This window comes from Mya arenaria, chromosome 16 (genome assembly GCF_026914265.1).
Source record: "Mya arenaria isolate MELC-2E11 chromosome 16, ASM2691426v1".
Lineage (NCBI taxonomy): Eukaryota > Metazoa > Mollusca > Bivalvia > Myida > Myidae > Mya > Mya arenaria.
This window is the reverse complement of record NC_069137.1, coordinates 40,636,032-40,708,120: the sequence shown is the minus strand read 5'-3', so window position 1 is coordinate 40,708,120 and position 72,089 is coordinate 40,636,032. Positions and strand designations below refer to the sequence as shown.

The window sequence follows — 72,089 nt, the reverse complement described above, 5'->3', positions numbered from 1 at the left end:
TCAAATGTTTCAGCGTCCAATGTACCGGAAGGGTACATCCACCCACCCGAAGAGATGCCCCTTGCAGTGGAGCTGGCTTCTGATGCCCCCCCCCCACCCTCCACTATTGAGGCGATGGCTCATAGCGGGACTGGATGAGGTAAGAATAGGTCTAGAAACCTTATTCATATATATCTATATATGTATATTGATAGAAAAGATAATGATAATAGAGATGGGTAAAACGCATACAGTTAGTGATAGTTCAAGGGTTGAATATGTAATGGATGGTGATTATGATCTTGCATTCGGAGAATAAATATGAGGAGGCGGGTGAGGATATGGATGAAGATGAGGATGAAACACAAGAATAATGTTCTGCTACTGGTGGTTGTGGTGGTGGTGGTGGTGCTGCTGATGATGATAATGGTGCTACTTCTTCTTCTGCTGCTGATGCTGCTGTTGCTGCTGCTGATAATGATGATACTGCTGCTGCTGCTGCTGCTGCTGGTGCTGCTGCTGCTGCTGATGATGATGATGACAGCTGCTTCTGCTGCTGCTGCTGCTGCTGCTGCTGACGACGTTGATGATGAAGATAATGATGATGATGATGATGATTATGATGATGATGATGATGATGATGATGATGATGATGATGATGATGAATGAGGAATGACGAAGAGGATGATTATGACAGCTGAAGATTATGACAGCTGAAGATTATGTGAGGTGAAGAAGATGTTGAAAATGATGGGAGTGGAGAGGGGGGTGTGAAGAAGAAGAAGAAGAAGAAGAAGAAGAAGAAGAAGAAGAAGAAGAAGAAGAAGAAGAAGAAGATTATTGCTAACTTTGGCATTTAAGATATTCACATTGCAAAAAAGGCTGATGAATCGATTCGTTTATACTTTTCAAGTTTTGCCCATTTAAAGTTAATTAATCTGATATTCTCAGGTTGGCGGGATGCAGCTTTACTAGCAGTGGAGTTCGCTTCCTCTGCTTCTGTGGACAACACCATCAAAAAGGTTATGTTTAATTTTGCTCACTTTTCTAGAATTTGTTGAAAGTCCGAAAATGTGTTTCAATCAATAAGTCAAATTTTCTTTTTTTTTTAAGAAATACACATAAATGAATAGGCATTTTCTGTTGGTTTTTGAAATATTACAGTGAACATGTTAAAAGGCACCAGCATTGTTCCCAAGATCTCTTTAACCGAACCCGTGTAGTAGAAAATGTTTATTTAGTTTTGGTGTATTACAATAAATATAGAATTGAATATTGGACGAGTCTTCATTTATTTACATTGAATGTTATTAATTATATATTCATCAAATTGAAAAACTTAAGAAAACCTGATATTTCATTCTTTTTGATAAGTTTATAAGCACTTCTATTCATTTGTTTAATATTTGTTTGTTTTATTGTTATTGTACTTGAATTATTTAAATATAAACTTTATATAGGCACATATGGTGCTGCTTCTGTTCAAATGTTTCAGCGTCCAATGTACCGGAAGGGTACATCCACCCACCCGAAGAGATGCCCCTTGCAGTGGAGCTGGCTTCTGATGCCCCCCCCCCACCCTCCACCATTGAGGCGATGGCTCATAGCGGGACTGGATGAGGTAAGAATAGGTCTAGAAACCTTATTCATATATATCTATATATGTATATTGATAGAAAAGATAATGATAATAGAGATGGGTAAAACGCATACAGTTAGTGATAGTTCAATGGTTGAATATGTAATGGATGGTGATTATGATCTTGCATTCGGAGAATAAATATGAGGAGGCGGGTGAGGATATGGATGAAGATGAGGATGAAACACAAGAAGAATGTTCTGCTACTGGTGGTTGTGGTGGTGGTGGTGGTGCTGCTGATGATGATAATGGTGCTACTTCTTCTTCTGCTGCTGATGCTGCTGTTGCTGCTGCTGATAATGATGATACTGCTGCTGCTGCTGCTGGTGCTGCTGCTGCTGATGATGATGATGACAGCTGCTTCTGCTGCTGCTGGCTGACGACGATGATGATGAAGATGATGACGATGATGATGATGATGATGAATGAGGAATGACGAAGAGGATGATTATGACAGCTGAAGATTATGACAGCTGAAGATTATGTGAGGTGAAGAAGATGTTGAAAATGATGGGAGTGGAGAGGGGGGTGTGAAGAAGAAGAAGAAGAAGAAGAAGAAGAAGAAGAAGAAGAAGAAGAAGAAGAAGAAGAAGAAGAAGAAGATTATTGCTAACTTTGGCATTTAAGATATTCACATTGCAAAAAGGCTGATGAATCGATTCGTTTATACTTTTCAAGTTTTGCCCATTTAAAGTTAATTAATCTGATATTCTCAGGTTGGCGGGATGCAGCTTTACTAGCAGTGGAGTTCGCTTCCTCTGCTTCTGTGGACAACACCATCAAAAAGGTTATGTTTAATTTTGCTCACTTTTCTAGAATTTGTTGAAAGTCCGAAAATGTGTTTCAATCAATAAGTCAAATTTTCTTTTTTTTTTAAGAAATACACATAAATGAATAGGCATTTTCTGTTGGTTTTTGAAATCTTACAGTGAACATGTTAAAAGGCACCAGCACTGTTCCCAAGATCTCTTTAACCGAACCCGTGTAGTAGAAAATGTTTATTTAGTTTTGGTGTATTACAATAAATATAGAATTGAATATTGGACGAGTCTTCATTATATTTACATTGAATGTTATTAATTATATATTCATCAAATTGAAAAACTTAAGAAAACCTGATATTTCATTCTTTTTGATAAGTTTATAAGCACTTCTATTCATTTGTTTAATATTTGTTTGTTTTATTGTTATTGTACTTGAATTATTTAAATATAAACTTTATATAGGCACATATGGTGCTGCTTCTGTTCAAATGTTTCAGCGTCCAATGTACCGGAAGGGTACATCCACCCACCCGAAGAGATGCCCCTTGCAGTGGAGCTGGCTTCTGATGCCCCCCCCCCACCCTCCACCATTGAGGCGATGGCTCATAGCGGGACTGGATGAGGTAAAAATAGGTCTAGAAACCTTATTCATATATATCTATATATGTATATTGATAGAAAAGATAATGATAATAGAGATGGGTAAAACGCATACAGTTAGTGATAGTTCAAGGGTTGAATATGTAATGGATGGTGATTATGATCTTGCATTCGGAGAATAAATATGAGGAGGCGGGTGAGGATATGGATGAAGATGAGGATGAAACACAAGAAGAATGTTCTGCTACTGGTGGTTGTGGTGGTGGTGGTGGTGCTGCTGATGATGATAATGGTGCTACTTCTTCTTCTGCTGCTGATGCTGCTGTTGCTGCTGCTGATAATGATGATACTGCTGCTGCTGCTGCTGGTGCTGCTGCTGCTGATGATGATGATGACAGCTGCTGCTTCTGCTGCTGCTGCTGCTGCTGCTGCTGCTGCTGCTGACGACGATGATGATGAAGATGATGACGATGATGATGATGATGATGAATGAGGAATGACGAAGAGGATGATTATGACAGCTGAAGATTATGACAGCTGAAGATTATGTGAGGTGAAGAAGATGTTGAAAATGATGGGAGTGGAGAGGGGGGTGTGAAGAAGAAGAAGAAGAAGAAGAAGAAGAAGAAGAAGAAGAAGAAGAAGAAGAAGAAGAAGAAGAAGATTATTGCTAACTTTGGCATTTAAGATATTCACATTGCAAAAAGGCTGATGAATCGATTCGTTTATACTTTTCAAGTTTTGCCCATTTAAAGTTAATTAATCTGATATTCTCAGGTTGGCGGGATGCAGCTTTACTAGCAGTGGAGTTCGCTTCCTCTGCTTCTGTGGACAACACCATCAAAAAGGTTATGTTTAATTTTGCTCACTTTTCTAGAATTTGTTGAAAGTCCGAAAATGTGTTTCAATCAATAAGTCAAATTTTCTTTTTTTTTAAGAAATACACATAAATGAATAGGCATTTTCTGTTGGTTTTTGAAATCTTACAGTGAACATGTTAAAAGGCACCAGCATTGTTCCCAAGATCTCTTTAACCGAACCCGTGTAGTAGAAAATGTTTATTTAGTTTTGGTGTATTACAATAAAAATATAGAATTGAATATTGGACGAGTCTTCATTTATTTACATTGAATGTTATTAATTATATATTCATCAAATTGAAAAACTTAAGAAAACCTGATATTTCATTCTTTTTGATAAGTTTATAAGCACTTCTATTCATTTGTTTAATATTTGTTTGTTTTATTGTTATTGTACTTGAATTATTTAAATATAAACTTTATATAGGCACATATGGTGCTGCTTCTGTTCAAATGTTTCAGCGTCCAATGTACCGGAAGGGTACATCCACCCACCCGAAGAGATGCCCCTTGCAGTGGAGCTGGCTTCTGATGCCCCCCCACCCCACCCTCCACCATTGAGGCGATGGCTCATAGCGGGACTGGATGAGGTAAGAATAGGTCTAGAAACCTTATTCATATATATCTATATATGTATATTGATAGAAAAGATAATGATAATAGAGATGGGTAAAACGCATACAGTTAGTGATAGTTCAAGGGTTGAATATGTAATGGATGGTGATTATGATCTTGCATTCGGAGAATAAATATGAGGAGGCGGGTGAGGATATGGATGAAGATGAGGATGAAACACAAGAAGAATGTTCTGCTACTGGTGGTTGTGGTGGTGGTGGTGGTGCTGCTGATGATGATAATGGTGCTACTTCTTCTTCTGCTGCTGATGCTGCTGTTGCTGCTGCTGATAATGATGATACTGCTGCTGCTGCTGCTGGTGCTGCTGCTGCTGATGATGATGATGATGACAGCTGCTTCTGTTGCTGCTGCTGCTGCTGCTACTGCTGCTGCTGCTGACGACGACGACGACGATGATGATGATGATGATGATGATGATGATGATGATGATGATGATGATGATGATGACGATGATGATGAATGAGGAATGACGAAGAGGATGATTATGACAGCTGAAGATTATGACATCTGAAGATTATGTGAGGTGAAGAAGATGTTGAAAATGATGGGAGTGGAGAGGGGGGGGGTGAAGAAGAAGAAGAAGAAGAAGAAGAAGAAGAAGAAGAAGAAGAAGAAGAAGAAGAAGAAGAAGATTATTGCTAACTTTGGCATTTAAGATATTCACATTGCAAAAAAGGCTGATGAATCGATTCGTTTACACTTTTCAAGTTTTGCCCATTTAAAGTTAATTAATCTGATATTCTCAGGTTGGCGGGATGCAGCTTTACTAGCAGTGGAGTTCGCTTCCTCTGCTTCTGTGGACAACACCATCAAAAAGGTTATGTTTAATTTTGCTCACTTTTCTAGAATTTGTTGAAAGTCCGAAAATGTGTTTCAATCAATAAGTCAAATTTTCTTTTTTTTTAAGAAATACACATAAATGAATAGGCATTTTCTGTTGGTTTTTGAAATCTTACAGTGAACATGTTAAAAGGCCCCAGCATTGTTCCCAAGATCTCTTTAACCGAACCCGTGTAGTAGAAAATGTTTATTTAGTTTTGGTGTATTACAATAAATATAGAATTGAATATTGGACGAGTCTTCATTTATTTACATTGAATGTTATTAATTATATATTCATCAAATTGAAAAACTTAAGAAAACCTGATATTTCATTCTTTTTGATAAGTTTATGAGCACTTCTATTCATTTGTTTGATAATTGTTTGTTTTATTGTTATTGTACTTGAATTATTTAAATATAAACTTTATATAGGCACATATGGTGCTGCTTCTGTTCAAATGTTTCAGCGTCCAATGTACCGGAAGGGTACATCCACCCACACGAAGAGATGCCCCTTGCAGTGGAGCTGGCTTCTGATGCCCCCCCCCACCCTCCACCATTGAGGCGATGGCTCATAGCGGGACTGGATGAGGTAAGAATAGGTCTAGAAACCTTATTCATATATATCTATATATGTATATTGATAGAAAAGATAATGATAATAGAGATGGGTAAAACGCATACAGTTAGTGATAGTTCAAGGGTTGAATATGTAATGGATGGTGATTATGATCTTGCATTCGGAGAATAAATATGAGGAGGCGGGTGAGGATATGGATGAAGATGAGGATGAAACACAAGAAGAATGTTCTGCTACTGGTGGTTGTGGTGGTGGTGGTGGTGCTGCTGATGATGATAATGGTGCTACTTCTTCTTCTGCTGCTGATGCTGCTGTTGCTGCTGCTGATAATGATGATATGCTGCTGCTGGTGCTGCTGCTGCTGCTGCTGCTGATGATGATGATGATGACTGCTGCTGCTGCTGCTGCTGCTGCTGCTGCTGCTTCTGCTTCTGCTTCTGCTGCTGCTGCTGCTGCTGACGACGATGATGATGATGATGATGATGATGATGATGATGATGATGATGATGATGATGATGATGATGATGATGATGATGATGAATGAGGAATGACGAAGAGGATGATTATGACAGCTGAAGATTATGACAGCTGAAGATTATGTGAGGTGAAGAAGATGTTGAAAATGATGGGAGTGGAGAGGGGGGTGTGAAGAAGAAGAAGAAGAAGAAGAAGAAGAAGAAGAAGAAGATTATTGCTAACTTTGGCATTTAAGATATTCACATTGCAAAAAAGGCTGATGAATCGATTCGTTTATACTTTTCAAGTTTTGCCCATTTAAAGTTAATTAATCTGATATTCTCAGGTTGGCGGGATGCAGCTTTACTAGCAGTGGAGTTCGCTTCCTCTGCTTCTGTGGACAACACCATCAAAAAGGTTATGTTTAATTTTGCTCACTTTTCTAGAATTTGTTGAAAGTCCGAAAATGTGTTTCAATCAATAAGTCAAATTTTCTTTTTTTTTAAGAAATACACATAAATGAATAGGCATTTTCTGTTGGTTTTTGAAATCTTACAGTGAACATGTTAAAAGGCACCAGCATTGTTCCCAAGATCTCTTTAACCTAACCCGTGTAGTAGAAAATGTTTATTTAGTTTTGGTGTATTACAATAAATATAGAATTGAATATTGGACGAGTCTTCATTTATTTACATTGAATGTTATTAATTATATATTCATCAAATTGAAAAACTTAAGAAAACCTGATATTTCATTCTTTTTGATAAGTTTATAAGCACTTCTATTCATTTGTTTAATATTTGTTTGTTTTATTGTTATTGTACTTGAATTATTTAAATATAAACTTTATATAGGCACATATGGTGCTGCTTCTGTTCAAATGTTTCAGCGTCCAATGTACCGGAAGGGTACATCCACCCACCCGAAGAGATGCCCCTTGCAGTGGAGCTGGCTTCTGATGCCCCCCCACCCTCCACCATTGAGGCGATGGCTCATAGCGGGACTGGATGAGGTAAGAATAGGTCTAGAAACCTTATTCATATATATCTATATATGTATATTGATAGAAAAGATGATGATAATAGAGATGGGTAAAACGCATACAGTTAGTGATAGTTCAAGGGTTGAATATGTAATGGATGGTGATTATGATCTTGCATTCGGAGAATAAATATGAGGAGGCGGGTGAGGATATGGATGAAGATGAGGATGAAACACAAGAAGAATGTCCTGCTACTGGTGGTTGTGGTGGTGGTGGTGCTGCTGCTGATGATGATAATGGTGCTACTTCTTCTTCTGCTGCTGATGCTGCTGTTGCTGCTGCTGATAATGATGATACTGCTGCTGCTGCTGCTGCTGGTGCTGCTGCTGCTGCTGATGATGATGATGACAGCTGCTGCTTCTGCTGCTGCTGCTGCTGCTGCTGCTGCTGCTGCTGCTGCTGACGACGACGATGATGAAGATGATGATGATGATGATGATGATGATGATGATGATGATGATGATGATGATGAATGAGGAATGACGAAGAGGATGATTATGACAGCTGAAGATTATGACAGCTGAAGATTATGTGAGGTGAAGAAGATGTTGAAAATGATGGGAGTGGAGAGGGGGGTGTGAAGAAGAAGAAGAAGAAGAAGAAGAAGAAGAAGAAGAAGAAGAAGAAGAAGAAGAAGAAGAAGAAGAAGATTATTGCTAACTTTGGCATTTAAGATATTCACATTGCAAAAAAGGCTGATGAATCGATTCGTTTATACTTTTCAAGTTTTGCCCATTTAAAGTTAATTAATCTGATATTCTCAGGTTGGCGGGATGCAGCTTTACTAGCAGTGGAGTTCGCTTCCTCTGCTTCTGTGGACAACACCATCAAAAAGGTTATGTTTAATTTTGCTCACTTTTCTAGAATTTGTTGAAAGTCCGAAAATGTGTTTCAATCAATAAGTCAAATTTTCTTTTTTTTTTAAGAAATACACATAAATGAATAGGCATTTTCTGTTGGTTTTTGAAATCTTACAGTGAACATGTTAAAAGGCACCAGCATTGTTCCCAAGATCTCTTTAACCGAACCCGTGTAGTAGAAAATGTTTATTTAGTTTTGGTGTATTACAATAAATATAGAATTGAATATTGGACGAGTCTTCATTTATTTACATTGAATGTTATTAATTATATATTCATCAAATTGAAAAACTTAAGAAAACCTGATATTTCATTCTTTTTGATAAGTTTATAAGCACTTCTATTCATTTGTTTAATATTTGTTTGTTTTATTGTTATTGTACTTGAATTATTTAAATATAAACTTTATATAGGCACATATGGTGCTGCTTCTGTTCAAATGTTTCAGCGTCCAATGTACCGGAAGGGTACATCCACCCACCCGAAGAGATGCCCCTTGCAGTGGAGCTGGCTTCTGATGCCCCCCCCCACCCTCCACCATTGAGGCGATGGCTCATAGCGGGACTGGATGAGGTAAGAATAGGTCTAGAAACCTTATTCATATATATCTATATATGTATATTGATAGAAAAGATAATGATAATAGAGATGGGTAAAACGCATACAGTTAGTGATAGTTCAAGGGTTGAATATGTAATGGATGGTGATTATGATCTTGCATTCGGAGAATAAATATGAGGAGGCGGGTGAGGATATGGATGAAGAAGAGGATGAAACACAAGAAGAATGTTCTGCTACTGGTGGTTGTGGTGGTGGTGGTGGTGCTGCTGATGATGATAATGGTGCTACTTCTTCTTCTGCTGCTGATGCTGCTGTTGCTGCTGCTGATAATGATGATACTGCTGCTGCTGCTGCTGCTGCTGCTGCTGCTGCTGCTGCTGCTGCTGATGATGATGATGATGACAGCTGCTTCTGCTGCTGCTGCTGCTGCTGCTGCTGCTGCTGCTGCTGCTGCTGACGACGACGACGACGACGACGACGACGACGATGATGATGATGATGATGATGATGATGATGATGATGATGATGATGATGATGATGATGAATGAGGAATGACGAAGAGGATGATTATGACAGCTGAAGATTATGACATCTGAAGATTATGTGAGGTGAAGAAGATGTTGAAAATGATGGGAGTGGAGAGGGGGGTGTGAAGAAGAAGAAGAAGAAGAAGAAGAAGAAGAAGAAGAAGAAGAAGAAGAAGATTATTGCTAACTTTGGCATTTAAGATATTCACATTGCAAAAAAGGCTGATGAATCGATTCGTTTATACTTTTCAAGTTTTGCCCATTTAAAGTTAATTAATCTGATATTCTCAGGTTGGCGGGATGCAGCTTTACTAGCAGTGGAGTTCGCTTCCTCTGCTTCTGTGGACAACACCATCAAAAAGGTTATGTTTAATTTTGCTGACTTTTCTAGAATTTGTTGAAAGTCCGAAAATGTGTTTCAATCAATAAGTCAAATTTTCTTTTTTTTTTAAGAAATACACATAATTGAATAGGCATTTTCTGTTGGTTTTTGAAATCTTACAGTGAACATGTTAAAAGGCACCAGCATTGTTCCCAAGATCTCTTTAACCGAACCCGTGTAGTAGAAAATGTTTATTTAGTTTTGGTGTATTACAATAAATATAGAATTGAATATTGGACGAGTCTTCATTTATTTACATTGAATGTTATTAATTATATATTCATCAAATTGAAAAACTTAAGAAAACCTGATATTTCATTCTTTTTGATAAGTTTATAAGCACTTCTATTCATTTGTTTAATATTTGTTTGTTTTATTGTTATTGTACTTGAATTATTTAAATATAAACTTTATATAGGCACATATGGTGCTGCTTCTGTTCAAATGTTTCAGCGTCCAATGTACCGGAAGGGTACATCCACCCACCCGAAGAGATGCCCCTTGCAGTGGAGCTGGCTTCTGATGCCCCCCCACCCTCCACCATTGAGGCGATGGCTCATAACGGGACTGGATGAGGTAAAAATAGGTCTAGAAACCTTATTCATATATATCTATATATGTATATTGATAGAAAAGATAATGATAATAGAGATGGGTAAAACGCATACAGTTAGTGATAGTTCAAGGGTTGAATATGTAATGGATGGTGATTATGATCTTGCATTCGGAGAATAAATATGAGGAGGCGGGTGAGGATATGGATGAAGATGAGGATGAAACACAAGAAGAATGTTCTGCTACTGGTGGTTGTGGTGGTGGTGGTGGTGCTGCTGATGATGATAATGGTGCTACTTCTTCTTCTGCTGCTGATGCTGCTGTTGCTGCTGCTGATAATGATGATACTGCTGCTGCTGCTGCTGGTGCTGCTGCTGCTGATGATGATGATGACAGCTGCTTCTGCTGCTGCTGCTGCTGCTGCTGCTGCTGCTGCTGCTGCTGCTGCTGCTGACGACGATGATGATGAAGATGATGATGATGATGATGATGATGATGATGATGATGATGATGAATGAGGAATGACGAAGAGGATGATTATGACAGCTGAAGATTATGACAGCTGAAGATTATGAGAGGTGAAGAAGATGTTGAAAATGATGGGAGTGGAGAGGGGGGTGTGAAGAAGAAGAAGAAGAAGAAGAAGAAGAAGAAGAAGAAGAAGAAGAAGAAGAAGAAGAAGAAGAAGAAGAAGAAGAAGAAGATTATTGCTAACTTTGGCATTTAAGATATTCACATTGCAAAAAAGGCTGATGAATCGATTCGTTTATACTTTTCAAGTTTTGCCCATTTAAAGTTAATTAATCTGATATTCTCAGGTTGGCGGGATGCAGCTTTACTAGCAGTGGAGTTCGCTTCCTCTGCTTCTGTGGACAACACCATCAAAAAGGTTATGTTTAATTTTGCTCACTTTTCTAGAATTTGTTGAAAGTCCGAAAATGTGTTTCAATCAATAAGTCAAATTTTCTTTTTTTTTAAGAAATACACATAAATGAATAGGCATTTTCTGTTGGTTTTTGAAATCTTACAGTGAACATGTTAAAAGGCACCAGCATTGTTCCCAAGATCTCTTTAACCGAATCCGTGTAGTAGAAAATGTTTATTTAGTTTTGGTGTATTACAATAAATATATAGAATTGAATATTGGACGAGTCTTCATTTATTTACATTGAATGTTATTAATTATATATTCATCAAATTGAAAAACTTAAGAAAACCTGATATTTCATTCTTTTTGATAAGTTTATAAGCACTTCTATTCCATTGTTTAATATTTGTTTGTTTTATTGTTATTGTACTTGAATTATTTAAATATAAACTTTATATAGGCACATATGGTGCTGCTTCTGTTCAAATGTTTCAGCGTCCAATGTACCGGAAGGGTACATCCACCCACCCGAAGAGATGCCCCTTGCAGTGGAGCTGGCTTCTGATGCCCCCCACCCTCCACCATTGAGGCGATGGCTCATAGCGGGACTGGATGAGGTAAAAATAGGTCTAGAAACCTTATTCATATATATCTATATATATGTATATTGATAGAAAAGATAATGATAATAGAGATGGGTAAAACGCATACAGTTAGTGATAGTTCAAGGGTTGAATATGTAATGGATGATGATTATGATCTTGCATTCGGAGAATTAATATGAGGAGGCGGGTGAGGATATGGATGAAGATGAGGATGAAACACAAGAAGAATGTTCTGCTACTGGTGGTTGTGGTGGTGGTGGTGGTGCTGCTGATGATGATAATGGTGCTACTTCTTCTTCTGCTGCTGATGCTGCTGTTGCTGCTGCTGATAATGATGATACTGCTGCTGCTGCTGCTGGTGCTGCTGCTGCTGCTGATGATGATGATGACAGCTGCTTCTGCTGCTGCTGCTGCTGCTGATGATGATGATGATGAAGATGATGATGATGATGATGATGATGATGATGATGATGATGATGATGATGATGATGATGATGATGATGATGAATGAGGAATGACGAAGAGGATGATTATGACAGCTGAAGATTATGACAGCTGAAGATTATGAGAGGTGAAGACGATGTTGAAAATGATGGGAGTGAAGAGGGGGGTGTGAAGAAGAAGAAGAAGAAGAAGAAGAAGAAGAAGAAGAAGAAGATTATTGCTAACTTTTGCATTTAAGATATTCACATTGCAAAAAAGGCTGATGAATCGATTCGTTTATACTTTTCAAGTTTTGCCCATTTAAAGTTAATTAATCTGATATTCTAAGGTTGGCGGGATGCAGCTTTACTAGCAGTGGAGTTCGCTTCCTCTGCTTCTGTGGACAACACCATCAAAAAGGTTATGTTTAATTTTGCTCACTTTTCTAGAATTTGTTGAAAGTCCGAAAATGTGTTTCAATCAATAAGTCAAATTTTCTTTCTTTTTAAGAAATACACATAAATGAATAGGCATTTTCTGTTGGTTTTTGAAATCTTACAGTGAACATGTTAAAAGGCCCCAGCATTGTTCCCAAGATCTCTTTAACCGAACCCGTGTAGTAGAAAATGTTAAGTTAGTGTTCGTGTGTTACAATAAATATATTATTTTATAGAGGATATGGCTTCGTTTTTTTTGGATATAATGTTATTAGTGATAAATTCAACAAATGGAAATTCTGAAGAAAACCTGTTTTTTATTAGTTTGGATAATACTAGTTTATAAGCACGTTTATTCATATGCTTATTATGTGTTTGTATTATTATTGTACTTGTTTTAATTATATAAAAACTTTATATGGGAATATGTAGTGATGCTTCTGTTTAATATTTTAGCGTCTACTGTACTGGAGTGGTCCAACCAAGAGATTGTCCTGGCAGTGGAGTTGGTAACTGATGACAACCCTTCAAGGAGGCGATGGCTCATAGCGGGACTTGATGAGGTAAGAATAGGTCTTGAAACATCCTCTACAGATATCAAGGTGCCCATATATATATATTAATCTTGGCATTCCGGGGAGCGCTGGATTGAGGCGACAAATATTGGCCTCCTTAATATTCTAAGTCCAGATATTATGCATCAAATATCAATAAAAAATGTCCATTGACAGTAAGGTTATTTACGAGATCATTAAATCTTATTCTTTTCTAATATGAGTATATTTGTGTATCCATGAAAACAGCTATTAAGGCGACAAGGAAAAAAAAACTGTTTTAAATATATATTCAACGTTTTAACGTTTATTATTATATCTTTTTGACATAAGTATAAATCGTCAAATAAAAGCAAATGAGTTATCCGGATTTTGTCCATCCGAAATCTAAATCACAAGTATCAACATCCGGTATATTTTTGGCTTGTTTTTTGGAGAAAGTCGATTGATTTCTAGCAATTTATTCTACCACTACATCGTCGCTTCTTACAATGTGGTATGTTCCAATATAAATTGGCATTTGAACCCTTAACATCACATATGTTAATAAATAAAAGACGAAATGATACAAATGCCGGACATTTTTTTAGTCAATGTTATGTCATCTCATTAGTCATTCACATCACAAATTGATTATAAATGCATTTTCCCAGATTTACACCCTCCTGTTGCAGATGTTTCGGAGGGCGTGGCTCGGGTGCACCAGCCGTGCGGAATCAACATCTTCAGCTGAACTGTGGCCGGGAATAATATTAGACTCCTGAGCATCGCGGTGAGTTCTTGTGTATTTATTTCCAGGTTAGTATACACCGCCAGACTTCCTGTATTTAAGCTTTCCTTTCCTAACTTTTTAAAAAAGTAACTCGAGTCTTTCAATTAAATCGCAACTGCGACACCTGTGGAGACTACATGTACAAATTAAGGAACCACAATGTGTAGAAAGCTATTTGGGTGGTTAATAAGAATCCTTGTGGGCTTTCATTCTTTGCTTTGTATGAGTAGATTACGTATGTAAGAAATGGGGGATGCAGGTGTGATAGTAAACAATGTTTTATTACGTATGTTTTTTTTTACTTTATCACCATTTTGAAGGTAAAGATTGTATATTTACAGTTTAACCTAAAAAAATATCATTACATGGAACAATCACTATTTTACAGAATGCCATCCAAGTGTTGTTGCTTCGACATGGTGGAGGACTCCAATTTAACTGACTGTTCTGTGACAGGTAAAAAAGATATAACAATAAGATAATTCTTTAATGTTTTATACTTCCACTCTGAATGCTAACCTTAATTATATACTGACCTATATTCGCTCATGGGTTTCATCAATTGTCTTTAGATTCCGGATACTTTTAAAGTTAGATTTTAATTCAATTAGCAACCCAAGGATGTGAAAACAGGGCTGTTTTCCTTCTTTAGTATGGGTTTTTAATTGGTTTTTCACAAAATTCATTTTGTGTATCTTGAAAATCAGCAGTTTTCCCCATAAAATTAGGTAGTTTTCACCATAAAATCAGGCAGTTTTCCCCCAAAATTCTTTTTCATTCACTTTGGTACACTATATCACACTTTGGTACACTATATCACTTATTTCCCCTAAATGTCACAATGATTGAAATTTGTAAAAACAACTGTCCTGTTCATGACCTGCAATTCTAAATTCTGCAATCACACCTATACTATTAGAAACAACCACTATTCCCGATATTCCTTTTTCACTATTCTTAAATTTCGTTTCATATCCATGCTTGTTTTTTGTTGAAAAAAAGAATGATCATCCTGTAAGGAGATAACAAGATTCTTGATCATTAGCCCTTTACATATAATTTTTATAGGATAGAATATGTACTGTAAACCATTGCCAGAAATTATGACATTTAAAGCTGCACTCTCACAGATTTACCATTTTTAGCTCGACTATTCGAAGAATAAGGAGAGCTATCCTAGTCACCCGAGCGTCGGCGTAACCACTTATGTTAAAGTTTGCGTACCACCTCTAATTTTTCAAAGTCCATTGACATATGGTTTTGAAATTTTGCACGCGCGTTTACCATCATGCCCCCAACCTGTACACAGGAGGAGGTAACTATATCAAACATTTTGACAATATTATGCCCCTTTTTCGACTTAGAAATTACGTTTAAGTTTGCGTAAAACCTCAAATATTTTCAAAGTCCATTGACATGTGGCTTTGAAATTTTGCACACTTGTTCACCATCATGCCCCCAACCTGTACACAGAAAGTGGTAACCCTATCAAGCATTTTGACAAAATTATTGCCCTTTTTCGACTTAGCATTTGCGTTAAAATTTGCATTCCACCTCAAATATTTTCCAACTCAATTTATGTAAATATCTCAGCACATCATGTATTGCATTAAAATCTTATCTAACAGTGATCCATGCATGTTTCGCCAAAACTTTTCAATCCTTACAACGAAATGCGGTGGAATAGTCGAGCACGTTGTCTCTGTGACAGCTCTTGTTACAACTTTTTTTATTTTTGGTCTCCGAAAGAGCAAATGTTTGCGACAATATCTGCAACCCAATGATGTAAGTTTGTTGACAAAAAATCAGAGCGTAGATGGTTCTATTTCCATTCGAAAATTAATGTTTTATGGCTTAAACCGTTACTGACGGTTTATGAAAAATGCATTAAACATCATTTTTTAAACTTAAATATAAATATCTGCGATCTATTTTTTTGTCACCAGTCTTTTATAACTGTTTTCCATGAATTTGCTCCTTCCAAGACAAAAAATAAAAAAGTTGTCAAAACGTTTAATCTGTGATAGTGCAGCTTTAAGTGATGCCTCGTGTTTAAAATCATTTTTCTGTTTTAAGGTAAAGAACGGATTAATGATTCCTGGATATGGACAAGACCCACTCCCTGCAGGGATTAAGCAGAATAGAGCAGTATTAAAACAAGAACAAAACTTATTAATGAACACGAGACACTTGCGTTCGAAAGCACAGAAGAAACAAGCAGCAATGACGATACACGGAAGTGATTGGAGTTTCACCAGGATATAATACCATAAACAAAGTCATCGGTCGGTCTTGCAGGTGGTGTGTGCAAAAGTTTGTGACACAAACCAAACGACTAAAGTTTCAAGATACTATCTTGGAATTGCAAACATGTATTCGGCATGAAGTGAAGATATTTGTTAGAGGGTGGAAGGGATTCTTGAAAATCTCGTGATGGAAACAAGTAATCATTTTCAGGACAATAATGAATTATAATTATTTTAAAAGATACATACTGATGAAGAATATTCATTTCACGCGTTTCGTTAGTATAGCGTGAAATATTTGTCTTGGCGAAATGATAGTATTTTAATACAGTAGTGGTCAGTCTTGCACGAGGATTTCGTGCTATATCAGTATATAAGCGTTTAGAGTCATTCTACCAGTCGACTCACTCAGTTCACTTCGTGATCTAAATTTTCACTTCAATATTTTTAGCGATTTAGTTTCACTCTTTTATATCCATATTTGAAACCAGACAAATGAATGAGGTTCGACATTCATACTTTGTGGATCGACACTTGGCAAACGAACACAGGTTTCCAGTGTTAACCGTCTCTGGTTTTTCCTGGCCGGTCGGTTGCACTGCATAGGACATTATTAGCCAGTGAATTTCATTGTGTTGTGCTCTACATAAATACATGTGCTCGTTTTATACTTACTTAACCTGGCTGCACGTCATCATCTAATAAACAACCCGTCTGGTATTGCACATTTGTGTTGTTGTTTTTATGGTCAAAACGAAGTATAGCAAAGACCACTTGATACACATTTGTTAAGAAAAATCTGGACTCCGTTTGATCGGTACCTTGCAAGCAATAATATGCAAATAAAGTAACTTTATTATACTCCCCCGCCGAATGGAAGGTTTCGGGAGGGGGATTCTGTTTTGGCTTTGTCCGTCCGTCCGTCATTCCGTCCGTCCGGAACCATATCTTGTTAGGCTTTGATCAGAAAATGTTCAAACTCGGTCAGAATGTTCCCCGAGATCAAATCTCGAACATTTGTAAAAGTGGGTCACATGGGGTCACAAACTAGATCGCTAGTTCAAATCTTAGAAAACTCTTTGGAACAAACTAGGGTCATTATACATGGTCAAATATTAATGAATTTTAATCGAAAGGTTTTCCTTGGTGAACTCTTGAACGTATTTAAAACTGGGTCACATATGTTCGAAAATTAGTCACTAGGTCAAATCCTGTCAGGAAGCATATCATGGGAATGATTTGTCAGATTATGTTTGGTCAGGATGTACCCCTTGATGAAATATGGACTGCTTGTAAAAGTGGATCAAATGGAGTAAAAAAACTAGGACAGTAGCTCAAACCATAATATATTCAACCTTCTTTTCATTTCCAATCAATGAACTTTGCCTAATCAGATGCGGGATAGCAATTCAAAGAATTTATATAATAACATAAATTCTATTTTCAATATATCACGTAATCCGCTGCCCTATGAAATAGATAGATTAATTGATGAATTTTCGTCACTCGTTTTAAACACAGCGAAACCGTATTTTGGTAAACAATGCTCGGGAAATCGCAATGGTGAGAAAAAATTCGACAACGAATGGTTTAATCACGACTGCTATCTTGCTAAAATGGCATATGTTGATGCCCTTACGAATTTTAATGTGAATAAATCGGATGTTAATAGAAATATATTATGCGATAAAAAGCGGATATATAAAACGCTTATTTGCAAAACTAAGCGAGCTTACACTACGCGTAAGGCGCAAGAATTATATGATTTACGCAATAAACAACCTAAGGAGTTTTGGAGTAAATTTAGGGCAAAGACGAGTAATCCCGCTTGCGACATAGATATTGAGAATTTTAAAGACTATTTCGCTGGTTTATTTAACGATATAAAGTCGGCACAAATAGATGAGATTGATGATTTTGCGAACAATTCGGATTTTAATATCAACGATCCTACGTACGAATCTCTCAATGCTGTTATAACTCACGACGAGGTTCGGAGTGCTGTCAAATGTCTAAAAAGAAATAAGGCTGCGTGTCCTAGCGATAATATGATAAATGAATTTTTCATTGAAACTTTAGACATATTAGTTGGACATTTAACCGATTTATTTAACACTGTTCTAGATGGAGATATTTTCCCTGCATCATGGGCATCAGGATTCATCGTTCCGATACATAAAAAGGGGGACATTAATGATACTAATAATTATAGGGGCATAACTCTGGTTAGTAATTTAGGGAAAATATTTACAAGCGTACTCACTAAACGAGTTGAAACTTGGTTTGATACGAATAATATTTTGTCCGACGCCCAATTTGGATTTAGAAAGGGAAGTAGTACAGAGGATGCCATTTTTGTCTTACATAATCTTATTGAATCAGCATTGTTTAAAAAATTGCGCTTACCGTGTGCCTTTATCGATCTGAAAAAGGCCTTTGATTCCGTGTATAGGAATGCGCTATGGGTTAAACTTTTCCGTATGGGATTGGACGGAAAAATACTAAAAATTTTCAAGGCAATGTATTCAGTAGTTAAGTCGTGTGTAAAACACTGTAATTCATTTTCCGATTTCTTTGATATATCTATTGGTCTACGACAAGGCCAAAATAATTCTCCAATACTTTTTTCTCTATTTTTGGAAGATTTAGAGCTATTTTTGCAACAGGGTAGTGACTGTGGTATTGATATATATGAAATATGCATCATGCTACTTCTGTTTGCGGATGATATGGTCATTTTAGGAAATTCCGTGGAAGATTTACAAAGTAGTTTGAATCGTCTGTGCGAATATTGCAAAATATGGGGATTGGAGGTAAATACCGATAAAACTAAGGTAGTTGTATTCCGTAATAGAGGTTCCGTGCGACACAACGAACGTTGGACTTAAAGTTTATGTTGTTTATATTGTTTAATATAGTAATTATGTTTTCTAAATGTTTTTTTCAAATGAACATTCTCCATATTGCTTTGACATCGTTCCAGATTTTGATTGTTGACCACTGTATTGTTAAATTGTATGTAATAATTATTTGTATACTTTGTGTATGACGAGATGCATGAGCATAAGTCTAAATAAAATTCTGTTCTGTTCTGTTCTGTTCTGTTCTTATTCATATATATATATATATAAGTTTAGTCTGATGCCTTGATTTACAGGTGTGAAATAGATAGCACAACAGCTACCTATTCGTTTGACTAATCAGTGCTCACGCACTGTTATATATAGCCTTGGGTATTAAAGTGACCATTAAAACTGCTCTCTCAAAAATTGACAGTGTTGATCTTTTTTGTCTCAGAATCTATATAATCATATGGTGATAACACAACTTAGGTTCTTTTAGGATAAGTGTGTCACTTTGAAGGTAAATACACATGCCAGTATAAAACTGACAGGAAATTTTGGATATTTCCTCAGTAACTACAACGTTATGTAATACTTGTTGTGTTCATTAAAAGCTAATGTAGCTTTAAAATTTGTGTACAATTTTCCACCATTCTGTCAGCTGCATGCTGCATTGTTGCTACAGTAATCGTGAATATTTCATTAAAATTGAGATTGAGTGTCAACGAGACAATACATAAATCAGTCAACACTTCATAAAAGGGAGGTTTATTGCATTGATGAGATATTGTTGCACCCATATCTAGAATATTGGAGCCTTAGGCCATAATAATACAAAATAAACTTGTCATATGTACACAACCATCATTCAATATAATTATTTTAAGATATTTGGTAGCATGATTGCTTAATAATAACATTGTGTCAAAGTTTGTGAATGTTTATCTTTTGGATGTTTAGTAAATATTTCTAAATCAATTTCGGTGTTTAGTCTTTTCTAAAACCCAAATAGGTTTTCGACTGGCATGGACAGGCATAGGATAGCAGAGTATGAACAGAGACACCAGTATCTTCCATAAACAACATATATAAGAGTGAACTTAACAAATACAATTTCACTATAAGAATAAAACGTTACTGCATGTACAGTTTGAATTAATTTTAACAATGCAATGTAAGTTTATATCAGTTCTTTTATCCCATCCAAATAGATGACCCCTATTGTTTTTGATAGGGTACTTTAGGAAGTGTTTTTTCTTTATTAAATGTTAAAAACTATGCCGAAATTTGACCACCACTTTGACATCATTTAAATCCATGGGTCACAATTAAAACATGTTACACTAAGACCATTACATTTGGTGTACCAAAATTCACAGACCAAGTGACTGAAGCTAACTTGTATTTAATGAACGAGCTGGTCGGTTAAAGAGTTCCGATGAATATCCTATGAAATGTGCCGCCCTCCCGTTTCGACTGGTCATTGTTCCGGGATTCATTATAAACAATTATGAAACTACCATTACTAAATTGTCCCTGAAGTTTACGAGAGCATCAGTGTCATAAGAAAAATATTATATAATATGTCCCCCTAATGCTATAAAATATGGATGGTCTCCTTAATGCCTCAAAAATAATTTAATATAACAATGGTCTTCATTAACCATTCGACATATATACCTGTCCCTTTAAAACCTGCAATATACTTGCAGATTATTAAGGCGACCGCTAATAACGTATATTTGTTGTTAATTGATTTAAGAAGCCTAAGGCATGTACACATAATAAATGATCAGTTCAGAACTAGATTATTAACAAAAAAGTAATATAAAGTATAAAAATCAAAATTGTCCCCTTAATGCCGTAAAATATATATTCGTTCTTCATTATGCCCTAAGTAGATATACTGGTTTCGTTTCTGAATGGAAATTTGTAATTATGTTTATGTCTTTCGGATAAAAAAATGTCAGAGCTCTCATATTTAATGGCAAGTTTACTACTTTAGACATTGACAAATACAAACTACTACATGGTTTATAAAGAATAAAAAATGGAAATGAATATAAATAATGTATCATCCATCCCCCTCCATCGGTGGTCATGTCATAGTATACACTCATTCGGAGCTCCTCGGCCATTTCTATCGAATATAACCTCTCATGTATTTGGACGGTTTACATACTAAAAAGTGGTACGCTGCAAGTAGATCGCGAAGTAATTTTAAGCGGTTAAACTTTATGACTTAACTCTTGGGAATCTTAAATATGTTTGCAATAAAACACTTCACTGGCAATCAATTAAACAAAGATCAATAAATACCATTTTAAAACATTACATTTTATTAATGATATAATTAAAAAAATACCAACTACTTAAACTGGTGAACCGGCGTACATCCGGGGTTGTTTTCGATAAAAATAGCCTAGGACTTCCGATTGAGTATACTCTTATACACTTATAGTTGTGTGTGACCTCCAAGTGGTTACGTTGAACACTCCACTTCTATGAATATCCGTCTTGTTTATCAAATGATCGTAGCAGCTGCTTACATCTAGGACATTCATATACACTATTGCGATCATTATTAATTGAATTGAATCAGGTGAAGCGGTATATATAAACATTTGATGGCCGATTAAGTAGGCAGTCAACCCAATATAATGTAAATAACATAACTTTAAAGAAATCGATCCTTTACATCCAGTTCGAGCCAACGAGGAACTAGAGCCAATCGAGCTCGAACCAACGGGGTTTGACTGTACTGTCATCCCATAGTTTAAATATTGAACAAGGTCGACACTTCAACATTCCCGAACAAGATGGGACATTCTATGTAAACTTGTCATCTGAATGATTTAGAAGATGATTTTATTTTAGTTTGTCGTATATATAGCGACATAAGACAGACTTTTATCCCGATATATTATATATGAAAGTAAAGTGTGTAAGGAAGTATGGCATTTATTAATACGGAGAGGAAATTTTTGTGAAATATGTACTATTACTCCCAAATGAGATTAAACACATTTAATACAATTGTTTTGATATACCAAAAAGAATGAACTAATGTCGAAAACAATCTTTCTTATGAAGGAAACTTAGTTTAATTTATAAAAGAAATATGCAGAAAAAATGGCATTTCTACCTTATGAGACCATAGTAGATCGCAGTAAATCTTTTAGGATTCACCAATCATTTAATATTTTTGCGTTTTCAGCTATTAAATACACGGTTATAAAATTGTTAATAGTTATTGATGTATGTATGTATTTCTGTAGACCTTGCGGTCAAGGATAACCCGTGAAAGTGCAAGCACTTATTTCCAACGGGGTCCTTTGTTTTTTTGCTGAAGGGACAGCTCGCTGAAGGGACAGTGGTGGGATACAAGGAAGTCCGGGTGCGATACCCTAGCTCTTTTTCGAAGAGACCCCTTGGTTCTTTTACGTGCTCGGTGTAAAGCACCGATACACGGGGTACAACTTTCCTGGGTTAAACCAGTACTGAGTACACCACTTTTCCAAGCACTACCCTTTAAATGCCGAGCGCCAGGCAAGGGAGCTACTTGTACAAATTTTTAACGTCTTTTGGCATGACGCGGCCAGGGATCGAACCCACGACCTCCCGCTCCGTAGGCGGATGCTTAACCACTAGACCACGGAGACGATATTTGCCCAAAATGCATTATTTATTTATAATTAATAGTAGTTGAGGGTGTATCACACATAATACTCAAGGGTTCGCAATGTGACGCAACGAATGTAAACGTATCTTATTTTCAGTTATATGTTGCTGTTTTTAGTTGTACATCTTTTTAAAAAGTGCATGAAATAGTCTTTCTAAAAAGAAAAATCGTTGAAAGAGCCTGTTATGGTACAATGTGGTAAGTATGGATTTTCAACTACAGTCAAAACCCGTTGGCTCGAACTCGCTTGGCTCGAATTACGCGTTGGCTCGAACTTGATTTAGAGGACCGATTTCTTTATACTTAAGGTTAACAATCTCGCTTGGCTCGAATTTCCCGACGCTCGAAGTATTTTCACCGGTCCCTAGGAGTTCGAGCCAACGGGGTTCGACTGTATAAATGGTTTGATACGTCACCATTTATTTTGTGTAAGTACACACTTAGTATCGTAAACTTTTTATTGGTCTACATTTGATTGTGTGCACTACCTACTAGGTTGGCCAATGTTTGTATACATGTCGCTTTACTAAATTTTAATAAGAAACGACTGACTGCGGGTCTGAAAAAAATGTATTGTAAAACTTAAGAAATACTACTAGACAAAATAAAATGTTGACCACCAAAACATTCTAACCCTATGCATCCCTCATTCAGTGGCGTTTGGGGCCAAAAATTTTGCCTACAAACATGTGTTTTTATGTTTTGTGTGTGTGTGTCTTAAAATAACAATCATTATTAATCCAAACTTATTTATTGTAAAACATTTGTGAAACAAATTATAACAACAATATTTATATCGAAATCACTTTCGTTGCACAATGAAACGCAAGAGTTGGACCTTGTGTTGTGGGAGAAACGGAGTACCGCTGGTCGAGGTTGATGATCTTAAACTAAACTTACATACGCCCGTTTTCACAACAAAATGGAATGCATTACATTGACGTGAGAGTAGAGACATCATATATATGTACACATGATAAAATGTTGTGTTTATTAAATTGCTCCCCTTTGACAGCATAGGTGAATGCATTGAATTGAATTGAATTAATGGTCAAAACATCAACGTTGTACAAATGATAAAATTGTGTATGTTTTCAATTGCTCCCTTTTGACAACAAAGTTTGAACTGAATTAAGTACCAACTAATGCATACCAAGAGGTCGAAACATCATCGTTGCTGACCGTAGATGAAGAAACAATAAATATCTAATTCCATAGGTCATTGCCGTTCCCGGTATTCCGTAGTCACCGTTGAGATTTGCATTCAAACACCGGTTATACCACCACGCTCCATGATATCTATATGCACAGCTGGCATTGAGAATCCGATCCTGGTCATTATCGAAGGTAGAAAAGTTCTGCCCGTACGGCGAGTAGCTAGACCCATCAGACAAATTGTCCCTACCTGTCACTGTAACAAAAATGAAATACTATGTGAATTGTATAATTTTACAAAACAATATTACTGTTATCATACGTAACCATTCACAAGGGTCGTAACTCGAGCAGTTATCATTGTCATGTTACCTGTCTTATGGATCGCAACAGCGAGTAGTTATCTTTTTATCATGTTACCTATCTCAAAGAACGTAACTCGTGCAGTTATCATTGTCATATTACCTGTCTCATGGACCACAACAGCGAGCAGTTATCATTGTCATGTTACCTGTCTCATGGACCGAAACAGCGAGCGGTATTCTTTGCCATGTTACCTGTCTCATTGACCGTAACAGCGAGCAGTTATCATTGTCATGTTACCTGTCTCATTGACCGTAACAGCGAGCAGTTATCATTGGATCATGTTACCTGTCTCATGGGCAGCAACAGCGAGAAGTTATCATTGTCATGTTACCTGTCTCATGGACCGCAACAGCGAGCAGTTATCATTGTCAAGTTACCTGTATCATGGACCGCAACAGCGAGCAGTTATCATTGTCATGTTACCTGTCTCATGGGCCGCAAAAGCGAGCAGTTATCATTGTCATGTTACCTGTCTCATGGGCCGCAACAGCGAGCAGTTATTATTGTCATGTTACCTGTCTCATGGACCTCAACAGCGAGCAGTTATCATTGTCATGTTACCTGTCTCATGGACCTCAACAGCGAGCGGTTATCATTGTCATGTTACCTGTCTCATGGACCGCAACAGCGAGCAGTTATCATTGTCATGTTACCTGTCTCATGGACCGCAACAGCGAGCAGTAATCATTGCCATGTTACCTGTCTCATGGGCCGCAAAAGCGAGCAGTTATCATTGTCATGTTACCTGTGTCATGGGCCGTAACAGCGAGCAGTTATCATTGGATCATGTTACCTGTCTCATGGACCGCAATAGCGAGCAGTTATCATTGTCATGTTACCTGCCTCTTGGGCCTAAACAGCGAGTAGTTATCATTGTCATGTTACCTGTCTCATCGACCACAACAGCGAGCAGTTACCATTGTCATGTTACCTGTCTCATGGACCACAGCAGCGAGCAGTTATCATTGGATCATGTTACCTGTCTCATGGACCGCAACAGCGAGCAGTTATCATTGTCATGTTACCTGTCTCATGGGCCGCAACAGCAAGCAGTTATCATTGTCATGTTACCTGTCTCATGGACCGCAACAGCGAGCAGTTATCATTGTCATGTTACCTGTCTCATTTGCCGCAATAGCGAGCAGTTATCATTGTCATGTTACCTGTCTCATGGACCGCAACAGCGAGCAGTTGTCATTGGATCATATTACCTGTCTCATGGACCGCAACAGCGAGCAGTTATCATTGTCATGTTACCTGTCTCATGGGCCGCAAAAGCGAGCAGTTATCATTTTCATGTTACCTGTCCCATGGACCACAACAGCGAGCAGTTATCATTGTCATGTTACCTGTCTCATGGACAGCAACAGCGAGCAGTTATCATTGGATCACGTTACCTTTCTCATGGACCGCAACAGCGAGCAGTTATCATTGTCATGTTACCTGTCTCATGGACCGCAACAGCGAGCAGTTATCATTGTCATGTTACCTGTCTCATGGACCGCAAAAGCGAGCAGTTATCATTGTCATGTTACCTGTCTTATTGACCGTAACTCTCATGGACCGCAAAAGCGAGTAGTTATCATTGGATCATGTTACCTGTCTCATGGACCGCAACAGCGAGCAGTTATCATTGTCATGTTACCTGTCTCATGGGCCGTAACAGCGAGCAGTTATTATTGTCATGTTACCTGTGTCATGGACCGCAACAGCGAGCAGTTGTCATTGGATCATGTTACCTGTGTCATGGACCGCAACAGCGAGCAGTTGTCATTGGATCATGTTACCTGTCTCATGGGCCGCAAAAGCGAGCAGTTATCATTGGATCATGTTACCTGTCTCATGGACCGCAACTGCGAGCAGTTATCATTGGATCATGCTACCTGTATCATGGACCGCAACAGCGAGCAGTTATCATTGGATCATGTTACCTGTCTCATGGACCGCAACAGCGAGCAGTTATCATCGGATCATTTTACCTGTCTCATGAACCGCAACAGCGAGCAGTTATCATTGCCATGTTACCTGTCTCATCGATCGCAACAGCGAGCAGTTATCATTGGATCATATTACCTGTCTCATGAACCGCAACAGCGAGCAGTTATCATTGTCATGTTACCTGTCTCAGGGGCCGCAAAAGCGAGCAGTTATCATTGTCATGTTACCTGTCTCATGGGCCGCAACAGCGAGCAGTTATAATTGTCATGTTACCTGTCTCATGGGCCGCAAAAGCGAGCAGTTATCATTGTCATGTTACCTGTCTCATGGGCCGCAAAAGCGAACAGTTATCATTGGATCATGTTACCTGTCTCATGGACCGCAACAGCGAGCAGTTATCTTTGTCATGTTACCTGTCTCATGGGCCGTAACAGCGAGCAGTTATCGTTGGATCATGTTACATGTCTCATGGACCACAACAGCGAGCAGTTATCATTAGATCATGTTACCTGTCTCATGGACCGCAACAACGAGCAGTTATCATTGGATCATGTTACCTGTCTCATGGGCCGCAAAAGCGAGCAGTTATCATTGGGTCATGTTACCTGTCTCATGGACCGCAACAGCGAGCAGTTATCATTGTCATATAACCTGTCTCATGGGCCGCAACAGCGAGCATTTATCATCGGATCATGTTACCTCTCTCATGGACCGCAACAGCGAGCAGTTATCATTGCCATGTTACCTGTCTCATGGACCGCAACAGTGAGCAGTTATCATTGGATCATGTTACCTGTCTCATGGACCGCAACAGCGAGCAGTTATCATTGTCATGTTACCTGTCTCATGGGCCGCAACAGCGAGCAGTTATCATTGTCATGTTACCTGTCTCATGGACCACAACAGCGAGCAGTTATCATTGTCATGTTACCTGTCTCATGGGCCGCAACAGCGAGCAGTTATCATTGTCATGTTACCTGTCCCATGGACCAAAACAGCGAGTAGTTATCATTGTCATGTTACCTGTCTCATGGACCACATCAGCGAGCAGTTATCATTGTCATGTTACCTGTCTCATGGGCCGCAACAGCGAGCAGTTATCATTGTCATGTTACCTGTCCCATGGACCAAAACAGCGAGTAGTTATCATTGTCATGTTACCTGTCTCATGGACCGCAACAGCGAGCAGTTATCATTGTCATGTTACCTCTATCATGGACAGCAACAGCGAGCAGTTATCATTGTCATGTTACCTGTCTCATGGGCCGCAACAGCGAGCAGTTATCATTGTCATGTTACCTGTCTCATGGACCGCAACAGCGAGCAGTTATCATTGTCATGTTACCTGTCTCATGGGCCGTAACAGCGAGCAGTTATCATTGTCATATTCCCTGTCTCATGGACCGCAACAGCGAGCAGTTATCATTGTCATGTTACCTGTCTCATGGACAGCAACAGCGAGCAGTTATCATTGTCATGTTACCTGTCTCATGGACCGCAACAGCGAGCAGTTATCATTGTCATGTTACCTGTCTCATGGACCGCAACAGCGAGCAGTTATCATTGTCATGTTACCTGTCTCATGGACCGCAACAGCGAGCAGTTATCATTGTCATGTTACCTGCCTCATCGACCGCAACAGCGAGCAGTTATCATTGTCATGTTACCTGTCTCATGGACCGCAACAGCGAGCAGTTATCATTGTTATGTTACCTGTCTCATGGACCGCAACAGCGAGCAGTTATCATTGTCATGTTACCTGTCTCATGGGCCGCAACAGCGAGCAGTTATCATTGTCATATTACCTGTCTCATGGACCGCAGCAGCGAGCAGTTATCATTGTCATGTTACCTGTCTCATGGGCAGCAAAAGCGAGCAGTTATCATTGTCATGTTACCTGTCTCATGGACCGTAACTCTCATGGACCGCAAAACCGAGCAGTTATCATTGGATCATGTTACCTGTCTCATGGGCCGCAAAAGCGAGCAGTTATCATTGGATCATGTTACCTGTCTCATAGACCGCAACAGCGAGCAGTTATCATTGCCATGTTACCTTTCTCATGGACCGCAACAGCGAGCAGTTATCATTGGATCATGTTACCTGTCCCATGGACCGCGACAGCGAGCAGTTATCATTGTCATGTTACCTGTCTCATGGACCACAACAGCGAGCAGTTATCATTGTCATGTTACCTGTCTCATGGACCGCTACATCGAGCAGTTATCATTGGATCATGTTACCTGTTTCATGGACCGCAACAGCGAGCAGTTATCATTGTCATGTTACCTGTCTCATGGGCCGCAACAGCGAGCAGTTATCATTGTCATTTTACCTGTTTCATGGACCACAACAGCGAGCAGTTATCATTGTCATGTTACCTGTCTCATGGGCCGCAACAGCGAGCAGTTGTCATTGTCATGTTACCTGTCTCATGGGCCGCAACAGCGAGCAGTTATCATTGTCATGTTACCTGTCCCATGGACCACAACAGCGAGCAGTTATCATTTTCATGTTACCTGTCTCATTGGCCGCAACAGCGAGCAGTTATCATTGTCATATTACCTGTCTCATGGGCCGCAACAGCGAGCAGTTATCATTGTCATGTTACCTGTCTCATGGACCACATTAGCGAGCAGTTATCATTGTCATGTTACCTGTCTCATGGACCGCAAAAGCGAGCAGTTATCATTGTCATGTTACCTGTCTCATGGACCGTAACTCTCATGGACCGCAACAGCGAGCAGTTATCATTGTCATGTTACCTGTCTCATGGACCACAACAGCGAGCAGTTATCATTGGATCATGTTACCTGTCTCATGGACCGCAACAGCGAGCAGTTATCATTGTCATGTTACCTGTCTGATGGACCTCAACAGCGAGCAGTTATCATTGAATCATGTTACCTGTCTCATGGACCGCAACAGCGAGCAGTTATCATTGGATCATGTTACCTGTCTCATGGACCGCAACAGCGAGCAGTTATCATTGTCATATTACCTGTCTCATGGGCCGCAACAGGGAGCAGTTATCATCGGATCATGTTACCTGTCTCATGGACCGCAACAGCGAGCAGTTATCATTGTCATGTTACCTGTCTCATGGACCGCAACAGCGAGCAGTTATCATTGTCATGTTACCTGTCTCATGGACCGCAACAGCGAGCAGTTATCATTGTCATGTTACCTGTCTCATGGGTTGCGACAGCGAGCAGTTATCATTGTCATGTTACCTGTCTCATGGGCCGCAAAAGCGAGCAGTTATCATTGCCATTTTACCTGTCTCATGGGTCGCGACAGCGAACAGTTATCATTGTCATATTACCTGTCTCATGGACCGCAACAGCGAGCAGTTATCATTGTCATGTTACCTGTCTCATGGACCGCAACAGCGAGCAGTTATCATTGGATGATGTTATCTGTTTCATGGACCGCAAAAGCAAGCAGTTATCATTGTCATGTTACCTGTCTCATGGGCCGTAACAGCGAGCAGTTATCATTGGATCATGTTACCTGTCTGATGGGCCGCAACAGCGAGCAGTTATCATCGGATCATGTTACCTGTCTCATGGACCGCAACAGCGAGCAGTTATCATTGTCATGTTACCTGTCTCATGGACCGCAACAGCGAGCAGTTATCATTGTCATGTTACCTGTCTCATGGGCCGTAACAGCGAGCAGTTATCATTGGATCATGTTACCTGTCTCATGGGCCGCAACAGCGAGCAGTTATCATTAGATCATGTTATCTGTCTCATGGACCGCAACAGCGAGCAGTTATCATTGTCATGTTACCTGTCTCATGGGCCGCAAAAGCGAGCAGTTATCATTGTCATGTTACCTGTCTCATGGGCTGCAAAAGCGAGCAGTTATCATTGCCATTTTACCTGTATCATGGGTCGCGACAGCGAGCAGTTATCATTGTCATATTACCTGTCTCATGGACCGCAACAGCGAGCAGTTATCATTGTCATGTTACCTGTCTCATGGACCGCAAAAGCGAGCAGTTATCATTGGATCATGTTATCTGTTTCATGGACCGCAAAAGCAAGCAGTTTTCATTTTCTTGTTACACGGCTTATGGACTGTAACCTGAATTTCTAGGTTACCCGTCTCTCGGGCCGCAAATTTAGCAGTTATCATTGTGAATTTGAAAGTAAACTTACTATTGAACGATCGGGTTCTGTTATCAACGTAGAACGTATATCCAGCACCTTGCAGTCTGAAGTTACTGTATACATCGTATCCGCTCGACCCATCATAACCTTCAACATCTATGCGCAGTTCATGGCTTGTTTTGCCAAGCATCTCCTGTATAATCCGTAGACCTGTTTAAAAAAAATCACAGTGAAACTATCAGAAACATCAAAAATATTTTATTTACTTAACGTTCTTTTTTGTCATGTTGGGCCGTTTGTGTAGAACTTTGTTCAAGTTAATATTGGATCCATTTTTCAGAACATTGTTCGAGTTTACAACGTTGTTAATTGGTATATTGTTACCTATCAAATCTGTAATACTCTTAAAGTTTCATGGCTGTATGATCTGCGATAATTGTCACAAATATTGACAAAAGTTTCATGGCTGTATGATCTGCGATACTTGCCACAAATATTGACAAAAGTTTCATGGCTGTATGATCTGCGATACTTGTCACAAATATTGACAAAAAGTTTCATGGCTGTATGATCTGCGATACTTGTCACAAATATTGACAAAAGTTTCATGGCTGTATGATCTGCGATACTTGTCACAAATATTGACAAAAGTTTCATGGCTGTATGATCTGCGATACTTGTCACAAATATTGACAAATGTTTCATGGCTGTATGATCTGCGATACTTGTCACAAATATTGACAAAAGTTTCATGGCTGTATGATCTGCGATACTTGTCACAAATATTGACAAAAGTTTCATGGCTGTATGATCTGCGATACTTGTCACAAATATTGACAAAAGTTTCATGGCTGTATGATCTGCGATACTTGTCACAAATATTGACAAAAGTTTCATGGCTGTATGATCTGCGATACTTGTCACAAATATTGACAAAAGTTTCATGGCTGTATGATCTGCGATACTTGTCACAAATATTGACAAATGTTTCATGGCTGTATGATCTGCGATACTTGTCACAAATATTGACAAAAGTTTCATGGCTGTATGATCTGCGATACTTGTCACAAATATTGACAAAAGTTTCATGGCTGTATGATCTGCGATACTTGTCACAAATATCGACAAATGTTTCATGGCTGTATGATCTGCGATACTTGTCACAAATATCGACAAAAGTTTCATGGCTGTATGATCTGCGATACTTGCCACAAATATCGACAAAAGTTTCATGGCGGTATGATCTGCGATACTTGTCACAAATATCGACAAAAGTTTCATGGCTGTATGATCTGCGATACTTGTCACAAATATCGACAAAAGTTTCATGGCTGTATGATGTGCGATACTTGTCACAAATATCGACAAATGTTTCATGGCTGTATGATCTGCGATACTTGTCACAAATATCGACAAAAGTTTCATGGCGGTATGATCTGCGATACTTGTCACAAATATCGACAAAAGTTTCATGGCTGTATGATCTGCGATACTTGTCACAAATATTGACAAATGTTTCATGGCTGTATGATCTGCGATACTTGTCACAAATATCGACAAATGTTTCATGGCTGTATGATCTGCGATACTTGTCACAAATATCGACAAATGTTTCATGGCTGTATGATCATGGCTGTATGATCTGCGATACTTGTCACAAATATTGACATAACTGATTCAGCTAGGCTAGTACAAAATAAAATACTATTTATCACCTTTAAAACTTAACAACGATACCGTGAACAATGTTGTTAACTTTAAAAAAAGTTCTAAACAATGAACCCAATGTTGTTAACGTCATTCTAGTTAACTTTCAAATAAATTTTCTTCTCTGGAAGTTTAATGGATAATCTTGCTATCTGTTGTATTTTTAACAATATTTGACACCCGTCATCAGGGGGGTATCAATACCATACGCACTCATAATTTTGTTTGAACGAAAGTATAACGCACAAGTCAATTGTTACCACGCCCCCCCCCCCCCCCAGGTCCGGGGGTATACTAGGGCTAGTGGGGAAAATGGGCCATGTTTTACCTTCCATGTGGCCCCGCAGTGCCGAGTGAATACGGTGTTGTTGTTTTTTGCGCCGAAATTAGAAGGGTATGGATGCTCCCGGGGTTCGGAGGCTTTTGGCGGTGATTTAACCAACAGTTTTACCTGGTATTTGCTGGACCAAAAGTACAAGTCCCCGGCTATTCCCTGGACCTAGGGGGGGAGGGGGCGTGGTAACAATTGACTAGTGCATCAATATAATGGGATAAAAAATAGTTGCATATCCATTCGTTGTTAAATAAATATATTTGAACTTAATATACCTAGCCAATATTGTCCCGAGGCGGAACCGAATCCATTTTCATATTCACTAAAATTCCGGTAAAAATCTACGGATCCATCGAGTCTTCGTTGGAAGACCTGGAAATTGCTGAAAAGTGTTAGTCCCGATCGAGTGTTTAAAGTGACACTCTTATTTAAAATCAATGCATACACATGTATAATAAGCAAACATAAATTTTGAGGGACAAAATATTGAACAAGTTACTGTAATGCATTTGTGGAAAATATTTATTACTGATAACAAAATTGTAACAGTGTATTTCATAGCTGGAAACCAAACAATATTAAATGATTGGTGAATGCTAAAAGATTTACTGTGATCTACTATAGTCTCATAAGGTAGAAAAACCGTGTTTTCTGCACAATTCTTTTAAATTAACCTCGGAATCCTTCATAATAACCATTATTTTTGACATTTATTCATCCTTTATGGTAAATTTAAACAATTGTATTGATTGTTATAAATCTTATTTGGAAGTAATAGTGCATCTTTAATGATAAATATAATTCATTTTCTGCACCGAAATCGATGGTATAGAGCATAATTGTTTGTTTCAGATTAAGATATGAAATGTATTCACCATGTGAGGACCAAAATTAATATTTCACGAGCGGCTTATATATTTACTTTTGTTGTAAGTTAAAGTTAAAGTAAGTAACGAAGTTAAATGACGTCATTGCATTTTCTTCCCGGCATTGTATGCGTTTATTTTACTATTTTACAAAAACGGGCAGTTTGGTGGTGTTGAGTTTATTTATACTGGTACTGTTAAAAAGAATTTGTCACCTAATCAAATAGCTTTATCCTAAACATCTGAAGTGATATTTATCCTTGAAATATGATTTAGTTTTATGTTAAACTTCTGTGATATAGCTATTTTAAAGAACTTCAGCAAACCCGTTATATATTACCTTTTAGGACGGGTTTAATGTGCAGTTAACATTAAATATAATCTTATGGAAGCCAGGATTATCTATGCTAACTTTATAATATCACGATTCCAAGTGTCATGCAAATACAACCTGTCATATTTGTTGAATGGATGTTGTAATGTTGTCAGTGTAATGTATATAACAGACCCAAAACGGGATGGTTTAATATAGCTTTATTACATTCATACTCATACGCACACGATCTTGAATCTAATCAATAACTGAACTATCGACATACATGCAACTGTTAGCCAGAGGCGGCTTATCATACACAGAGGCGGGTTTACCAATAGTGGGCTCTGATTGGCCACTACAGATGTAACATGTAATTATGCATTTTTAAAATATAGACATTGCACGAATAAAGCTACTAAAGTTCCTATAAAGAAGACAAAAATAAATAAATAATTTACCGTCCATCCTCCTCCATCGGTTGTCATGTCACAGTATACACTAACAGTTGTGTGTGACCTCCACGTGGTGATGTTGTACACCCCACTTCTATGTATTCCCATTTTGTTTAGCAAATCGTAGCAGCTGTTTACATCTAAGACATTCACGGACACTTTTACAATCATTCTTAATTGATTTTAATCAGGTGAAGCGGTATATATAAACACTTTGACGAGCCTCGGATACCGGTTCAAAACTAACAAATGTAAGTGTCGGCAGCGATGCAAAAGTCGATAAAGGGACCAAAATTTTAAATGTTTTAAAAAATCAACTTCTATTTAGTTTTCAGGTTCAATATTTAAAAAGCATGATTCATATATCCGATGCAACATGAAAAGCTGTAATTAGGAGTTAAGCATTTTTTAAGAAGGAATATTTTATCAGATTTAAAAGAATATGTTTGTGAGTCAAATTTATCTGAACTGCCCAATCAACAATATCAAATGGCTTTAAGTTGATTGCAGCTATTTTAAAAAAAGATATATTATAAGTGGTCAAACAAATATTCTGTCAAATTAGACGGCAGTATACTTCAAATTTGCCAATATATTTATTTGAGTTAATCGGCAGTCAGCCTTTATTGTTATTAATCAGGTGAAGCGGTATATATAAACATTGGCTGGCCAATTTAGTGGGTAGTTTACCAAATACTATGTAAACAACTTAACTTTTAAGATGGTGAGTATGTCCTTAGACACACATAATAAACGGTTATGCGACAGTGTCCGGCGTACCTAACCCCGGCACCCGGGATATCGCCAGAATAGGCCGTATTACGGTGAACCTAACTTCGGCTACCGGAATACCGTCAGAATGGGCCGGAACCCGGCGTACCTATCCCCGGTACCTGGAAAATCGCCAGAATGCGCCGAATTCCGGTGAACCTAACCTCGGCTACTGGATAGTCGCCAGAATGGGCCGGAATCCGGCGTACCTAACCTCGGCTACCGGAATATCGCCAGAATGGACCGGGATCAGGCGAAATCGGCGATCGGAATGGCACCAGAATGGGCCGGATTCCGGCGTACCTTACCTCGGCTACTGGTATATCGCCAGAATGGAGCGGAATCCGGCGTACACGGCAATCGAAATGGCGCCAAAATGGGCCGGAATCCGGCATACCTTACCTCGGCTATTTGAATATCGCCAGAGTGGACCGGAACCCGGCGTACTCGGCGATCGAAATGGCACCAAAATGGTCCGGAATCCAGCGTTCCTTACCTCGGCTACTGGAATATCGCCAGAGAGGACCGGAACCCGGCGTACCTAACCTCGGCTACTAGAATATTGCCAGAATGGACCGGAATCCGGCGTACTCGGCGATCGGAATGGCGCCCAAATGGGCCGGTATCCGGCGTACCTAACCTCGGCTACTGGAATATCGCAAGAATGGACTGGAATCCGGCGTACTCGGCGATCGGTGTGGCAAAGCAATTGGCCGTATTCTGGCAAACCTAACCTCAGCCATGAATACCACCAGAATTGGCCGGGATCCGGCGTACTCGGCAATTAGAATGGCGCCAAAATGGGCCGGAATCCGGCGTACCAAAATGGTTTTGTTACTCTTTCAGTTACTGTATTGGATATTATCTTTCAAAACTGCATAGCATTGTACAACACATAACGTTATGTATAAACACTATGTAGAAAACACAACAACACACGTATGCATGTCGTGTAGTTTACCATTTACTGTGGCGTGTGTCGGAATAGGGGACGTAGCTGCTGTGTGACTGTTTTGGCTACAGTTGTCGGTATTGCATAAAGACGTGTTGCAACATTTAGCGCCGCACACCGGCCCTGAAACTCCAATATCCAACAACTGTCATCGACAAGATCTTGATTTAAAAAATATCAAATACAAGTTGTCATTGCTTTGAGAAGCCATCACAGTTTTATTTTATCTCTTTGTAACACTTTGCTGCACTCTCACAGATTTACCGCTTTGACAACTTCTTTATTGTCTTGAAATGAGCCAATTTCTGCATAAATATCTGCAAACCAGTGATATAAGACTGCTGACAAAATATCAGATTTCAGATATTCATATTTCCGTTCAAAAATTAATTATTTGTGGCTAAAAGCGTTACAAACGGTTTAAGAAAAATGCATAAAACATTAATCTTTGAACTTAAATGAAAATATGCGATCTGATTTTTTGTCAGCACTTTTAAAACACTGGTTTCCATGCATTTTCGCATAAATTGGCTCGTTCCAAAACAAAAAAAATAATAATAAAAAAACGTTGTCAAAACGTTCAATCTGTGACAGTGCAGCGTTAAAGAGATTAGGTACAAAGCATGCTTTATTATAATATTAGTTAAGCATTATTTATTTTTAAAAAATGCGCAGGAAATAAGGATATTTGTACTAAGTCACTCTCGTTGGCACGATGTTGCGCGAGAGTGTGGTCCTGTGATGTGGGGGGAACCCGAGTACCCGGAGAAAACCCACTTGCTTGGCTTGGTGACTACTATCCGAACTCACATGCGCCCAGGCCGGGAATCGAACCCAGGTCGCCTTAGTGTGAAGCGAGTGAGGTAACCACTGCGCTGACCGGACAACATCTATACTAATAATAAGCCCACCCTTGTTCAGATTCATTTTGTTTTTTCCATGATGCATAACAAATATCAATGTATTTAATGAGATAGTGTTTAATATTTACTTCCTTCACACAGCTCTTTATATACCAGTTGAAGTCAAGGATGTCAAGCATTGTAAGTTCGTATTACTTAAACACTTGAAAGTATTACTTAACTTACCCGATGAAAACATCAGAAGGTCATCCCGTTGTGTTTCACACAACTGAAAGGAAAGTGTTTATGAAATAAATATGCAGTATACAAATTGAAGTGAATGAGATATGATACAGACGAAATTTATTTGTGAAGAAAATATGCAGATGTATATATTATAGACCAAATGTGGTTGTGAAGCTAATTTGCAGATGTATACTTGAGAGGTAATACATGTACTGACAAAAAGAGAAACATTTTATTTTGTCTTTAACAGTTTCTTGTCCGAAATAGTGCACTTGAGCGACATTTTTTCGTATTGACATATAAAGTCCACTTGAACGATTTTAGGGAGGGAGGGAGCGGATGCCGGATGCTTCCCCCCCCCCCCCTCACACGTAATATTAGAAATATAGCACACCACTTCGGGCCATATGACATTATAAGGACCGGTCAGGCAGCCCCGAAGGTGAATGGACCGAGGCGTTACTTTCGGGGGCTGACTGGCCGGCCCTTATAATGTCAATTGACCCTCAGTGCTGTGTTATATTTCTAAAATAACACTTTTTAACGAGTGTTAGGATGAATACCAGTTAGTTGTAAGTGCTCTGGTTGATATTCCGGGCTCATGTATATGTACAAACACCTTCGATTTGTAAGTGTCATTGCTTGGTAAGAACATCTTCTCTTTCATGTATTTTTTGGGAACATTGCATTGAGAGAGTTATTGAGGTTTTATAACGGAAGTTAAAGCAACTCTGCACCTGATGATCAATTTGCAAGAAAAAAGGAAAATTGTCGAAAACTGACATAAACATGGTATTAATGTGTACAATGCATTGAAACTTACTAACTGAAGTACCACATAGTTAACAATTTATTTAAGTTTAGCAGTTATTTATTATTTTTCCTATAAAAAAGATAACTGGGTATGTCTACCTAGAAGAATTTATTCTTGCTGCGAGATTGGCTAGTCGATAGCTTAAATATACCACTCATTTCGAGTAAGCCTTCGTAGCACAGTGGATACGACACTTTTAACAATTATGATATCAATGCGTTACACATTCTATTAAAAATTGTCCTGAGCTTCGTTACACAGAGACACTTTTTTGGTGCCAATCTGGTTTACAGTCCCTTTAAGTATACTTAGTAGAGGGAGTAAAAGGGGTGAGGATTAATGAAAATCATATTCCTACCTGAGGTTTTGCACAACGGCTTGTGAACATACTTCTGTGTGTTACGGTTGAGAGGTCTGGGAGCAATTCACATATCTAGCAGAGAAAGATTCAGTTTAAATTGTACTTGTTTTACCAGTGTGTGTATACCACGTGATAAATGACGTCATATATGCTACGTCGGTAGGCAACATTTTGCTTAAAATGAAAACTTAAATCAAAGATAACTTTTCTTTTACTACACCATTTTTAATAAAACGAAGAGCAGTCTCTGCCGCTTAAAGAGCCTCGCATTCGTTTTATTTCCGAAGTTTGATAAGGTAAATAGTTTAATCAAACACTTCGACAAACCTGTTTCCAAAGTAATGTTTTGACAGTGCTCTGTCAGACGGCCGTAAATGGTGAAAAGGTTTGTCGAAGTGTTTGAAGAAACTAAACTCTCAATCAAACTCTGGTAAAAGACCGAAGGCGGGGCTCCTTAAGAGGCGTAGACTGCGCAAATGGTGAAGACATAGTGAAGTCATTTTTGTTTCAAGTCTTCATTCGAAGCAAAATATTGCCTTCCGACGTAGCATTGATGACGTAATTTATCACGTGGTATACACACACTGTCTATGATAACTGTGAATCAGGTAGTTTATACTAAGTCACTCTCGCTAGCATGATTTTGTGCGAGAGTATGGTCTTGTCATTTTGGGGATACCGGTCTGCCTTGAGAAACCCCACTTGTCCGGTTTGGTGACCATCGCCAAACCTCACATACGCCCACGCCGGGAATCGAACCCGGGGCGCATAAGTGAGAAGTTAATGTATTTTTTTTAACTTGCACGGTCTTCAAATATCAGCGAAAATTTTATAACGATATAAAAAGGTTTGGCGTAATATCGTTATAAAGTTTTGTACTACAACATGCGAAATGCAAAATAATTTTAAATACAGTCGAACCCCGGCTGGCTCGAACACGCTTGGCTCGAATTCCCCATTTTCTCGAACAAGATGTAAAGGACCTATTTCTTTATACAAAAGGTAAGTATTGCTGTTTGGCTCGAATTTTCTGAGGTTCGAGGTATTTCGCCGGTCCCTTGGACTTCGACCCAACGGGGTTCGACTGTATATCAAACCTCATCTCGTCCACAGTGCCAAATGTGATTGCAGGCATCCGGATCTTGTAGCTGGTCGCAGGCGAAACATGTTGGTCCTCCCAGCGACTGAGCGCCTGGAAAAGAAATTTTATAAAATCGTGTTTAGTGACATTAGTTTAAACTTTTTTATATGTACAACGATTTTAAACAAGTCATTTGGGTGTCTGGCTAGCGCACTCACTTCTCATTAAAGCGACCCGGGTTCGATTCCCGGCCTGGGCGCATGTGAGTTTGTTTAGTGGACACCAAGCCAGACAAAAAGGTTTTCTTCGGTTCCCCCCACAACACAAGACCACACTCTCGTGCAACATCGTGCAAACGATAGCGACTTTAAACGAAATCATCGTGTATTTTTGGTTGGATTTAAGATCCTTACTGATTATTAAATTTAATGCATACTCTTGTGATCTGCCGTATGTATTTGTATTGAATTTTCAGCTCTACTTGTTAATATAAATATATGAGCGTATCATCAAATACGTCACGTGCAAATGTTGTCGTAATCACGCTGGTAACTTTATCAAACTTCTGAACAATTGGCCCATGGAAATTAAATACCTAGCTTCAGTGTGTGTGTGTGTGTGTGTACCACGTGATAAATTACGTCATAAATGCTACGTCGGAAGGCAATATTTTGCTTAAAATAAAGACTTTAATTTCTTTAACAACATCATTTTAGACAAAACAAACGGCAGTCTAAGCCGCATAAAGAGTCCCGCTATCGTTTTATGACCGAAGTTTTATAAGGTAATTAGTATCATCAAAAAAAAAAACTGTTACCAAAACAATGTTTTGACAGTGTTTCGTCAGACGGCCGTATGGTGAGAAGGTTTGTCGATGTATTTTAAGAAACTAAACTCTCAATCAAACTCTGGTAAAAGACCGAAGACGGGGCTCCGTTAGAGGCGTATACTACGCTAGGTTTCAGTTTGAAAGGGTGAAAAAATAGTGAAGTAATCTTTGTTTAAAGTCTTCTTTCGAAGCAAAGTGTTGTCTTCCGACGTAGCATTTATGACGCAATTTATTACATGATATACACATACTGATCTTGGTCACAAAAGGAGCACGAAAAAATGGAGATGGTAGCTAGCAAGCTTATACAGTCGAACCCTGTTGTCTCCTTTATATCCAGAAAAAAATATATATGAGATGTTATACCAGTTTCTCCACAGAGCTTGGAATTGCAAACATCACCATGGCAACATTGTGAGCAAGCCAATAGGCCTTCTTGAGAATTTCGCCGTCGTCCAATAAGCTGGCTGGTACACATCTATAAATAACATTTTATACGATTATAATGTTAACACAATAATATTGATATGTCCCAAAAGACCGCATGTTTTGATTATTTAATATGGACGTTGGAACACTGATTTTCCGGACAGTTTATGAATTTTATTCTAACTAAATATCAATAAGTTACGTAAACCATTTGTTCATAAAGACGTCCGTATTATTACAGATGTAAAACAAAAGTTTTGTAATATTTTTAGAGACCTCCTCATTTGTAACATATAACATTTGTTTTGAAATTATCGAAATGCAAAGGTCAAGAGTACACTTAAACAAACATTTTTTTCACTAAATCCCTTATAATGATAAAAATGGCATTTAATGGTAGATTTTCTGAATAGCGGGCCAAATGTATGCGAAAGTAAAGCTATTTCGAAAATGACGTCATTGAAATATTGTCTGAGTTCTGTGCGCGCTAACGATTGTTTTTGATGTGAGTATGGGCTAAAATGTCAAGACAGTGGAAAATAACAAATTGACAGTTTCACTGTTTGTGACAGTGTTAACCTCTTTGGATTTCAAGGCAAGACCTTTCCTAACCTGTTTTATAGAAAAGGAATATATAAATGTGGACTCCCTTAACAGTCAATCTTGTTAAGCATCAGCTGAAGTCGACAGTGTTTGCCAAGGGTTGACATGGTGCACTGCTCCATTCAAAGGTCGAATGGGGAGGGGGGGGGGGGGGGCAATAATATGAGATTAGTATTTAAATTAAGATACAAAACAAAAATAATGAAAGCACTGATAGTGCTGAACTCACTCACTCACTCACTCAGTGAGAACTATTGTCAGCTGATGTTTGCTATATATATCGTACATGGAATAAAAGCAGTGAGGAATAATATTCCTTGTTGTATACCTGTGAGTCTCGACAGCCATATTCTCGGCGTATACCAGATGCCGTTGAAAATGCGTCCGAAAAGCATACCTAAAAAGATGCAGATATTTCAAAGATAACGTTACTAATTCAGATAAGAGGACAACATTAAGGAAATGGTCAAAGATCGATATTTAAAAGACCTTGAAAGTACGAGTTATGCTTCTCTATCGCTTTACTATTGTAAAATTATATCCCGCAAATGATTCTTCAAGCTTTTGGTATGCTATTGTAATAAATATAATGCGTAGATGCAAAGCTAGTTCGAATTATACTCATTCAGTGACAGCTTTGTTCGTAAACCACGAGTTTCTACTTTCATAAAGGCAAATAGAATACATCATCACTAGGTCGTATTTTTTTAAAAACTCGACAATAAAACAGGTAAGCGATATACCTCATGCGGGCCGCAAATTTCTATTGTTGTGCATTCCGCTGCTCCAATAGCTGATGAACACTTCAAGCACACGAATGGACAGGCTGTAAATAAAGAAGACATACATTTCTATTGTTGGTGTGATATTATCGATGCCTATCGTAAAATACGTACGCTTTAATTCGTAAGGCGAGTGCTCGTGGATGGAGGATTAGCTTTCGAGACATACAGGCGATCGCTTTCAATCGCTAGCCAACCTTTCGATGTAGTATGTATAGCGCTCTGAATCATGCGTCGGTTGCTCGCGGATGTAGGTTAAGCTTTTTAGACAGGAAGGCGATCGCTTTCATTCGCTTGACTTTTCGAGGTGTATATAAAGCGCTCTAAATTCGAATGCTTGCGGATGTACGTGTTGATTTCGAGACAGAATGCGATCGCTTTTAGTTTGATAGGTGAGCTTTCGAGGTTGTAGGTAAAGCGCTCTGAATCATGAGTCAAGTGCTCGCGGATGTAGGTGTTGATTTCGAGACAGACAAGCGATCGTTTTCAATCGCTAGCCGACCTTCCGAGGTTTATATAGCGCTCTGAATTCGAATGCTTGCGGATGTAGGTTTAGGTTTTCAGACAGAAAAGCGATCGTTTTCAATCGCTAGCCGACCTTTTGAGGTAGGTAAAACGCTCTTAAACATAAGTCAAGTGCTCGCGGATGTAGGTTTAAGTTTCCAGACAGCTTTCGAGAAAGTAGGTATAGCGCTCTGAATCATGAGTCGAGTATTCGCAGATGTAGATTTAAGTTTCGAGACCTACAGGCGAGCAGTTTCATTCGCTAGCCGACCTTTCGACAGTGTAGTTGTAGTACTCTGAATCTTAAGTCGAGCGCTGATGATGAAGTATGAGACATGTTCATCTTTAAAGAACTAACTAGCTAGTGGTTATTACCTTTTTGAACGGAGAAAACCAACACCAAACAACCCCAAAACGCCTTCATTTTCTTCACCTGAAACAATAAGCGTCTAATTGAATAATAAACAAACAGTTGACAAAAATTATTCAAACTATTGAATTGATTTTAAAGCTGCACTCTCACAGATTGACCATTTTTACAACTTTTTTAGTCTTGGAAAGAGCAATTTTTCGCGTATATATATCTGCAAACCAATGATATAAGATTGCTGACAAAAAATCAGATCGTAGATTTTCCGTGCAAAAATTAATGTTTTATGGATAAACTAACGGTTTAAAAAATTGCATAAAACATCAATTTTTGAACTTATATATAAAAATCTGCGATCTGATTTTTTTGTCAGCAGTCTTACATAACTGATTTCCATGGATTTTTGCAAAATTCGCTCGTTCCAAGACAAACAAATAAAAAAGTAAAAAACGTTCAATCTGTGAGATTGCAGCTTTAAATAATGTCTAAATAATTAGATACTCTTCTTTTGCTTAATACAAACATAATTAAGAGTTAGAGTTAAGTGAGTAATACATTTGATTTTATAAATTTAGTTATGTGAAACGACCTACCAATATATTATTCACGGTAACTCGACCAAAACTGTGTCATAAACGGCTATCGTTATCGGTATTCGGCTGATAAGAATGTCGACCCACTCTATGTCAAAATGACGAATATGAACGCGATTAGGTTATCACTAGACCAAAGGAAACTACAGGCCAAATAAACAAATGCTAAGTTGTTTGATATAATATTAACTAAGCCGTTACCTTTACGCACTAGCGTATTCGGGGGGATGGGGGGAGGGGGGAGGGGAGGTGTCCGACGCCTGCCTTAAATCTTCCAAATTCATTGTCAATATCGGACGAAACAAGGAAATATAAAAGGCTAAATGACAAAATGCATAATTTCGGACCAGAAACTGTTTAAATTGTCTTGGCCCTTCTCATCATTTTAAATCATTTAACTTTCGTTTCTGTGGTAGGGGCGGTTGTCAAAACGTTGTGCCCCTATGCCCCCCCCCCCTAACGTCAATTCCTGGAACCGCACCTGCTACGGAATAGAAGTACTATTGCCGGAAACGTTAAAATTTAAGTTTGCTTCAAATCGAATCTGGTTGGAAGAACTTAAATTATACACGAGTAGAGAGATGCAGAAATAAAATAAAATGGTTATACACCAGATTACCTCTCGGTTTATATTCCCCATACTATGGGACAAGCTTCGACAATATCTCTTAGAACTCCATCCGACATATCCCGCTTCCGAAGCCGCACACAGAAGTTGTGTATCTTACACGGATTGGGGAAGGAGGTCACCAATAGAAGGCTCAAACAAGGCTTAAAGATGCACTCTTATTCCCAGTTGAGATTTTTCTCAATTAATACAAATGTTTTAATGTATCAAAACGGATGAATAAATGTCGAATGCAATGGTTTTGATAAAGCATACTGTGTGTATTTTAAAAGAAAGGTGCACAAAACACTGTATGAGACTATAGTAAATCACAGTAAATCTTTTAGCATTCACCAATCATTTAATATGTTTGCGTTTTCAGCTATTAAATACACGGTTACAATCTTGTCGTCAGTATTTTATATTTTTCATAAATGGATTATTTAGTAAGTACGTAAAGGTTTATCACTCAAATTTATTTTTGTTATACATGTGAATGCATTAATTTTGAATAAGAGTGCCACTTTAATCAAAGTCCCAGTTGAATAACAAGGCACTGGAAGCTGTAGAATTATCCAAGCCACAACACTTTATCACAAGAAAACATCATGTTGACCATTGACCCGGCTGTCAAAATGGCGAAGAATTAGAATTAGAATAACCTATAATAACACCACATATTTTTTTCTCTTCAACATATACACTGCTGGTAACTATCAATGTTTGTAATTCTGCGTCGAATCATGTTACGTTTTATGAAAAGAGAGCACCTGTTTCTTGAACTTTCTTCTCTTCCACTCAACTTTGATAAAATGTTAATACTTGAAGTGAAGCACTCTTTTCTTTGTATTAACAACGAAGGGCAGATAACTTTTGTCTTAAGCATATTTATGTTTTAGTTTTGCAAATTAAAAGAGTTTAAAATGTTGGCAGGGGGTTAGGGGGTTACCCCCTAACGAACATTTTAACAATTTCTAGTACAAAATGGTGCATCTTGAACGTATTTGATTACCTCTTTTCTCCGAAATCGACATAAGAAGTGAACTTGTGCGGAGGGGGGGGGGGCGTGCGCCGGGGTGTGCGCCCCCCCCCCCCCTGAATCCCCTTTAGCATAACCTTCTACTCTTTTAAATAAACAAACTTTCAAAATCGGAATACTTGCTCAAATTTCATAAACAACGACAACATGAGTCACGTTTGAAATCCTATCAAGATTAAATTCATAAGGCCAATATATATCAATTGCTAGATTTTCATCCATTCTGTAATGAGGGAGGGGTGGGTGGATGGGAGGGTTTACATTTTATTATATTTCTTCTTAGATGACTGTTTCACCGCTGTCTATGCTCTTTCTTATTGCATATTTCTACATATGTTTCTCGACGAACACCATCGTAATTAAATTCTTCTGTTTTTACATGTGAATGTTTACATCGACACCAGCTGTTATGAATAAACACCGTTCCCAGACATTACCGGACCGATACGCAGATACAGACCCTAGTACAACATTATGCACCAGTCAATTGTAACCACGCCCCCCCCCCCAGGTCCGGGGGTATACCGGGGATAGCCGGGGAAATGGGCCGAGTTTTTACGTTTCAGGTGGCCCCGCAGAGCCGGGTGAATGCGGTGGTTTTGTCTTTGCTTTAAATATAGCGGGGAATGGGCCTTACCTAGGGTCCCTGGGATGCGGGGTCATTTGGCGGGGATTTTACATTCTGTTCGTCCCCGCAGGTCGGGGATTTTAGCCGGGGTTGGCTGGACCGAAAGTCAAAGTCCCGGCTATTTCCCGGACCTGAGGGGGGGGGGGGGTGGCGTGGTTACAATTGACTGGTGCATTAGTATTTGAGCCAATAAAATTTAATGGGCGGCGGAAAATAAAGGGTCGGGAGGAGATGAAAATACATCAATAAATTTATATAGTCGCCAAACTACGGTGTAATATGTTGGTAATGGTTTATGGTTAATGGTTTATTCAGAAATACATGTAGACATACTGTGTATACATTTGAGAAAATTATATATATATATATATATATATATATATATATATATATATATATATATATATATATATATATATATATTAGTTGTCAAGTGATCAATGCCATATCTTATTTGGTAATGTGTATGATAAAACTTCATAGAAGATGACATAACTCGGTTTGTTTTTGTACATATCCAATGCTTCTTGAGTGTATCGTTGATATCGATCGTCATGAGCAGTGAACGTTGAACAAGGAAGTAAATTAACTCTGGCCTAGTTTATATACTTGAGCACTTCACTTCTATAGACGGATATCTTTAGTTAATAAGTTATTGATAACGGATAAATCTACTTCAATAGTTTAAATTTGATTGTTTATTGTTTGTAACATTACTGTGATTTTTAAATTGAATTCGATCACCATTGTGACCGTAAATGTAGGCAGCTGTTACGATATTCACAGGTATGTTTAAACATATTTTATATACGCGTACAACATTCAGATGATTTTAAACAAATGTATATATGCTACAATCTTTCAAGTACGTGTATGTAAAATAACTGCTACAGTTTAAAATGGTACACTTGTTTATGTAAATACTAATGATAATACACAATGATAAAGCCGTTTTATTAACCACCTACTTTCGATTTCAGTTAACGAGTATTCATGTTACTTTCGATTTCCTATACTGCAAAGAGGGATGGGCAGTAGTGGTAGTAAACCAGAGGTTAGTGAACAACTATTATCAAAGATAACGAAGTGAACTGTTTTTGTAAATTACTTGACTTTAACTTCTTAGTTCATGTTCTGATTTTGTAGTCATTAGACTGTATTATAAGACTGTGTTTGAAAGAACAGGATTTGTGTTTGTTTTCATCTAATTATTACATAATTATATACCATATCGTCAACGTAAAGATAACAAACGTTAAATTTAGTAATCAAATAATTAATTCATTAAAGTGAATGACAATTTGGAGTCTATGTTAATGTTTTTGAACTGTTGATATTTGTTTTTTTTTGTGTTTTTTTGTAAATTCAAACAAAAGAAAACTAAGGAAAAGAAAAAAGGGATAACTCCTTCAAATTCAAATCAAGAGGACGACAACGAGTCTGAAGGACCTGAAATGGCGCAGCAAAATGACAATGCAGTTATGCCTGCTCCTGAATCACTTGAGGATAACATGCAAAAAGTTAGTGACGCTAATGATGCAGGTATAGATAGTCTTGCTGATAAAAAGAGTTGTGAGGACATACCTAAAAATACAAACAATGCTAAAGATGATAATCACACCTCTCGGTCGGGAAGAAACTCGTCTGCAAATGATGATGATGCTCATAAGACAGATACTGTGACACATGCCCCACCAGAAGTACCAACGCACGCCACTACCAAAGAAATTCCATCCGTACCCGAAGGAAATTCGAAAATTGACGCAAACAATGGTGATGATGGGGGAACAAAACAAGTTACTAATGGCAGTATTGATAATAAAAATACACCCGTAACCGAAGAACAAACAGTAGAGGAAAAAAACAGTAATGAAGATGTGAAAACAAAAGAAGATAGTAATGAGAATCACCAGAAAAAGCGCCCATCCGACCTTAAAGAACAAACGGAAAACAACTCGGACAATGATAAAGTTGATAAATCAAAACAAGAAAAAAATGGCAATGCTCAGAATGAGAGTCAACCCGCACTCAAAGAACAAACGGAACATAAAGTTGATGAATCAAATCAAGATAATAATGACAATTTTCAAAATGGAAGCCCAACGGGAGCAAATGAGAAAAAGGATACCAACTCTAACAAGAAGGGTAAAGATGATAAGGTGGGAGGGAAGACGAAAACCACTTCAAAGTCAAAGAAGAAAACGAAGGATACGTCTTCAGGTTTCAACAAAAACCAGACTGTCAATATAGCACAGGTAAAATGCATGACATGCGGTGGTGATTTGTATTGTTTAAAGCTGCACTCTCACAGATTGAACGTTTCGACAACTTTTTTTTTGTCTTGGAACGAAATCCATGGAGACCAGTTATATAAGACTGCTGACAAAAAATTAAATCGCAGATGTTTATATTTAAGTTCAAAATATGATGCTTTATTCATTTTACGTAAACCGTTAGTTACGGTTTAAGCCATAAAGCATTATTTTTTGAACGGAAATATGAGAATTGCAATCTAATCTTTTATCATTGGTTTGCAGATATTTACTAAAAAATTTGCTCTTTCTAAGACAACAAATAAAAAAGTTGTAAAAATGATAAATCTGTGAGAGTGCAGCTTTAAATCTAACACATGTGACAGTAAAACAATATGTTTGTTGTATTTCTGTATAGCCTGTAATTTTTGTATGAAGCATCTAAGTATGTATTAAGATATCATGTTTCCGATGGTTTATGATGATTGATAAGAAGACAAATTGATATTTCATTTTTTCAAACAGTGAAAATATCAATTTGATAGTTTTCACTATTTTGAAATCTTAGCTATTAGCTCGTTTTTGCTTTCCAAAACAAACATGGCCGCAAACAAAGTTCGAACGCAACATCAATGACGTCATTTTCGAAAGTGCGAAACTTGCACTAACAAAATGTTATTTAATTTCTTTAAAACGTATAGTAAATAGAAAACTGTTTGTTTCGGTGTTAAAAAGCAATTTCTCACACCTCAGATAAGTAGATCCATTAATTTAACCATGCTAGAAATTCTTATCTTGCCCACGGGTGAAGATAAATTGCCCGTATGGAACTACTTTTTATTGGTCATCACATTGTAATTACCTCCTTTGTTAAAGACTTTCTTCTGTAGCATCATGGAAACCTTGTCTTGTGGCAATATTTAGAACGCTAATTAATTATTTCACGCTTCAAATGTCACCATAAAACAGTTTTCATGCACCTTTCAAGAAAAAATGTTTCACTCTCCTTAGAACTATTTAAAGACCGATTTGACAATTAACACAATCTGAATCACTGCGCGCATATCCATGACAACCACGAATTATCGCATATCCATACGCGATTACGTTTACTAAGCACAAAAGAGTTCCAGCAAAAAATACATTTTTACTTAATTTTGTTTAACTGAGGTGGGAGAAGAAGCATCTTCCATAGCAGCTCGTGTAAGATAGGTTCATCCCGACCCTCGCGCGGGGTGTTTTGCGGAAACGAGATTTACGCTCGGGTCGGAATGAACCTATCTTACACTCTCGGCCATGGAAGATACTTATAATATTCAGCCTCGTGAACAACAAAAAGTGCATATTTTGTTTGTGGCTACCCCACTCGTGAATATAACTTTTGGGGCTTACACGATGAAATATAGGTAGATCTTACACTGAAACAAACATGTAGAATCTATAAATCTTAATGATATCACCTTAAACCTTATAAGTATCTTCCATGGCCGAGAGAGTAAGATAGATTCATTCCGACCCGAGCGTAGGTATTTTTGCGGAAACGAGGTTTACCGAGTTTCGCAAAACACCCTGCGCGAGGGTCGGGATGAACCTATCTTACACTCTCGGCCATGGAAGATGCTTTTTCTCCCACCTCAGTTAAAAAAAAATAAGTAAAAATGCATTTTTTTTCTGGAACTCTTTTGTGCTTTGTGAAAATAATTGCGTATGGGTATGCGATAATTCGTGGTTGTCATGGATATGCGCGCAGTGATTCAGATTATGTTAATAGTCAAATTGATATGTAAATAGTTCTAAGGAGAGTGAAGCATTATTTCTTGAAAATTATTTCTTCTTATCTTTTTTTCTATTTCTAATTCAAATCATAAGCATGGATGTGTGCTTGATTTATTATATTATCCAATATTGTATTTACATTTGTTTTGGTTTGAAGTAAATGTGGATGACCCCACAGGGCACCTTTTTCGTAGACGATGTCAAATGTATGCATTAGTTTACTGTTCAAAACTCCATTCGTGTGCACATTGTCCTAATATACTGTGTAGTGGGTGGTTTTGAGTTTATTTATACTCGCATTCGGCCAATTCAGCTAATGCTCTGATTAGAGTGTTAGTCGTAATAGGGCTTTGAGCATAGTGCACAGACAGACTGTCACCCTTGTTAGAGCTACCCTGGTTCTTAAACGCGCACCAGTGTTCAGCTTTGTCACACATGACAAACCATTTAACGAACCTCCCGAAAAATTTTGGGTTTTAGTGGCGCGGCAGGGAATCGAACTTGCGACCCAGTGGCTTGATGGTCCAGGGTGTAACCACAAGACAACAGACTCGCCACACTGTACTGTGTTGGTGGCGTGTAAGCTTATTTATGCTCAGTCTCCGGCATTGCCCATTCGGCGAGTGTTCCGATAAGAATGTTAGCCATATTGGTGTTTTAGAGCAAACAGTTTCAAAAAGTCCCTGATCATTTCACGTATATCGATTCAGACGAATTGACCAACAACCACCGATTGACGATCTACATGAAATAAAAAGAGGCTACCTCGGCCGCTCCATTTTCTGTACATCGCCAATATTGAACTCTATCATATCCATAAACACTATATTGATTGAATGATTACCCTCATCTTAATGATACTTTATCTTTTACAGCCGCCCAGGGAGGAACCAAAGCTGAACGTTGAATTCTACAGCAACAATATAGCCTCCAAGCCATATCCAGGTAAGAAAGTATGAACGTCTTATAACATGTATATAAACAAACATACCTCGTTGGCACGAGCTCCAAGGTACCGGCGAAAATATCGAGCCTCGAAAATTTCGAGCCAAGCGGAAATGTTTTCCTTCAATATTAAGGAGACGGTCCTTTAAATGTAGTTCAAACCAACGAGGATTTCGAGCCAAGCGATTTCGAGCCAACGGGGTTCGACTGTAGGTTGTAAACGTGTCAGTCCATCTAGTATTCCTCAAGCTCCGACTTTCAATATGTATATATTCGTTCAAAGGGTCGTTTAAAGTGGCAGACTTATTGTTATTGACATTTTGTGTAATATGTGTTCACTGTTGATTTATAGCACTAAAGTAACGTATAAGAAACATTAGTACATATACTGATTTATTTTTAATATTATAATTATTATATTGAAAAGGCATGAGTAAAACATAAAAACACAAACCACACAATCAGAAACTAGTTGGAACATCATAGTGTACAATATTGCTGTCATTTGCAAATGGCCTCCATTTCTGCCACATTTCCAAATGTTAAATAACATCATATCTCTTAATACATTTCTGATAACGATAGTAGCGCTACCACCGTTACAAGCAATCTGTTCATTTAACACAAAATATGCATACATCAGTTTGCGTCAGAATAATTGTATATCATCATATTATGGCTCGAGTTAGGAATTTGAATGAATGGAGTTCAAACCCCATGTAAATATATTATGTAGACCCTTCCTTATACATGATTGCCTCAGTACATTAAAGGGTAGAGGTTAGTCATTGATTCAAACATGCGATCTATTTCCGTTACCAGTATGGCTCAAGACCACAGTTATCTGCCCTTGTTGACCCTGATGTTAATACAGAAAAAAGAGTCCTTGTGTTTAAGTATGAAAAATTTATTAAAGTTGGATGAAAGAGAAGAATCTGCTTCTCTTTTAGCATAGAACAAAACATAATTTGACACTGTATTGCAAAAAATGATAGTTTTCAGTGTAAACATTGGAAAAATCATTGCCTGTGGAACTCTGTAAATTGGTTGTTTGTAGCCTTATCTCGTCTTGACCTCATTGTCATGTATTACTTCTCGTCAACGATATGTTTCCCAGATTAAATTTGGTCTCTTAGATTGTTCTACAAAGCCAGTTATTTGTTTTCAATAGGGATTGTTTTAAAGTGAAAAGCCAGTTAGTGTCTATATGAAACATAAAGTAAAAACAACTGTGGTCTCACGCTTGTAGGGGCATGATTATTTTTAACAATAACTATCAATTCTAGGAAGCACGATAGAAGACATGTTGGAATGGAAAGGGGACTATAAGCGTCTGGAGAGTGGACATTCATACATACAGTGGTAGGTGCAACAAATATGTTATTATCTTTCTCCCTTTGCGCGTGATTGTTAAGGTACTAGAGAGGTTGCAGAAGATTACTTGTAAGGGTATGTGTACGTGTTGACTCGTTTTGTGCACTACGTCATCCAGATATGTGCACATTATATAATATTAGTGTTACGTGTACGCTAGCACGAAGAAAGGGATTTATATGCAATATCAGGAAGAACAAGTTAAAGAGAAATTTGGCAAACAACTGTTCAACTCAAATGCACATTTGATCTCTACGTGTAATGCACCAGTCAAATGTAACCACGCCCCCTCCCAGGACAGGGGGTATACCGGGGATAGCCGGGAAAATGGGCCGTGTTTTTACCTTCCAGGTGGCCCCGCAGTGCCGGGTGAATGCAGTGGTTTTGTCTTAGCGCCAAAAATAGCGGGAAATGGGTTTTACCTAGGGTCCCTGGCGTGCGGGGGCATTAGGTAGGGATTTTACCAGCAGTTCGTACCCGAAAGGCGGGGATTTTACCCGGGCTTGGCTGGACCGAACAAAGTCCCCGCTAGTCCCCAGTCCTGGGGGTGGGCGTGGTTACAATTGACTGGTGCATAAGTACTCGTGCAATTTTATATACACGTTGCGTTTTAGAACCTCCCTGCTTCTTGCAACTCCCCCTTAACCAGAGTAATACATTCATAATCCTCATATTTGATAATAAAATTAAGGTTATATACAATTCGTCCCACTTGATATTACAGTCAAGGTTATTTGGAATAAGTTCTAAGTGATAATACAATCACGGTTATTTGCGATACGTTCCATGTGGTAATACAATCAAGGTTATGTGCAACACGTTCCATGTGTTATAACAATCAAGGTTATTTACTTCAAGTTCCATGTGTTATAACAATCAAGGTTATTTGCAACACATTCTATGTGATATTACAATCAAGGTTATTTGCAACACATTCTATGTGATATTACAATCAAGGTTATTTGCAAAACAATCTATGTGATAATACAATCAAGATTATTTGCAATACTTTCTATGTGATAATACAATTAAGGTTATTTGCAATACTTTAGATGTGATTATACAATCAAGGTTATCTGCAAAACAATCTATGTGATGATACAATCAAGATTGTTTGCAATTAAATCTATGTGATAATACAATCAAGGTTATTTGCAATACAATCTATGTGATAATACAATCAAGGTTATTTGCGATACAATCTATGTGATAATACAATCAAGGTTATTTGCGATACAATCTATGTGATAATACAATCAAGGTTATTTGCAATACAATCTATGTGATAATACAATCAAGGTTATTTGCGATACAATCTATGTGATAATACAATCAAGGTTATTTGCGATACAATCTATGTGATAATACAATCAAGGTTATTTGCGATACAATCTATGTGATAATACAATCAATGATATTGCAATACTTTCGATGTGATATTACAATCAAGGTTATTTGTAATACGTTCTATGTTCAGGTTATTCCCCATACCAGAAGGTCCAGGTCTCAATTATCACGCACAAGCTTTATCCGAGGAGGAGGCAAAGGTATAGTTACGTTTGATATTCTTCACCCCGCTATGTACTAGCGGCGTTTACGAATGAACAAATCTACTTAAACAATAGTTTGTTGTATTGATGTTCTTTTTTCTAAGTAAATTGTGATCCGTTTGTTGTGCCGTGTTATCGAATACTTTAAGGGTCTCGTGTCTATGCAGTATTTTGCAGGTCCCATACGGTTAAATGCCTCTTATGCACCAGCCAATCGTACCCCCCCCCCCATTTCCGGGGGTATACCGGGGATAGCCGGGGAAATGGGCCGTGTTTTTACCTTTCATGTGGCCCCGCAGTGCCGGGTGTATGCGTTGGTTTTGTCTTCGCGCAAAATATAGCGGGGAATGGACCTTACCTAGGGTCCCTGGGGTGCGGGAGCATTTGGCGGGGATTTTACCATCAGTTCGTCCCTGCAGGGCGGGGATTTTACCCGGGCTTGGCTGGACCGAAAGTCAAAGTCCCAGCTATTCCCCGAAACTGGGAGGGCCGCGGTTACAATTGACTGGTGCATTACTGATAAACTTTTAGACCGATCGCATCTCACTCTGTCCCTTTTTCTATGTTCAGTCATGAGTATACACTGCGAGACTTAAAACCGCAATGGTTATATATCGATTTGTTCTATAAACGTATAAACGAGAACAAATGATCAGTCCAGTAAGTTTCTTGTGAATTAAGCGTAATAAAATAAGTCGAAATACATAGGCTCAATATCGATTAGTTCGATTTCCTTGTTGGCGAATTGCATGTAAAGGACCGATTTTGTTTTACTTTTTGTACGCATTTTCGCTTGGCTCGATATCGATTAACTCAATTTTTCGTTCGCGAACTGCATGCATAAATGACTGATTGTGTTTTACTCTTTGTAAGCATTCCCGCTTGGCTCGATATTCGTGAGGCTCTAAGTATTTTTGCCGGTCCCTGGGATATCGAGCCAACGGGGTTGGACTGTACATGGAATTGGTTTTAAAGTTTTTCAGCATTAAATTTTGTCAGATCAAAACGTACGATACTTTTACACAATAAATCGTGCATTATATTACTTCTTGTATCTGGTTTAAAAACATTTTTTGTATTTTTGTCTCCGCAATACCTCTTATATTGGAACGGTGACAAGTACAGTGGGCGTAACCGTTCTATAACGAACGTGCGATATAATACAAAGCTATTCATTTACTCTGCACGCTTGTTATTGAAAGTTGTTCTTGGTGACATGCTACGAAGCAGTGACGTCACCTAAAGCTCAGAACTATTACAATTACACCATCCAATTAACCTAATCCTAACATCACATCTAATCTTTATTGCAGATAATCCGCAACGATGACACGATGCGGGACAGAGTATTGCAAGCATACAAGATGATGCTGGACTTTTACGGTATGGAACTTGAGGACGTCAATTCCGGTAAAGTGCGAAGGTGCGAGACCAATTGGAAAGAACGTTTCGAACACCTTAACAGGTAATGTTTTTCATGTACAGTCAAACTAGCTATGGCAAAGTCGTTGGTACCTCAGGAAATACTTCGAGATAACGAAAATAACGATAAAGCCGAAATACAAAACCAAATAACTAAACAAAACTATTAAAAAATAGTTCGACATAACAATTACATCGAGATAACAAAATATTTCGACAAAATGAGTTTCGACTGTATTATTCAGTAAGTGTTCAGGCTCTCCCTCCGCCAATGGGAATCCCGGACAGATGCATATTTATTCATGAAGAAGAACTCTAAAAACCAAAACTCTGAGCAGATTAAAAGATGTGTTCATACACTTCATGTATTTTGAGGTTCCAAGGTTGCTTGGCCGGTATTTCTAAAACATCTTCTTAACTTAAGTCATAAAACTTTCCATTGCGTAATTAAAAGAAACCTAAAAGTATGCAGTTTTAACCAAATCAATGAAAATAAAGTATTATTTATATTACTGAGTTAACACGTGATATGATAAGTGATATACTTAACTTAAGAAAATTACTTAAGTTGGAGAATTAGTTCACCTGTTTTATTTATACCGACTTTGATGTATACGTTGCAAAGCAACTTTAACGTTCGTATTCCAGGTCTTATCACAACTACATGCGGATTACTCGGATCATTAAGTCTCTCGGGGAGCTGGGATTTGAACATTTGCAGCGCGGACTTGTTCGTTTTATTATCACCGAAGCAGTGGTCACAAAGGAGTTAAATAGGATGAATGGTGACTCTGTCAATTTCTGGATACAAGCGATAAAAGATGAACATGATCAGAGTGATATGTACATGTATTGGCAAGAGACGTGTGAAAATCCGGAAAGTTTTAATAAGCATGGTGAAAGGAAGAATACTAACGAAAAAGCGGATGAGGACAATGGCGATAACTGTGGTGATCAGAGTGGTGATAAATCTGATGTGGAGGAGAGAAAGGATGGTGGCAAGAATGATGTCTTTGATATGAAGTCCGATGAAAACACCAAAGAAATAGAAACAGGAGAAGAGAAGAAAACCTGTGGTGAAATCGATAATGGAACTAATGATGATAATAAGGAGCTAAACGTGAATGAAGGTGGTAACGATGCAGCAGTAGATGAGAACGGGAAAAAAGACGATAGAACAATGCGTGACGATCGAAATTGTAATAAATCTGATATGGAAGGGGAAATGAGTGGTAGCAAGAATATTGTCTCTAGTGAGAAGGTTGATGCAAAAGCGGGAAAAACTAATCAAGCGGAGGGGAAGACAATCTGCAGTGATAAGGATGATGAAACTAATAATGATGGTAAGAAGCTACAAGTGAATAAAGGTGGTAAAGATGGTGCAGTGGATGATACCGCGATGAGAGACGATAGTGATATCAGTGGTGATCGGAATGGTGATAAATCTGATATGGAGGAGGGAATGAACGATGAAAAGAATAAGGTATCTGAAGAAGAGAGTGTTGCAAATGCCGCCGAAAAAGATCAAGCGGAGGGGAAGACAATCTGCAGTGATAAGGATGATAAAACTAATAATGATGGTAAGAAGCTACAAGTGAATAAAGGTGGTAAAGATGGTGCAGTGGATGAGAACGCGAAGAGAGACGATAGTGATATCAGTGGTGATCGGAATGGTGATAAATCTGATATGGAGGAGGGAATGAACGATGGAAAGAATAAGGTATCTGAAGAAGAGAGTGTTGCAAATGCCGCCGAAAAAGATCAAGCAGAGGGAACGAAAAGTTGCAGTGATGTTGATGGTGGATCTAATAATGATAGTAATGAGCTTAATGTGAATGAAGTTGGTAAAGATGGGGCTGAAGATGAGCACAAAGCAGTAAATAAAAGTGATACACGTGATGGATCAATTGTCAAAAGTGGGAAAGAAATTCCGGACACGCCAAGTGAGGCAACTGGTGACCTTAACGGTGAAGGGGATGAGGAAGACAGAACGAAGCCATACATGGTGACAGCATTATGAACATGTCAATAGATTTATATTGATATCAACCTAGTCTATTGTATAGGGGGATATTGGTGTACAGACTGTATGAACTGCAATGGGATTATGTTATCATTTTGTAATATTTCGGTGTAGGATTACATATCATACCATCGCTTTCACGAAATAACATTAAGTAATATTAATACTATTTGGCAGAAGAATATTTGTCGGTCAGTTTAGGGAGAGATTTTGAAAGTAAAATTATCAGTTTTATGCAAATCTGATTTCTGGCACTCCCGAAATTCTTGATATGCGATATTTATTATTTTGTGCGTTCGTTGGCAATAATAACCATCAGTAACAGTTGTTATATCTATGAGTCTGAAAGTTAATGTGATTACAGAAATGTTATGAGAGCACTAACTATATGAACACAAATATCAGTGGTTTTGTATTTTTAAACTTATACAAATTAAAAAGGCATTTCGTAAATACACGTTACTGTTGTTTGTTTATCAGTTTACAACATAAATATCGTCTCCTCTTCGTATGTCCAAAATATAATAATTTACGAAAATATTATCTTAAACCATAGATTTGCCATCGGCCCTAAAAACAAAATATCATAACACAGCGGGAAAAACTGTTCAAAATGTTAGTATTTTTTCATTCCATGCATTTTTTATTGCGATCGAGAACTTAATAATGTTAAGAATACTTTGATACTGAATAGTCTACTTCTCGATTGACTGTGTATTTGCTCTTCACGATGATTTGCATATGATTTGTTTCATAGTTTATGTTGTGTCCCATGGCTATGAATGTCGTAACATTTAATGTTGTTTCAATGGTATGTTCGTTTGGTATTTGTGCTTACGATTTTTATACAGTTTTTTGTGGTGATAAAAATTTAATTTGCTTGCATTTTGTGTGTATGTCTTAGCCTTTTTGCTTATTGAATTTTCTATAGGTTATATGTTCAGCTCGTCTGGTGCAGATCAAATAGCCTTTCAGCTTATTGAATTTTCTATAGGTTATATGTTCAGCTCGTCTGGTGCAGATCAAATAGCCTTTCAGCTTATTGAATTTTCTATAGGTTATATGTTCAGCTCGTCTGGTGCAGATCAAATAGCCTTTTTGCTTATTGAATTTTCTATAGGTTATATGTTCAGCTCGTCTGGTGCAGATCAAATGAGTTTAATTGTACATGCCACTTAATACATTTTTACTTAATTCTGTTTAACGGAGGTGGGAGAAAAAGCATCTACCATAGCCGTTCGTGTAAGATAGGTTCATCCCGACCCTCGCTTAGGGTGTTTTGCGGAACACCCTATGCGAGGGTCGGAATAAACCTATCTTTCACTCTCGGCCATGGAAGATACTTATAGTCTCTAATGCATAGTTGTTAGGGCTTTTGCCTCGTGCCTCTAAACAGGTTTCTATTTTTTGGAATTCGTTATTACTGGTATCTGTCCTTGTAGTTTTAATTATATTAGTGATGACATGACAATGCTCGCTATATTAGTGTAAACAAAATGCCTTTTCTGTTGTTTTTTCCGTTTTAATCATGATAAGCATTTGCACTGAGCTGTTGTTGACAGAAAAAACATAATAATTATTTCGATACGTTTTCTTTTATTATAAACGAATTTCCTAACCCTTAAGCTGCTGATGGCGATTTTAAAGGCTTTGCAAACAGCTTGGAACCAGACCAGACGCCGAGTCGGCGCCTGGTCAGGTTCCAAGCTGTTTGCCACTCAGTCAATATATCCCCAAAGTTTTAAGTAAATTGAAAGAAATTTAGAATAAACCAGACGACATTTTTGAGCAGAAGACAATTTACCCAGCATGCAAAGGGCTAAGATATTTCCTTTTATCCGTTCTTATGTATTATTTGGCCTTTCTGCCAAAGCCTGTTTGATACGTCTTAATATTCATGCCTTGGCAGAGGTTGCATTTGCTATAAGCATGTTAGTATGTTGTTATGCAAACAAAGAGTAATTTTGATTATCCCAGTATAACATTTTTATACCCAATGCCAAAACAGATAAAAAAGTCAAGCAATATTTTGGCTCTTTTCTAACTGGGGAATTCATGGCCACGTAGCCATTAATTGAATACCCCATTTTTAAAGGCTAATATCCATAATTGTAGACCGATCATTTTCGCTTCTTTTTATCATTATTTAATCACAGTTGCTAGATAATCTTTGATTTATTGGTAAGTATATGATACAGTACTGGGCCGATTTTTCAAAACTTGTTGAAGTTAGAAACGTTCTAAACGTCATCGTTGTTAAACTGCAAATCGTTACTGCGCTGTAAATCTAAGGGACATACATAATGATCTGAAATTTGTCCTACAAGATTTGCCGTTCTTGCTTAATTATAGCAATATCAGCTCATCATAAAAAACGTCATGTTTAAAATTTAACAACGATGTCGTTAATGACGTTTTGGGCATATTAATAAAAGTGGTATTCACACGTGTTGTAATATATTTTTAAATTTTTGTCTTTAAATCTGAATATTTTGGGCATATCAATAAATAGTGGTATTCAGTTAATCAATTTTTAATTGCTGTTGTAACATGATCTTTGTGTGAATAATAAACTTTAATCAATTTTATAGTATTGTTTGTTCCGTATGTTAGTACACATTTCAGTGTCTTTTTCACTTTCAAGGGAAAGGTGGCGGGGTCCTTTGATAGGGGAAAATGATAGGGAAAAAACTAACATTATTCACATTATGTTCAACTTATTTTGAAACCTTGTATTCAACACACCTATCGACATTTTCATAAATAACAGTATATTCCTTTTTTCTAAAGGGAACTTTTTTGCCCTGGTAGTGGGGAAATACATGCTTTTAAAGGAATTTCGGACCCAAAAAGGGCAAAAAAATCACTGCATGTGTATGCCCGATAACTCATAAACTTGGTATGATATGAATTATATATATTCTATTAGTGCATTTTATTTTTCCGACAAAAACAACTACAAATGTTAAAAATAGTTCTAGTAAAGGAATGTTTTTGGGCTCTGTTTTTAGTCGGATTGACTGAGAATGTGGTATCAGATGTCCGTTCTTTTTTTTCTAAATGAAACTTCCGAAACCATATTTATTATGTTTTCTTTTTATAAGTATTTTAATGTTCCAGACTTCTACTACGCATTGTCTTTTGGGATTAAAGGACTGTAATGTAAATGTTTGTTATCTTTTCCTTCTTAGTTTTTTGGAAACTTGTTCTTATTTTTATCTGCGTATGTGCCGCGTGAGCCGCGTGACAACCCCTTTTCATTTTTAAGAATAAAGTTCGGGATGTCTGCGCACTGTTGTTTCTTATGCGAGTTAATCAAAGTCCGCCCGTGCCGCCCATTGGCTGTAATCTGGCTTGACCCTTATGGCGCACTTTTTTTTGTCGGGCCTAATCTTATATTGCCTTCTAGCGCATGTTATCATTAATCAGATCTCATATCAATGCATATTTATCAGAGAATTTATCACCGGCGAAGCCCTTTTTCTTTAAACACATCCCTAAATTGAAATAAGCCAATAAATAATACGTATGAGCTTTGGCAACCTGCTTTGACTGGGGATGTTTTGCAGGGGATTTACAAACCAAGCATTTCTTAAATTATTAATTTGAGACAAAAAGACTCGCAATGAAAACAGGACCGCCCCGATAGTTTAGTAGTAGAGCGTGTTAGCTGCAGGTGTTGAAGGTCGCGGGTTCAAACTTCGTCCGCATAAAAAAGAAAGACGTTCATCCGTTACTTAGCGCTCGGCAATAAAAGGAAATACCATTCGGATCTCCTCGGCCATTTTCCATCGAAAACAACCTCGGATGTATATGGCACTGCCATAAATTTTCAATTTAGCAGTTAAACTTAACGACTTTAGTCTTGGGTTTCTCAATAATTTATGCAATAATACACTCCTCTGTCAATCAATTTCAACTTAGATAAACAACATGCACGTTAATCGTCACAATTAATTAATGCTGTAATTTAAATTTAAAGTACTTCTACTGATGTATCCGAGTTTTTTTTCGATGGAAAATGACCGAGGTGTTCCAAATGAGATATTACTTGATAAATGGTGTAATCAGTACTGGTTGAACCAAAATGATTACTGCTTTACATCGAGCAAGTTAAAGGACCAAGAGCAAAGTGCAAAGAGCTACGGCACAGGGTCTCTTGTTTCTCACTTTGTTTCTATGAGCCCACCAATGTCTGGACTTGACTCTGAAATACTGTCACTTCTTTCTAATGACACTTTTGGCAATAAATTATAATCTAAGTCGTGATGGTGCGGGTTGGCCTTGAAAATAAACAAATAATCTGAAAACAGATACACTGTAGAAAATCTATATGACAAAAAGCATACGACATTAAGTGTTTCGATCGGCAGTAAAATGGTTGGTCGGGTTAAAGAAAAGAAGAGAAAGTCTCATTGTGTTTGCTGATTCTTAATCAATGCAATAGCTTTAAGTTAAGTGACTTGAAATTAAATTCCACTTGAAATTTAGTTTCACTTTTATTAACAACACAATTGATTCAATAATAATTGATTTGACTGACCTGACACACTTTGCCTAAGGCAACGGAAATGCCTGCATCTATTATACGAGTTTACTTTGACTTTTATTAAAAAATGTCAAAATATGAAAACCTGTCAAAATATTGACAGCTGATGTCCGTAATGAATTGAAGTGGTTACGAATAACAAATCGAATATTAAAATCACATGCTTAATATTTTAATATACGCAAATTGAAATATACCGTGGTGGTTTCTTATTATTCTGTAACTTGAGTATGCTTTGCAAAAATAATAATTATCCTCGGATTGGTTATAACTAAACCTATACTTTTTGAATTATATAAAGTAATTAAAGATAAGCTGTCTGCACTGAGTAAATGCTTGACTGGCATTATTTATAGTTATTTTTATTTGGATTATTCATAAGCTCAAAATAATTTTCTTTCAAATTGAATTTTGACAATGAAAACGTCATAATATTGGTATAATTTATTGACCGACGGGTTTAACAGTTTATGTAAGGCCAAAAAAAAAAAATTGTTTGTTTAGGGTAACCTTCCCAAAATATTTAGGTAGGGTAGGTAGGTTTTTTTTTTAATTTTTTAGAAAAAAAAACACAAAATCTGTCGTAAGTTCAGAGTGTTTTCTTGCACACCAGGCAGTCTTTCCTACATTACTGTCATTGCCTGGCTTTGTTTTATCAAATAAACAATAATTCTGATTAAAATCTGAATTTATCCGCCCTTCGTAACTCTCTATTCTCTAACGAATATTTTTTTTTTGCTCAGAAACGGAAAAAAAAAATAGTCAGGGTCGGCGCATTTTTATAGGTAGGGTCGGGTTACCCGAAACAGACATATATTTTGTTAGGCCTAATGTATTGAATAAGACTCAACGTCAAATTGAATGGGTACCGGCAAATTGGATTTAATACATAAACAAAACAAACACTTTTCGGATACTTATCTTTTCACGTAGTTTTTAGTATAAAGAAAAAGTGTTTAAAAAAAAGAAATATGTTTCTACGAGACGGGAAACTTTTGTTAAGTGAAATTTAACAACAAGAAAAGAAAAAGTGTTATATATAACAACGAAATATAGAACTTTTGTTTAGAAAAGTTTCACAGAAAGTGTTGGACAGGTGGGAAATGTGATTATTTTGTTGGTGAAAACGAGAAAAACTATATAACAAATAACGGACAAACAAGTGTTTGAAAAAGGGGTAATTGTTGTTAAGAAAAGTGGATAATGTCTAAACAAACGGGAAAGTAGTGATAAGGAATAAGTCAAGGTTTTGATAATAAAAGCAAAGCTAATTTTAACAAAATTGGAAACGTTCTATGAAGACCAGTGGTAATTCAATGATAAGTAGCTTTTAAAAAATGAAAATAATTGTTACCAAAATACGAATATTGTTTTAAGGAAAAGTGGAAAAAAATATTAAAACTGAAATAATGATGGTAACAACTGTATTTTCAACAAAAATAATATACGGATTATAAAATGACTTTAATAATGGTTAGCCAGGTATAAATAATTGTAACGAAAAGTGGAAAATAGCTTTAAAGAAAAGTGGATTAAAGAAAAGTGGAAAATAGCTTTAAAGAAAAGTGGAAGATAGCTTTAAAGAAAAGTGGAAAATAGCTTTAAAGAAAAGTGGAAAAAGTATTAAAAAATATTCGTTTTTGACATTAACTGGATTTTGGTACTATTGATATTTTCAACAAATACATGTGAATCATAAAGTGACACTCATTATGCCTAGTAAGTATTATTGTTGTTTCTTGTATAAATTTCATTATTAGCATATGTAAATTATTCATGGCTATTTTTTCCGTAGTCTACGCAAGATTTTACCAAACAATTGTGTCTTCTTTATAATTTTATTCATGAGGCGATTTATACATTCAAAATATCCAGTCGGACTCTTCTACCATACTTATCTTAAATAGGAATGTTTGGTATGATAATCCTCTGCTGTGCATCTACTGCTAACGACACTGGTGTCACAGTAGTTGCCAATTTCCTGTGTATTCGTTTATTGGTTCAGGGCCATTTAGGGTCCATTTATACGCGAAAGGTATAACTTTTACTATTTATTCTTTTATTTCAGGAATAAAAGCAAAGAAGCTTGCAACTGCCGCCTCCATTCTCGTCATATGTTACATCCTCATATTCGCTGTTACTGGCGGTAAGTTGAAGCAATGATGTTAGCAACTGTGGTCTCGTCATGTGTTACATCCTCATATTCGCTGTTACTGGCGGTAAGTTGAAGCAATGATGTTAGCAACTGTGGTCTCGTCATGTGTTACATTTTCATATTCGCTGTTACTGGCGGTAAGTTGAAGCAATGATGTTAGCAACTGTGGTCTCGTCATGTGTTACATCCTCATATTCGCTGTTACTGGCGGTAAGTTGAAGCAATGATGTTAGCAACTGTGGTCTCGTCATGTGTTACATTTTCATATTCGCTGTTACTGGCGGTAAGTTGAAGCAAGGATGTTAGCAACTGTGGTCTCGTCATGTGTTACATTTTCATATTCGCTGTTACTGGCGGTAAGTTGAAGCAATGATGTTAGCAACTGTGGTCTCGTCATGTGTTACATTTTCATATTCGCTGTTATTGGCGGTAAGTTGAAGCAATGACGTTAGCAACTGTGGTCTCGTCATGCGTTACATTTTCATATTCGCTGTTACTGGCGGTAAGTTGAAGCAATGATGTTAGCAACTGTGGTCTCGTCATGCGTTACATTTTCATATTCGCTGTTACTGGCGGTAAGTTGAAGCAATGATGTTAGCAACTGTGGTCTCGTCATGTGTTACATCCTCATATTCGCTGTTACTGGCGGTAAGTTGAAGCAATGATGTTAGCAACTGTGGTCTCGTCATGTGTTACATTTTCATATTCGCTGTTACTGGCGGTAAGTTGACGCAATGATGTTAGCAACTGTGGTCTCGTCATGTGTTACATCCTCATATTCGCTGTTACTGGCGGTAAGTTGAAGCAATGATGTTAGCAACTGTGGTCTCGTCATGTGTTACATTTTCATATTCGCTGTTACTGGCGGTAAGTTGAAGCAAGGATGTTAGCAACTGTGGTCTCGTCATGTGTTACATTTTCATATTCGCTGTTACTGGCGGTAAGTTGACGCAATGATGTTAGCAACTGTGGTCTCGTCATGTGTTACATTTTCATATTCGCTGTTACTGGCGGTAAGTTGAAGCAATGATGTTAGCAACTGTGGTCTCGTCATGTGTTACATCCTCATATTCGCTGTTACTGGCGGTAAGTTGAAGCAAGGATGTTAGCAACTGTGGTCTCGTCATGTGTTACATTTTCATATTCGCCATAACTATGGTTAACTTAAATCAAAGAAGTTAACAACCAGGGTCATTATATGTTACCTCCTCACATTCGCTGTTACTGACGGTAATCTTAAGCAATGTGTCTGTTTTTTAAATTTTCATTTCATTTCACATTTCATTTTTTTCACGCTTCACATTCCCTTATCCGACGTAACTGAGTGCACGTCATAGGCTGTAATGTAATCGTATCACTCTTTATGTCATACTAATATCATAGTGTTTGTTTTTTGTGTAACTTTACATTTGCATCAGCATACTTGAACAGCATTTCAAAAATAGTAGAAAGAAATGATAGTTACGAATGTTTTCCACTGTTTGCAATGGAAATACTATTGTCAACTATATGTAAAAATCGTTCGTTTCTCTGGTTTGGCAGGAATATTAAGCACACTGATAACTCTTGATTACGTTGTTTCAGATACAACAGAACGCTTTTCTCTATCGAGTTTTGCGACAGTGGATGATGCTGAGGGCATTCCTGACCATCATCAACAGCAAGTCCAGCAAGAACATACCCATAATGTTACCCCAGGCTTCTACGCTCTACCTACGATTGCCGCCAATTCAACTCGGGACAAATATAACATAACATGTGAGTACAGTTTTCTATTTAAGTGACGAATTTATTAGTCAAAAGTTAATTGAACTCAAACGAACTAAGGACCCAAATGATACAATTGCAAGAAAAAAAGGAAATTGTTAAAAAAAAAAACGAACATAAAATTGATATCGTTGTGTATTGAATCTTAAGTATTGATGTATTGATGTATCTTATCAAATACAACGCATAAATTTCGAAGTTTTTGCGTATTTTCCAATTCGTAAATTTACCGCGTCTGTCAACCGCGTAAATCCCAGATAATTTAAATTAGCGTCGATATATGTATCTTATCGGAGCATTCACCGAATGTAACTAAACTTGCACACCCAGCAAATGCAGTATTCAGAATTATATCCTAATTCTCGTCCTTAGATAAATTATGACGTGATCATGTAAATGTCTGTATAGTTGTTTTTTTTTTGCTCTTATGATCTTAACTAGATAACTGGCCAGTACCCGGAAATGATATAATTCAGGACTCTAACATAACGTATAATACGGTCATAAATTACTCATTATAACCAGTATTCGATTCAGTATTTTATAACAATAATTGATTATTATTACCTTTCCACCTTTACATATGTATAACTAACTACAATACTTAGCTTGTAAAATCCGTTAAAGGAAAAAAAAACTTGAGAGATTGGAAGAATATGTACGTGTGAGTGGATGCGTGTGTGTTTGTGTGCGTTTATGTGTAGGCGTGCGTGTGTGTGGGTGGGGTGGGTGGGGGGTGGACGATATAAATAAATAAAAAACATAGAATAGTTAGTATGCTATTACTGCCTTAATGTATGTGTATTGTTTTGTACTCTTTGTAAAAAAATAAATGAGAAAAAAAATCATTTTGTCTACTTGAATTTATTCATTAAAACTATCATTTTTTCAGGTACATTTAAACACGACTGTTGGCAGTGGTTTTCCGACACAAAAGAGGAAAATTTGAAAAAGATTTCCAAGTACCCACGTGCTCATTTATTGGATTATCCGGAACTGGGTACTCCGCAGAAGAATATGACATCATTTCCTGTAATAGTGACGTCATCAAGCAAGAAATTCTTCGGAAGCCTGCAAGGGTTATTGAAAAGCGTTTACGAGTTTGTTGTGCCGAAATACAAAGACGTGAAAGTGTTGCTTTTTGATATGGGGTTAACCACTGAACAGGTGGCACAGGTTAGTAAATAATTAAATGTTTCACAAATATTCGATACCTAATCTATAAGCCTCAATGCTTATCAGAGCGTACGCGATAAATACTGTTAGTTAAATAATGAATTATGCGATTTGGTTTACAAGGATAAGCAAATTACCTAAACATTTGATTATAAACAGAACAGAAGTTTATTTCGACTTTTGCAACAAAGCAATTCGTCTAACAAATATATACACATACAAGTAACAAACTATTCATAACGGAATGCCGTAAGGGCCATCGCCTGTGAATGTGTTGATCTGAAACGCGATACTCGAAATATACAATGTAGCAATAGTGTTTGTATATTCAGGAACATAAAGATATGTACCAATCATGCTTGCATATATTTTCAGGTTCGCAAACACTGTGGTATTTGTTCCGTGAGGCAGTTTAATTTCCATCTCTACCCTCATCACGTGGCTAGCATGAAAGTATATGCATGGAAGCCAATGATAATAAAGGTATAATCAATTTGAATTTTTAGTCTGAATGCATGTCAACAATCGTATATGAAGTACAATGCATATACTTTAATACTTAAAGCTGCACTGTTACAGATTGGCATTTTTTACAATTTATTTTATTTTTCTCTCTCAGAATCAGCTGATTTTGGCATCAGTTCCCTCCATTTAGTTATACAAAGATTCTCACAATAGAACAGATGTCAATTGTTTGAAAACGAAAAAACATTTCATTTTTCTTAAACCGTTAGTAACGTTTTTACCCATCAAAAATCAACTTTCGAACGTATATAGGAAAAACTGCTATCTGATCTTCTGTCAGAAGACTTTTATTACTAATATTTAGATAATTATGCAAAATAATGGCTCATTTCTAAGACAAACAATTGAATCAAAATATGGTCAAAACGGTTAATCTGTGAGAGTGCAGCTTTAATATACACTTACCAACTGTGTACCTGCATTTTAATGTATTGTTTGCAGAACAGTCACAAATATTGGCTTAATCGTCACATTAACGCCATACATATCATATATAAGCTCGTCTCAATAATTAACTTACTTTACTTCAGGAGGCCCTGAGAGAGTTTAACTGGATTTGAGGCCCTGAGAGAGTTTAACTGGATTTGACTTCATTTCATGAGGCCCTGAGAGAGTTAAACTGGATTTGACTTCATTTCTTGAGGCCCTGAGAGAGTTTAACTAGGTTTGACTTTCTTTCATGAGGCCCTGAGAGAGTTTATCTAGGTTTACTTTCTTTCATGAGGCCCTGAGAGAGTTTATCTAGGTTTACTTTCTTTCATGAGGCCCTGAGAGAGTTTAGCTAGGTTTGACTTTATTTCTTAAGGCAATGACAGAGTTTAACTGGGTTTGACTTTATTTCAGGAGACCATGAGATAGTTTTATTGGATTTGACTTTATTTCAGAAGGCCACGTGAGAGCGTAACTGGGTTTGACATTAGTACAAGGGCCTTTGAGAGAGTTTCATTGGATTATACTTTATTTCAGGAGGCCCTGAGAGAGTTTAACTGGGTTTGGTGGATGGACAGCTCAGCAAGAATAATTACTTCGGACCTCGACCGTGCTCTCCAATACAGCATTGAAAACTCCATGTTATTCTTCACCTATGATCAGACATCAAACATTGCCAAACATACAGACATACGTACCATGCTTCACTTGAGAGAAGACCGGTGTAAATATCGATATTTCGGCGAAATCGAGGCTGGTTTTGTACTCTACCATTTTGATGACGTCACCAAAACTGTTGTAGATTCCTGGAGCGCATGCGCACTCACTGAAAGATGTATTTCACCTTCACGAGTTAAAATTATGTGTAATCCGAATGTGCAAAAAGATGGCGCTTGCCATCGGTTTGACCAATCAGCTTTGAGTATTATCTTGAGAAGAATATTTCACCAATGTAACGATTACCCACTTGTAAAGACACCTTTAAGGATACATGAGATTCGGCGTGGAGAAAAAATAGATTTCTTTCCAAACTAGATAATAAAAAGTTCTTTGAAATATTTATAAAATAAAAAAGTGCTTAATTTCAATATCTTCGCTAAGTTTTGGCTAAATGTGTCGTTCTTGTTTGACGTTGTGAACAATCTCTTTATAAACGATACAAATAATTATAAAGTAACACACTTGAAGGATAAATGGTCTAGTTGGAAGATACTTGACTGACAATCCAGGGGCCGCAGGCTCGATCTCCCTCAACACACACACGCATCGTAGCAATAACAAAAGTAACTATCTTCAGAAAAGGCCATTTAACGAAGGAACTGTGTGCATATTATAGAACAAGAATTGCTTGATCCAGGTTTACATTCTGTCTCACAACCTAAGAGGACTAAACATATCACTTGTTTACCCCCGAAGTGTATTTGGGAATTTCATTAGAATAAAGCCATGCGCCTGTCAAAAATACCTGTCCCAAATATAACGGAAATACTTAGTTAAATCTCAATCTCAGTCTCAACTCATTAAAGCATATAGCACCAAACGTTATTAAAATCATATATAAATATATATATAATTATGTTTTTACAACTTTTAAAAGCGCATTTTACCATAAAATATGTTGAATGCTGCATTTGATCAATACTCCTAGGAAAAATATTCTACAACCAACAATGTATTTGAGTACAATTCACTGCTAATTATAATTGAACAATATTCAAGTATATGTTTTGCTCTAGAATTGCTTTTCATTGAAATATTGATAACATCTTTTATTAAAGCTGCAATCTCAGAGATTTACCGTGTTTACAGCTTTTTATATTTTTTTGTCTGGGAATGAGCAAATTTTTGAGTAAATACCTGATATTCTAGCACACCGGATAGGCATTTCCGGTGACGTCAGCCGTGCTGGAAAATCCCATCTGGCATCCCCCCATGCCAGATGAGTCACGCGCTGTGACGTAATACTTTTTATTTCTTTTATTATATACTTTAAGTAACCATAATTATGAGATTTCAATAGATGAGTTTCATAAACATTAACTTTGCAAAAATATATCTTCACAACAAATCGAAATAACCCTTCAAAGACTTGATTTCGAAGGAACTTATTGACGTTGACAGTGAATAAAAAATACTGCGCGTCATGACGTCAGTAAACATTATCGCACGCGCTTTTTGGTGAAATGTACAAAAATGATCTTTTTTATGCAGTTTCTTCACCAAAAAAATTAATTTAGGTATGAGAGAAAAAATATATATCATGTGTGTCCGTTCCGGATAGAAAAATCCGACCCTCGGGCACGCTGCGTAGCCGGTAACTCGGCAAGCCTCGTTACCAGGCAACGCAGGTGCCCTCGGGTCGGATTTTTCTATCCGGAACGGGAACACATGACAGATATTATTAGTATTGTATAGTATTGTTTACAGAAAATAGAGATGGGGCTTCATACAAGCCAATAGCTTTCTCCTCAATTCTATATATTATATGTGTATGTTTTAAATCGTTATTTTTTATAAAATAAATACTGTTTAAACCAAACTTTATATTGTACAACACGCAAGGTATTATGACGTAATTGTTTATTTTATTTATGCGCTCCAATTGGATAGTCGCGACGTCATTTAACTAATGATATACGATATTACAAAATTAGCTATTCTTATGTACACATGTATTTTGTCGCTTACACTTCTTTAAAAACAAATACTCAATTTCAGAATATACTGCTTGTGTTTAATCACAATAAATATATCTCTTAAAATGTAAATATAAGTATTGATTGCAGTTTTTCTTACGTTTTTGCTGTATGAACGCAGTAGGGCAAGCGAGCAAATGACAAAGAAGCGCTTATATCGGTAGGCAATCGAACGATGCAATGATGGCCCAACACCTTCCAGCAAGCCAGAAAAACAAATGATAAATTTGGCAAGACTTTGACCTTCTTAAATTGTTAAAGAATTCAACCTTAAATAATATTATTTCATTTTATTTACATTTGTTTTTGTATTCGACAAGTTTAAGAATTAATGAATTACCAAGAGTTAATTCATGATATTGACAAGTTATTGAGACATATACAATGTATATGTATCATTGTTCCTGTAGCTTTCATTGTATTTCATGCATAATGGATTGAATAGTTCATTCGATTACTGCTATGTTTCTTGTAACACGATTCCTCATATAATGGTCGGGTAAACTAAATAAATTCAAACATAAAGAAATGGATTTATTCTATATTCCAGCGATATCATCGTTCTGAAACCCTTTAATACATAATTCAGGTAATCGGCTTACGCGTGTGCGAAATGCAAATTTGCTGTCGTAATGTGAGATGCTAATCAAAATTGTTTGAAGTATATATCTTTTTGTAAAGCTATCACCCCGCGAAACACGAATATTATTGAGTGTAATTGAGGCACTGTTAGAAACCATTTTATGCGTATAAAAGTACAGTGCATGTATTAACATTCGGCTTATCCTTTGTAAAGATAACACTTTACGCTCTTATTGTATTACTCGCAATTCATGAACTTTGCTCGCGTGCCCTTCTGCGTTCATACAGCATAAACGAAAGAAAAAATATGATCAGTCCTTTAATGAACACTAAGTATAGCAGTCACACTATTAAGCATGAACCTTTGTAAATACTAATCGAAAGACACTCAAAATGAAAATCTCTATACACGACAATACATGAACAGTTCTGTTAAATAAACATGTTTAAGCAACGACATTTGAATTGTAATTGACAACAGGGACTAACTTGGGGTTAGCCCTAGGAACGGTCAGCTACAACAGTAGTTCACTTGGAGATATCACTTGGAACGGTCAGCTACAACAGAAGTTCACTTGGATATATCACTTGGAACGGTCAGTGACAACTGTAGTTTACTTGGATATATCACTTGGAACGGTCAGTGACAACAGTAGTTCACTTGGAGATATCACTTGGAACAGTCAGTGACAACTGTAGTTTACTTGGATATATCACTTGGAACGGTCAGTGACAACAGTAGTTCACTTGGAGATTTCACTTGGAACGGTCAGTGACAACTGTAGTTTACTTGGATATATCACTTGGAACGGTCAGTAACAACAGTAGTTCACTTTGAGATATCACTTGGAACGGTCAGTGAAAACTGTAGTTTACTTGGATATATCACTTGGAACGGTCAGTGACAACAGTAGTTCACTTGGAGATAACACTTGGAACGGTCAGTGACAACAGTAGTTCACTTGGAGATATCACTTGGAACGGTAAGTGACAACAGGGGTTCACTTGGGGCTATCCCTAGGAGGCTATCTCTAGTAACGGTCAGCGACAACAGGTGCTCACTTAGGGTTATCCCTAGGAACGGTCAGCGACAAAGGGGGTTCACTTAGGGCTATCCCTAGTAACGGTCAGGGACAGCAGGGGCTCACTTAGGGCTATCACTAGTAACGTTCAGGGACAACAGGGGCTCACTTAGGGCTATCCCTAGTAACGGTCAGTGACAACAGGGGTGCACTTAGGGATATCCCTAGTAACGGTCAGGGACAACAGGGGCTCACTTAGGGCTATCCCTAGTAACGGTCAGGAACAAAAGGGATCCACATAGGGCTATCCCTAGTAACGGTCAGTTACAACAGGTGCTCACTTAAGGCTACCCCCTGGGAACGGTCAGTGACAACAGGGGTTTAATTAGGGCTATCCCTAGTAATTAGGGATACCACCTGGGAACAGTCAGTGACAACAGGGGTTTAATT

The 72,089-nt window shown here is 37.5% G+C and overlaps 3 protein-coding genes across 3 annotated transcripts; 1 reads left to right on the top strand and 2 right to left on the bottom strand.

Annotated features, from left to right (window-relative positions):
• Positions 1 to 29,952: 29,952 nt before the first annotated feature.
• Positions 29,953 to 34,053, bottom strand: LOC128221650 (microfibril-associated glycoprotein 4-like). The gene is made up of 4 exons (XM_052930252.1): positions 33,952 to 34,053; positions 32,587 to 32,683; positions 30,319 to 30,480; positions 29,953 to 30,005 (listed from the first exon to the last, which is right to left on the bottom strand). Exons 1-4 carry the CDS (start codon positions 34,051 to 34,053, stop codon positions 29,953 to 29,955), a joined length of 414 nt encoding a protein of 137 aa, XP_052786212.1.
• Positions 34,054 to 39,022: 4,969 nt separating this feature from the next.
• Positions 39,023 to 43,957, bottom strand: LOC128221649 (uncharacterized). Its single transcript, XM_052930251.1, has 6 exons — positions 43,742 to 43,957; positions 42,535 to 42,592; positions 41,617 to 41,699; positions 41,202 to 41,270; positions 40,208 to 40,319; positions 39,023 to 39,123 (listed from the first exon to the last, which is right to left on the bottom strand). Exons 1-6 carry the CDS (start codon positions 43,760 to 43,762, stop codon positions 39,023 to 39,025), a joined length of 444 nt encoding a protein of 147 aa, XP_052786211.1. The 5' UTR covers positions 43,763 to 43,957.
• A 2,034-nt stretch (positions 43,958 to 45,991) lies between these two features.
• Positions 45,992 to 59,326, top strand: LOC128221015 (uncharacterized protein DDB_G0290685-like). Its single transcript, XM_052929410.1, has 8 exons — positions 45,992 to 46,182; positions 46,377 to 46,450; positions 46,773 to 47,651; positions 50,300 to 50,369; positions 51,656 to 51,731; positions 53,221 to 53,290; positions 54,607 to 54,758; positions 55,364 to 59,326. Exons 2-8 carry the CDS (start codon positions 46,424 to 46,426, stop codon positions 56,733 to 56,735), a joined length of 2,646 nt encoding a protein of 881 aa, XP_052785370.1. The 5' UTR covers positions 45,992 to 46,182; positions 46,377 to 46,423; the 3' UTR covers positions 56,736 to 59,326.
• The last annotated feature ends 12,763 nt before the right edge of the window (positions 59,327 to 72,089 follow it).

Excerpts from the sequence above, each read along its gene's own strand:
- LOC128221015 (XM_052929410.1), top strand. The coding sequence starts at position 46,424 with ATGGGCAGTAGTGGTAGTAAACCAGAG. Across the intron at positions 50,370-51,655 it reads AGCCTCCAAGCCATATCCAG|GAAGCACGATAGAAGACATG; the intron begins GTAAGAAAGTAT and ends TATCAATTCTAG. Across the intron at positions 51,732-53,220 it reads GGACATTCATACATACAGTG|GTTATTCCCCATACCAGAAG; the intron begins GTAGGTGCAACA and ends TTCTATGTTCAG.
- LOC128221650 (XM_052930252.1), bottom strand. The coding sequence starts at position 34,053 with ATGGGAATACATAGAAGTGGGGTGTACAACATCACCACGTGGAGGTCA. Across the intron at positions 32,684-33,951 it reads CCGATGGAGGAGGATGGACG|GTCTTCCAACGAAGACTCGA; the intron begins GTAAATTATTTA and ends AGCAATTTCCAG. Across the intron at positions 30,481-32,586 it reads CTCGGGACAATATTGGCTAG|GTCTACGGATTATACAGGAG; the intron begins GTATATTAAGTT and ends TTTTTTAAACAG.
- LOC128221649 (XM_052930251.1), bottom strand. The coding sequence starts at position 43,762 with ATGGGGAATATAAACCGAGAG. Across the intron at positions 41,700-42,534 it reads GGTTTTCTCCGTTCAAAAAG|CCTGTCCATTCGTGTGCTTG; the intron begins GTAATAACCACT and ends CTTTATTTACAG. Across the intron at positions 40,320-41,201 it reads ATGGCTGTCGAGACTCACAG|ATGTGTACCAGCCAGCTTAT; the intron begins GTATACAACAAG and ends TGTTATTTATAG.